Raw genomic sequence first — 72,089 nt, 5'->3', positions numbered from 1 at the left:
CACCCTAATGGCAAAAGTAGCCTGAACCCAGATGCACAGAAAAAAATGAAGAAATATGTCATGACTCAGGCAGTTTCTTGTTTTCACCATAACAAACAGAAGAGATAGAGTCACTTCACAAAGTGCCATCTACCTGTATGTAGTAAGGCACAGTATAATATGTTGTGATGGGATCTAAAATACAGACTTACTGGCATGACAGTAAAATGGGGCCTGTGAAGATAGGTGATGGCTGCCAGCCTAGCCAGATAAAATTTTGGAGATAATTCTGTCATCTGTAAATATTAATGTAAACCACAGGCTTGTTGTCTTAAATGGTAAAAATAGTGTTACACGTGGAACTGAAAAAATGTAACAACAGTGCACTCTGCTTTAAGGAAGCTAAATCAGGCATTCTATGACTTTCTTTGATCTTTAAAGTTGGCTCTGGGTTGTCTAGGTGAAGGAATTCTTGCTATTGTTTTAAGGCCAGATTTACTGGCCAGAATTTGCATGCATAAATGTCCTTAATGGCTTTGCTTCCTGACCTGGTGTGAGCTTACTAAAGAATATAACCTGTTAGCCTGGGAGCCCAGGAAAGTGTGAAGAATGATGTAATGTGAACTAGGAATGTGATTTTGAAAACAGAGAGAATCAGAGAGCATTAAGCATTTGTGTCTTGACCATCCAACTCATCAGCAGTATCTTGCTCTATATGTAAGTTTATCTTAGACTTGTGTTTTGTCTTAGAAATAGCTAGAAACTAGAAAGATTAGACTAAGTGTTTTTCTGTGATGTCAGAACTGTATGACTGAATTATTTTAAGTATTTATCTGTGATCTCTGAACTCTTGACTATCACTGTGTAGTACAAATTTTTGTCTTGTGTTTTTAATTATTTACTATTAAACATTTTTAAACCCTTTTAACTGTGGCTGTTTTGTGTAGAGATAATTTAAGCTCTAGAGTACATTGCATGTATATAGTGATCCTGTACCAAGTCACGCTAATAAGCCTTTACTGTTTAGTCACACTTACAAGTTGGATAATAATATTGCACAGTAATAATTGGACACCCTTTTAAGGGCCTTTGGGTAGCTGATAATTATTAGCTGGGTGGTGGCAGTGATTTCTACCGTATAGTCTGAGAAAAAGGGGCACAGCTGGAGAGCTTGTGCCAGCCTTTCCCAGGAGTGTCTATGTTGTTGTATAAACTCTTCTCAAGGTGTGTATGTGTGTGTGTGTGTGTGTGTGTGTGTGTGTGTGTGTGTGTGTGTGTGTGTGTGTGTATGTGTCTGTGTCAGCTACTTGGGCAGGGACACGAATCACTGGTTGGACAGAGAGGGTGCTGGAGGTTTTAGCTTGTCCACTAGACTGAGATCTGGACCGTATAGCTGTGCCAGTGGGGAGTCTTATTGGGGACCTGGAGAGCAGGGGAGTGATCAGCCCCAGACTGACTGTGATCTCTGTGTGCTCTTAAGGGAAATTACACTTTACTGTGTGTATTTGTTATCCTTTCCTCCTATATGAGACGCCCCTCGCTGGTGTTAGTGGTGAGGATTGAGGCTCCCTGATTGCTGGGCCAGGACAATGGCATCACATATCAATTGTTTGGCAGTGGTGGGATATCCACACCACATATTAATTGGTTGGCAAATACTAATTGGCTCGTAGTGGTGTGGATAGACTGAATTCCTGTAGCTTGTGTACAGTGAGCGTTGAAGGTGCTTTGTACTCTAAATCAGCCACGCAGTGAATACTCAGAGTTCAGATCACAATTGTTTTATTTCTTTTGTTAGCTTTGTTAGTCAGGGTGAGCAGGCACCATGTCAGCAGAGGAGTATGGAAAGCTGACAAGGAGCCAGCTGGCGGAGATGTGCCAGGCTAGGGGACTGGTGCATGGAAACCTGACTAAGGCAGACCTGATTGCAGCCTTGGTAAAAGCTGCATCAGAAAAAAGCAACCAGGAGGACAATCAGACAGGTAGTGGAGATATAATACCCTCAGAGAATGGACAGCTCAACCTTTCTGCAGAGGACTTAAAAATCCATCTGGAGTTAAAGAGACTTGAGTTGGAGGCCAGGCATTTGGAGATAGAAGCCAAGGAAATGGAGTGGCAGAGGAGGCATGAGAGGGAAATGATGACTCTTTGCCAAAGTCATGGAGGTAATGGGGAGGGGAGTAACTGAACCCCAGAAGCACAAAAGGTCAGTAAATTTCTTCCCCAGTTTAAAGAGGGGGATACTTTTGGTAGTTTCATTCATATGTTTGAGAGGGTATGCAAACAGTATAGTGTTAACCAAAGGCTCTGGGTATGGCTCCTGACCCTCTTAATCCATGGTAAAGCTGTAACTGTTTTGTCAAAAATTTCTGACGTTGCATGTTTTGATTATACTGCTGTTAAAAATCACTTGTTAGAATTGTTTAACCTAACACCTGAAACATATAGGAAAAAGTTTTGTGAACATAGATGCAAGGCAGATGAATGTGTGTGTGAATATGTTGCTGAACTGAACACTTATTTCCATAGGTGGGTGAGTGGATGTCAGGTAACCACTTTTGAAGGGCTGGCAGACCTTTTGTTGACGGAACAAGCCCTTAGCACTTTGCCTGAGGACGTGAGGATCTGGTTAGCTGATAGACGATGTGCTACTTCAGATAAGTTGGGGAAGAAGGGAGACCTATACCTAGCAAGCAGGGCATCCCTGCACTGGAAAGGGACTCCCAGTACTTCTCATGGGTCTAAAGGAACCCATGAGGAGCAGCACAGACTGCCCCAACAGAATCTGCCAGTAGCAGGGGAAGCCACTAGTCCAGGTACATGTCCAGGACCAAGGGTTAAATGTTTTGAATGCAACCAGTGGGGCCATGTGGCATTCAGATGTCCAATGGAGGCAAGGTGGAGAACAAAAGGTGAGAGAGCCAGTAAATGGGAAAGACAAAATGCCAATAGTAGGTTGTCTTGAGACAACAAGGTTACCAAACTACCATCCTGCAGATGTCCTGATAGGGAAGGATTTGGATGAGACAGTACCATATGTTTGTGCAGTTACATGCAGTCAGGCTAGGAGACAAGCATGTGGGTTTGGTAGCCTGGGGGAGACCCAGACAGACTGCATACTTGCAGCCAGGACTGGTGAGGTGGTTACTTCAGGGAGGGAGCTACCCTGTAGCAGTGAGCCTGAAGGTGAGCCACAGCTTCTTGGGGGAACTGATGGTCCCTTGGACAGAGTGACTGCAAAGGTAGAGGTGAGTAGTAGTATCCAGGTTGACAGTGAGGCATCACTGTGAGAGTATGCCAGACTTCCTGAGGAAGGAGAGCTGGAAATGTTTACAAGCAGAGAGTTGAGACAGGCTCAGCTCTCATACCCTACATTGCAAGGCCGGAGGCAGGTAGCTAAGGAGGCACCTGATTCTCAAGGAAAGGGAGAATCTGTACACTTGGACAAAGTGTTACTGTACAGAGAGTGGACTCCTGAGGGAGGGCTAGAAGGTGAGAGAGTACAGCAGTTGGTAGTGCCTAGAACCTACCATCTGGTGCTTCTAGCCATAGCCCATGATATTCCCTTTGCAGGTCATATGGGCATAAAACATACAAAGGGGCATATTATGCAGAACTTCTATTGGCCTGGAATTTACAGGGATGTAACAGGGTACTGCAGGATTTGTGAGCAGTGCCAAAAGATAGGCAAGGCAGGAAACAAGATGAGAACTCCTTTGATGCCTTTGCCTGTGATTGAGGAGCGATTTTAGAGGGTAGCTATGGATATTGTGGGTCATCTGAGTACCCCAAGTTCCAAAGGGAAAAAGTATATCCTAGTGGTAGTGGGTTATGCTACACAATACTCTGAAGTGGTGGCTTTGTCCTCCATTGAGGCAGAGAAGGTGGAAAATGCATTGTTAGAGACTTTTAGCAGGGTGGGTTTCCCAAAAGAAATACTGACTGACAGAGGCACCAATTTCATGTCAGACCTGCTGGCTTGTCTGTGGAAGTCCTGTGGGGTGAAGCACATGAAGACCACCCCCCACCATCCCCAGACTAATGGTCTGGTTGAGAGGTTAAACTCTACAATCAAGTCTATGCTACAGGCATTTGCAGATAAGTTTGAGGGAGTGGGACAAATATTTGCCCCATCTGTTGTTTGCTTACAGAGATGTTCCCCAGGTATCCATAGGTTTTTCACCCTTTGAGTTGCTGTATGGACATAGGGTGAGGGGACCTCTAGATTTAATTCAAGATGAGGGGGAAGGTAAGTGCGAGTCTCACAAGGAGTCTGTTGTGGCATACATCTTAAAGCTCATAACAAGGCTGAGGTAACTCATGGGCTTGGACCAGGAAAACCTGGAAGAGGGTCTATATCAGAACATCAAAGTTTTAAAACTTCGAATGTTTTACTATTGACCCCTATTCAGTGAACACTAAAAATAGTGAAGCTGCAGAACACCGAATTCTTTCCTAGGGAAGGAATTTGGTTGGCCGGTTCTGTGGCTTCACTATTTTCAGAGCTGTGGTGGAAAGTTACGGGTCGGGTTCAGGTAAGTATGTGATTGTGTGTACGTTAGGGTTAAGGCGCGGGTTAGGTGAGTTAGGGTTAGGGCGTGGTTTAGGTGAGTTAGGGTTAGGGGCAGGTTAAGTGAGTTAGGGTTAGGGCACGGGTTAGGTGAGTGTGCGATAGTGATGGACCTTAGGGTAAGGGCTTGGGTTAAGGTAAGTGAATAGATAGTAGTGTATGTACAGTTTAGTGTAGGGTTAGATGTAGGATTTTAAGTGTAGGTGTGTGGAGTGATGGTTTTTTTTGGTGTGCTTGTGTTATGTGTATGTGTTTCAGAATAGTGAATTTTTTCCTTGGGAAAAAAATTTGTTATTCTGAATGTTCGATATTTTGTGGTTTAGATATTTTAGGCTCGATGAAAGAGCGTTCACTATTTTTATCTTTCGATAGCATGATATAAATGCCCTGGCAAAAGCCCAACAACAGAAAAAGGTGTGGTATGACAGGAATGCTCGAGCTAGAGAGTATGTTATGGGGCAGCATGTAATGGTTTTCATTCCTGTCAGACACAACAAGCTTCAAGCAGCTTGGGAGGGACCCTACAAGCTGATAAGAAAGGTAAGTGATGTTAATTACATGGTGTAACTCTTAGGTAGAAGGCAGGGGCACAAGTTGTAGCATGTTAACATGATGAAATCTTACCATTATAGGGAGGCTGTTGTGCTGATGCTGGATTGCAGGAGGAGTCTGAGGGAGATCTGGGGACTGATCTCCTCAGTGAGGCTCAGGCTGGCACCTCAGTGGAAGGAGTAGCAATGTCCCAGCAGCTATCTCCAACCCAGCTTCGAGAAATCTGAGCAGTGTTGCAGGAATTTGGGGGCATGTTCACTGGGAAACCAGGGTGCACCCACCTGGGGCAGCACCAGATGGATACAGGACCCCAAAGGCCTATTAGGCAGGGCCCTTCTAGAGTGCCTGAGAGAGTCAAACAGACTCTGTGGGAGGAGGTACTGGAGATGTTGTAACTAGGGGTGATTCAAGAGTCCAACAGTCCCTGGGCCTCCCCAGTGGTGCTGGTGCCAAAGAAGGATGGCAGCACCAGTTTCTGTGTGGACTACAGGAAATTATATAGTCAAACAGAGTAAAATGCTTACCTCATGCCTAGGACAGATGAGGCCCTAGATCAGCTGGGTGGGGTAAGTATCTTACAACCATTGATCTTACCAAGCCAAGGAAAAATATACAGCCTCTGCTGTAGGTGTAGAAGACAAAATGAAAAAACTGCAAAACAAGACTTTGTAACACCACCACAGCAGTTTTTCACTTCAGTGAGTCTGTCCTTAAGATTCAATGCTCCAAAACATATGACAGAATTAAAAACAATAATTTAATAAAAACAAAACTGCCATAAAAATAACATGAAAAGAAAAAATAGCATCCGATGAGTGATTTTGGCTCTTCAGCCTTCTTCAGATCGTAAAGCATTCTCAGATTTTGCCATTTAAAAAAAAAATCCTAACCAATCAGTTGTCCACTTCCAACTCCACAATCAAGCTGTTAACCAATGTCTGAAGCAGTAATATTGGTTCCTTATTTGAGGGAAAGTAACCAAAATACACCTCATTATTCACCCATCAAAGCCAAAGCCAGCGAAAGGAAACACTCCTTAATCACGATTTCTTCCTTACTTGCATCTTCCCTATCATAGGTCCATAAAAGGACTACATTAAGCATTTTTATAGCCAACCAGTTAGAAGGAAATTTTTCACCAATCACTGCCATACTCCTTCACATTATTGGTCCAAGAGGGCCGTTTCATAGAATGAAACTCCAATCGTGCAGGCACCTCATTAATGAGTTAGTAGCGAAGTTTAAAATCAATCGCTGTTCCTGTCACCCAAATATTCACCCGGTGACAGGAAAGACATATCACTTCAACCTTTATGCTGACTGTAACACTAAGCATGTGATCTATCTAGCAACATGTTGCCAATGCAATGCTTACTACATTGGCAAAACAGATCAGAGGTTCAAGGATCGGATCCTAAGACATCTCAGAGATATATCTCATAAAGATATGGATAATGCCCTGGCAGTACATAATTTTGGTAATCCCACACATCACTTTAAGTTTAAAGCCATGAAAGTAATGGCCATCAACAATAGAGCAGGTGATGTGAAGAATCGCACAGAGTTATGTGAGATCAATTGGATAGTAAATTTACATTCACATCATCAATCTGGACTAAATACTGTTGTTTCACTGAAACCAATATTGAAAGCCAGAAGGATTGTGATTGGCCATAAATAAGAACCAACACATTTTTGTAGGAAGCTTAAACAATCCAAAGCAACTACTGTTATATCTTTAGAAGAAGTTATGTGATTCTATGCAACGAAATATCTCAGCTTGCAGAAACAAGAACCTGTAAAAGGCTAAAATTGTGACTGTTTTTTTCCGATTACTTTGTTTGATATATACGTAAAAATCTGATGACAAACAGAATATAGCCGCACCATTTATCTTTGATGTTATATTTTATTTTTAATCTACAACTAAAATAGTGCCTTATTTGACAGTTACTAGGCATCATGTAGCCAATTTTGTACTTTTGATCGCTATGTAAGAGAGCTCATGGAGATTATGTGAGCTAAGTAGAGACCTTGCAAAAAATCTCATCTACACCTGTATTCTGCTTAATAAGGAGTAAAAGCCGTCCATTTCAGGATTGTGCTAATTAACTTTATAGTTGTGATTATTATACAAGGATCCTTATGAAATATAAAATGTAAACCTAACTGTTCCTTGGTTCCCAAATTGTATATTATATTGATGGGCATTATCTAAATTACTATTGGGTAAATTTTGTCTCAATGGCTATTTTAAGCCAATGTTAAGATGAGGCATATGAGGAGCACAAGTGATTATTGGTCTTTGAACACTGTCACTTGATGGGGCACACATCTGCTATTACATCACCACTCCATCGATTTTATGAAAAACTTTTTTTCTTGGCCGTTTAGATTTACTTCTTTTCTATGATTGAATATAGCTTATTGCCGTGATGGATTTGTACTGAAGACCATAAAGGATATTTGGGTGACAGGAACAGCGATTGATTTTAAACTTCGCTACTAACTCATTAATCAGGTGCCTGCATGATTGGAGTTTCATTCTATGAAACGGCCCTCTTGGACCAATAATGTGAAGGAGTATGGCAGCGATTGGTGAAAACTTTCCATCTAACTGGTTGGCTATAAAAATGCTTAATGTAGTCCTTTTAGCCAAATCTCGACTGAATGCCCCGTTTTCACCCAATCAGTCATCACTGTTATGGACCTATGATAGGGAAGATGCAAGTAAGGAAGAAATAGTGATTAGCGAGTGTTTCCTTTTGCCGGATTGGCTTTTATGGGTGAATAATGAGGTGTATTTTGGTTACTTTCCCTCCAATAAGAAACCAATATTACTGCTTCAGACATTGGTTAACAGCTTGATTGTGGAGTTAGAAGTGGACAACTGATTGGTTAGGATTTTTCTTTTTAAATGGCAAAATTTGAGAATGCTTTACGATCTGAAGAAGGCTGAATAGCCGAAAGCGCTCATCGGATGCTATTTTTTCTTTTCATGTTATTTTTATGTCAGCTTTGTTTTTATTAAATTATTGTTTTTAATTCTTGTGGATGTTTTGGAGCATTGAATCTTAATGACAGACTCACTGAAGTGGAGAACTGCTGTGGTGGTGTTACGAGGTCTTGTTTTGCAGTTTTATTGATCTTACCAAGGGTTACTGGCAGATGCCCTTGACTCCCAGTGCTAGAGAGAAGTCAGCCTTTGTGACTCCTTTTGGCTTGTATGAGTTCACAAAAATTCCCTTTGGGATGAAGAATGCCCCAGCAACTTTCCAGAGGCTGGTAGATCATATCCAAGCAGGAGGGTTTGCCCTTGCTTACCTAGATGATATTATCATCTACAGCCATTCCTGGACAGAGCACCTTCAGCTTGTTAGGGAGGTGCTGGACATAGTGCATGGTTGACCATTATGCTGAGTAAATGTCAAGTGGGTATGGCAGAGGTCTCCTACCTAGGACATAGAGTGGAGAGTTGTAAGATAAGGCCAAAACCTGCCAAAGTGGAAGCCATTCAGGCATGGCCTGCACATGTTACTAAAAAGCAGGTGAGGACATTTTTAGGGACAGCAAGGTACTACAGAAAGTTTGTCACCAGTTATAGTACCATAGCTGCTCCCCTCACAGACCCGTCAAGGAAGAATAGGCCAGATAAGATAGTGTGGACACCAGCATGTGAGCAGGCATTCCAGAAGCTTAACAAAGCTTTCGGAGGACCCCCTGTGTTAGCCAATCGAGATTACAGCAAATAATTTGCTGTGCAGGTGGATGCTTTGCAACATGGGGTGGGGGCTGTACTTAGCCAGATTTCTTCATAGGGGGAAGAGCACCCAGTGGTGTATCTCAGTTGTAGGCTCCAACCCAAGGAGGACTGCTATGCAGCTGTAGAAAAGGAATGTCTACCCATAATGTGGGCACTGCAGAACCTTCAGCCTTATCTGTATGGAAGAAAATTCACTGTTATGACAGATCACAACACCCTAACATGGTTAAGCAGAGCCAGCCAACAAAATGCCAAGTTGCTAAGATGGAGCCTGGGGTTGCAAGCATAAGATATGTCCATGCAGCACCACAGTAGGATTAGCAATGCCAATGCAGATGGGCTCTCAAGACAGGGAATGGGGTAAGGTATACTCTGATAGACCTAAATCCCTCAAGCAGCATTTTTTAAGGGTCACTTGAAAAACTAGCTTGAGTTCTCCAGGGCGGAGATATGTGAAAATTGGGTGAAGATAGGTGAAGGCTGCCAGCCTAGCCAGATAGATTTTCGGAGATAATTCTGTCATCTGTAAATATTAATGTAAACCACAGGCTTGTTGTCTTAAATGATAAAAATAGTGTTACATGTGGAACTGAAAAAATGTAACAACAGTGCACTCTGCTGTAAGGAAGCTAAGTCAAGCATTTTATGACTGTCTTTGATCTTTAAAGTTGGCTCCAGCCTGTCTAGTTGAAGGAATTCTTGATATTGTTTTAAGGCCAGATTTAATGGCCAGAATTTTCATGCATAAATGTCCTTAATGGCTTTGCTTCCTCACCTGGTGTGAGCTTGCTAAAGAATGTAGCCTGTTAGCCTGAGAACCCAGTAAAGTGTGAAGAATGATGTAATGTGAACCAGGAATGTGATTTTAAAAACAAAGAGAATCAGAGAGCATTCAGCATTTTTGTCTTGACTATCCAACTCATCAGCACTGTCTTGCTTTTTATGTAAGTTTATCTTAGACATGTGTTTTCTCTTAGAAATAGCTAGAAACTAGAAAGATTAGACTAAGTGTTTTTCTGTGATGTCAGAACTGTACTACTGAATTATTTTAAGTATTTCTCTGTGATCTCTGAACTCTTGACTAGCACCGTGTAGTAAAAAGTATTGTCTTGTGTTTTTAATTATTTAGTATTAAATATTTGTAAACCCTTTTAACTGTAGCTGTTTTATGTAGAGATAATTTAAGCTGTAGAGTACATTGCATGTATATAGGGATCCTATACCAAGTCACTGTAATAAGCCATGACTGTTTAGTCGCACTTACCAGATGGATAATAATATTGCACATTAATAATTGGACACCCTTTTAAGGGCCTTTGGGTAGCTGATAATGGATGGTGGCAGTGATTTCTACTGTGTAGTCTGGGAAAAAGGAGCACAGCTGGAGAGCCTGTGCTAGCCTTCCCCAGGAGTGTCTGTGTGGTTGTATAAACTCTTCTCAAGGTGTGTGAGTGTGTGTGTTTGTGTGTGTGTGTGTGTGTGTGTATGTGTGTGTGTGTGTGTGTGTGTGTGTGTGTGTGTGTGTGTGTGTGTGTGTGTGTGTGTGTGTGTGTGTGTGTGTGCTACTTGAGCAGGGACACAAAGCACTGGTTGGACAGAGAGGGTGCTGGAGGTTTTAGCTTGCCCACTAGGCTGAGATCTGGACCCTATAGCTGTGCCAGTGGGGAGTTTTATTGGGGACCTGGAGAGCAAGGGAGTGACCAGCCCCATACTGACTGTGATCTCTGTGTGCTCTTAAGGGAAATTACACTTTACTCTGTGTATTTGTTATCCTTTTCTCCTATATGAGACATCCCTCACTGGTGTTAGTGGTGAGGATTGAGGCTCCTTGATTTCTGGGCCAGGGTACGGGTGTCACAGGGCCATATCCTAAACTCACAATGTCCCATGACATACCATGATATACAGATCAAAAAACACCTTTTGCAGTACATTTGGATTCATAAACAGTTGCATTTCATGTGGCTGACAATGTTAGAACACCACTTTGGCAGACACCTGCTCCTGAGATAATCCTGACTCTGTATGCCTGCTGTCTTTATGAGACATTTCTGAAGTTGTTCCAATGGCATGTATGTATGATAACTCACAGCTGTCTTTACTGATAAGGTAGCAGTATAAAATTCATATTTTGTACCTATTAATCAGTGTCCAGGTACCTTTAACATCTGTGGATTGCATTTGGAAGGGCATATAACATAAAAGGTTGCATGTCCGTATTGTCCATATGAGGAACAGTATTGAACAGTCTTATAAAATGGTGCAATCAGTTTGAGGTGCTCACAGCATAGTTGTCTGTACTTTCATGCCTTCCCTTTATAAAATAATGCTGGCAGGATACTTGGGTTGTTGGACGTCAGTTGCTTTTCAGTAAACCTGTTGAAGTAAGCTGATCTACGCAAATTTAGTGTATTTAAGGTGATGCTAAGATACAAATGCACCCACCATTTTCAGTGGAGCAAATGATGTAACAACAATCCCCTCCTACTCATATACATTTTTTTGTGCAGTAGCTGGAGGGCATAGGCAGTACTTTCAAAGCACCACAGTGGACTTGCCCCTGATAACAATAACAATAATAATTGTTAATAATAATTTCAGTTAATAATAAATGAGATGTACCCATGCTGCTAGAAATCTGCTGTGTTATGTGGATTGTGTATCTGAAAAGCATTTGCAGTTTTATTCATGTTGTCTTGTACCACTTATTTATACATTTGCTGTGCATTATTTACTTTATTAGCAGTTGCTAATCTCATCTCTAGCCATAGTGTTACTGAATCATGAAAGGGACGTTCACATGGATTTCTTTCAGTACTATTCCTTTATATTGTGAAACATGTTTGTCAATCACACCACTAACTTCTTGCATTTTTTCTGTATGCTCTACAAACATGCCCCTCATGCACAGACATAGACCACTATCATATCTGCAAATGTACTACATGTTATGCACAATAATTTGGTACAGAATTTAATCCACACGTGACAAATAAGGAGTAACATCTGAGTAAGCTCCATCACTGTATTTAAGAGCGTCTTTGTTTGGTATATTCTTGGTAATTTTAAATTAGTCTTTCTAAATGAACTTAGCAGACTGTTTAAAACAATAAAAAATAGAAAGAAGCATTAACAAATGTTCACTTCTGTAAGAATTCCAAATTCAGTTAGAGTGTACAGAGCCATTACCATAATGAACTTTTCTGAAATGATGAAGAAATCTATACACATTTTACATATTAAATCTCTTTCTGCTTAAAATGCACTTTTAATACAAATGACAGTCATAACCTTATAAGTATTATTTTTACTTGTTTTATAATCTCCAATAGTTCACTTACTCAACTAAAGGTTAATTAAAAACTGAAGGTCGTTTATAATGGAAGAAAATATTTCATTAAAAGTAATAACATACAGACATTATTGTATTTTCTATAGATTTATAGCAAATGAGGTTATAAGTTTAATTGTGTAGTACTCAGTTAATATCGAATGATTCAGTTTATAAAGTACCTGATTGTTACAGATTTCAGTTGAAGCCTAAAATATGCAGCAATATTTCTTTAGCTATCAAAGACCCCAGTTCAGCAATTCATGACCATAGATAGTTATCTCTTACTTAATAAATAATCTAGCTTGCAGACTAACACAGAAACATTAAACGTCCATGTGGGAAACATGGCATGCATATATTCTTTCTGAGTTTGAAACAGGTTTTATATCCTGGGCATTTGAAATAATCCAGTTATTCTGAGCTGATCATTTGAGAACAGAAATGTGCACTTCTTCTGGCTAGACCCAAGACATTTTAAAACGGCAGAGTGTTCTTTCTGAAAAGAATGTGGAAATGCAGATAATGACTCCATTAAAATACTAGACAGAGCTATCATTCCATTTGTGGTGACATAGTAATATCACAGAAACAAACTTACATTTTTTTACCGTTATTGTAAATATATGTGCATATAAAAGGAACAGGAATACATTCGACATTGAACATGTACTCCCTGACTTATAAGGGATTTATGGGGGTTTAATATTTATATGAAAAGCGAGGAGTTATAAATACTTGCAGATATGTTTAGGAAAAATATTTATAGCTCACCCACTCTAGACACATCAGAAATGAGTAGTTGTACTAAGTAAAATACAAGTAGAAAGAACTAATTAATAGAACCTATAGTTATAAGAGAATTGAATAGCTTACTTATGATTGTAGAATATGTTGTTAACATGGAAATATTAAAATCACAGACGGACAAGCTTAAATGGGAACTCCGGTATCAGTATTGTGTGAAAAATTCATTATTAGATAACGCATTTATTATTTTCAATTACTTTTATATGTGGTATCAGCTAATGCCAACAGTGCATTCCTTACACTTACAGAACATATTTCAGAATAGGCTCTGTGAAGCTAAATACATACAGCAGCTTTATTGTTTTGTGGCAGATCTTAGTTTTTCTACAGAGTCTTAATTAGAACACCCTGTCAGTTTTAACCAGAATTGTAAGTCAGAAATATATAAGTGCTTTTGATGCGTTTTCTGTTTTGGGGATTGTGCTTGAACAAATGCATTCAAACTATTTAGCTCTTGTCATCATGACGTTTGACATGTAGTCATACTGGCATTTTAATTGCACCTTACAGGAGTCTGTAGTATACTGAGTATAGTGACAGGGTTTTGTGATGGTCCATGTAGGACATATTTTTTAGGCTTTGTATCCTTTTAGTGAGGTATCTTTGTAGGCATTCCACTTGTTGCATGCATCTGGATTTAGGAGTTGTTTCTGTCCATTAGTAGTACAGGGGGCAGTTCTGGAGTACATTTTCTATTACCCATTCATAGATATAAGTTGCACGTGAGTATGGGTAGGAATGAGCTTTATTTTATGTGGATGAGAGTCTGTTCCAGAGCAGTGGTATCCTCTGTGAGATATGCCTATCCATTCAAACCATTCACTTGATGTTGTAGAAGAAGTTTGCATGCCTGGGCTGATTATTTTGGATGCCATTTGACTTGCTAATGTGCAGTAGGTTCACAACTATTGGGATGGTGTATGCCTTTTATGCCAGACACAGGTCATCACTAAGCAGTCTGTGACAGGGCTTTAAAGTTGTCCATGTAGAATATATTTTTTATGCTTTTTATCCTTCTAGTAAGGTATCTTTACAGGCATTCCAGTTGTAATATTTGTTTGGACAGATGCATACCAAAGGGGGCATTATACTCAAGGACTGGCCTAATGAGGACTGAGTATATGGGGGCAATGACATCTCTAGATCTAGCTGCAATCCCTTTTTATAAACTGCACATTATAGGACATTCTAATGACAGTGGACACATTTGTCAAAATTAGGTCACTGTTCACATATTTTCCCAAGTCCTGAACTGCTGGGTCATCCATCAGGTGTGTATTGTCAATGTGATAGTGTGCTGTGTAGATATCTTCCCAAAGGATACACTAATGCCTTTTTTGGCATTTAGTTTCATTCTATGATTGTGCGTAAGCTGCCTGCTTGGGACAAACCTTCCTGCAAACTTGTAGTGATCTGCAAACATATTCAGCCAGAAACCTTTGTATTGGCTTTTAATTCAGAGAACTATTTGCCAAACAGGAAATGTCCTAGCACTAAACTGTTGGAGACACCACTGGTGACTGGTCAGTTTATGGAGGTAGTTTCCCTTATTTTGATCTCTTGCATCTTATCTATGAGCCACGTGGCAGTCCAGTGGGTCATATAGGCATTTACTTCCAGTTTATTTAGCTTTTCTACTTTGATTAAGTGGGGGATTGTGTCAAAATATTTGGCCAGATTAAAGTACTTGGTCTGTACTGTTTTAATACCATCCATTGCTTTGCTGACCTTTTCAAAGAAGTCAAGCAGGATAAGTAAACATGAATTTCCCTTGGCTAATCCAAACTGAGATGGGTTCTGTGTTTGCATATTCCCTATGTCCTTATTAATTAAATCCATTATAACATTTTCCATGTCTTTGCAAAGAAGGTTAGTTAGTCTCATGTATGTGTAAATTCCTGAGTTCGCAGAAAGTTCTCCCTTATGCAGGGGAATGACTGTAGTTGTTCTCCATCTCCTTGCTACAAAACCTGCATGGAGGCTGAGGTTGAACACTGTTTTTGGGGGGTGCTAAACGGTGCTCTGTGCTAATTAAGATGCATCCAGGGATATTGTCTGGGCCCATCAATGCATCATTTTTAGGTTTTGATAGCACTTTCAGAATTTGGTCTTGTTAGATAGCTGAAGGTGAATTTATTTCAGATGTATCTTGTGGGGTAGACAGAAGGGAAGGAGGGTAAAAGTTTGAGCTGAATTTATCTGCCAGTAGGTTTGTTCTATCTTCAACCTCACTTTAAGTAACATTATTCACAATTAGTTCAGTGCATTGTTGCACTGTGCTCTGAGGTCACAAATATAACTAAAAAAAAGTTTTTGATTTCTTTGGCTTGGGTGGCTATTTTAGCCTCAAACTTAACCTTGGTGAAATTTATTAAGCATCCAAGTTGCTTGTTTATTTCGGTGATGAGGGCTCTATCCTTCTGAGAACTGATCTTCTTACCTTTGGTCAAAAATTTCTTTTTTTTATTGTAAAGCTTGTTGATATTATGGTTCCCTCCAAGAAGGTTTATTTTGGAGATTTGCCCTGCACTTGTCCTACAGGGTACAGCTCCTCTATGCAGCTGTTTACATGCTGGCATAATGTGGTAGTGTTACGTTCCCACATATTCAGTGGAAACGACTGGATTTCGTATGGGTTTGAATCGTGCCAACGTATAATTTAAGTGGAGATAGTTTGTCAAATACATTTCTAAAAGTATTTTGGGATGAAGATGTCTCTGTTTTAGTTTATTTCAAATGATGCATGTTTATGGTAAGGCCTGACAAGTGATAAAGACACACAAAAGATGGTGCAAGATGTCCCCATATTAGTAAAGACAAGATCCAAGATGTTGTTCCCCTTAGCACATACTCTGAATAATTGTACCAGGCGTATTGACAAATGCAGGAAACTGTGTCTGTACATTATATACATTTTCCATGAGGCTAGTACTGATTTGAGGGTATCTGTAAGAAATCTTCTAGGTACCTTACTTCTATTATCCTTTCTAGGCAAAACAGTGTTCTAATCTTTCAATTCAATTTCAGTTTACAGGAGGTTACATTATGTGACATGCATCTACTACCAAACATGTTGTACAATGCAAAGAGAAAAATTAATTGAATTGATTTACCAAGCAGTGGTGACATTTACGATGTTACTGAGCCATCTTTGCAGATCAGCATGTTTAACATATATATTTCATGAAACAATTCTTATTATGCCAGTGGCAACTCTCCTTCTATAAAGCAGCAGCACTACAGTGCAGAATCAGGGTTGTAGCTTGTTCAACCTTCTCTCCCTTCCCAGAGTTCCTTTTTTTACATTCCCTTTCCTGTGTTATAGTGCCTGAGCAACTTCCCTGGCTGAGGTAAAAATTAGTCATGTGTGATTAGTGCTCCAACTTGGTTAACACATTTAATTAAATAAGTAAATAAACAGACATCATGGCCATGCACAAAACCCCACTTCTTGTTGAAACATTATAATGCCTCTGCAAGGTGTAGTTTGGTTTTATGTTCGCTTCCTCTTCACATTTTAGATCCAAAGCCAGAGGCAGAATATATTTGTGTCCCACCACATTCACAGTTAAATGTCTGAACCAGGTCTATTTTTTTTCAATGTCCACGTGACCTTCTTGAGCAGTACCATGCCAAGTACAGATGTGTCTTATATGTGTCTATCATCCTCAGATCTTCTTGTATACTGAGCCAGGTACAGATTATAATTGTGTCCCTATGCACTACAGTGATTTAGCTGCATATTATATTGACCAGTCTCCTATTTCTTACATGGAACCAGATACACCGATTAGGTCTTTTATGAATGAACTGAATGACTCACTTATATCAAGTTCTATCTAGGATGAGTGTTTCACAGAATAGCCGAGTTATGCAGCTTCCTATTGCGCTGACAATGTAGCAAATAGGAATTACATTTGCTCTGGTTCTACCAGTCCATGGACAGATTCCTGAGAACCGTTGCACTCTGTTCCCTGTTTGCAGCAACCAGTGCCCCCCCCCCCATATTGTTTTGCCTGTTCACTCCTCTCTTCAACTTGCCCACAGTCCCTGTTAACATGACACCATCCACTCATTTCTCTTTATGGCAAATGAAATGATATGTTCATTCAGTATATTTGCTTTTCCAACTACTTCTGTCATATTTTTGTCAACTTTGCTCTGCTCTTTCCACCTTTGCTCAGCCTGAGCAATTTTGATACTTTCTTTGTCCTTTCTGCTGTATACCTAAAAATCATTTGTTCTCTTTTGTGAACATTGTGTGTCACTTCCAGTTCTACCCATCTCCTATCCCCATTCACAATCACATCATTCCCCCTAATAAATAGCCTTATATTCCATAGTAGTAATACTGGACTTGTCTTCTTCCTTTTGTTAACACTTCTTCTGAACCTGATAGCAAACAGCCCTGGGTATTATATTCTTTTGTTAACTAAGTAAACCCAGTAGCCTCAATTACCTAATTTCAGGGGAGATTGAAGTATACTGTCTAAGTGGTTTATTAAGAGTCAGATAGTAGACATACAAAGACTGAGGGAGTTAAGCCAAAGACTCCAGGTGAAGTGTTTAAAAGACACAGTCTTTCATCATCAGTGTGCAAGACTGCCAGACCCATTGTGACAGACTATTCAGTGTGATTTTGCTTACAGACGCTAAGCACGTTTGATGATTTTCAACAGGTCAGCATAATCCAGTACTGTAAAGTACCACAGGGTTATTTTTCTTCTTTCTGCTCTTATCCTTTGCCCCATTATAGATCTTCCAATAGCATACTGTTTGTGTGTTAACAATATCCTCACATGGATGTTCTAGACCCCTCCACCTTGATTAGGGCTGCATTCAGAATTATGTGGTTACAGTTGATAGACCCTCTCATGATAAAGAACATTAATTTTCTCCCTCAACTCCTCTAAAGTCAAGCTCAAAATTGTCTCTTCCCAAAATATTCAGATTTCCAGGAGTATAATCCTCCTCCTACTTATCGCACCGTGCTATTATTTTCATCTCCATTCTCTCATCTTCCCACATTGACTTGAGACAAACATTGCTTCCCCTTCTTCAAACTTAACTTTTTGGACACATACCCTAAGAAGTGGCCTGCCAACTGCCTCATCTCTTGCCTGGGATGGTGATCCAAATATTTTACAACATCACAGCTGATGCCTTCCTTTATTTATAGCACTACATTTTCAGCATATCTCTCCTCTCTGACATTCCTGGCAAGCCTATACCCCCGCAACTCCATGTCTTTTCCACATTTGTTATAAGCACATGTTCATGCCATTCCTTCCTCCTAAATCACTGCCTACAGCTTACCTATCATTTTATAGAGGCTATTTGTATCACATTGCATTGTGGTAGTACGCAGTCTTAATCTGAGTCACCTTTGTTGATTTAAATCTTATGTATAGCTCAACATATTTACAATAAACTCTGTTAGGACTCTTTCAAAACATTTACCAAAAAGAGTCAGACTTATCAGTCTGTGGTTCTCAACAAGTAAGCCAGCTTCTCCTTAGAGACGGGTATAACTAAAGCTTCCTCCCATAAGTTATCAATATGACCCGAGTATAAAGATTCAGGAAAAAGATGCAGTAAGCATGGAATAATATCCTTTAAAACAGACCCCAAGAAAAATCTATAAATAGTGTCTGGGCTCACTAATATATTAGGTTTAATTAACGTAAATACATTTTCTAAGCTAGTATAGTTTATGCTAGACATTATTCTGTATCTAGAAAGAGTATGTCAAGTACATGTTCCACTCTCTTTACTTGGGCATTAGATATTTTATCTAACAAGATTATAACCAGAGTTTTAAAGTATGTGACTGGCCTGACTTCTACTATAATATGAAGACTGGGCTGATAATCTTTCCTATATTACTTCAGATGCTTAAAAATTATCTCTTATTATCATTTTTTTATATATTTGTCCTCATATTTATTTTTGTAGACCTCATAAGCCTCTTAAGAAAGTTTTCTTGATTGTTCTTTGCTAGATTTCATCTTACACTTTTTCAATAGCACTTTCTTCTTTTCCTAGCCATATCTAAAACTTCGGCATGATGAATTATTCCGGAATAAGTGAACTATTCCCTCTAGCTCTCCCAGCTAACCTCTATTCTCACAGAACACATTTTCTCTTTCCAGTCTTGGGCTTTTAGCCTTTCAGAGATCTGCACACATTCAGACCTATAAAACATTCTCCTGTTTCCTTCACACTTTTCAAAGTCCCTAGACACAGACTTTATATATTCCCAGGTTATGCTTAATGATCAGAACCACTTCATTTTGATCCTGAAACACATTCCCTTACAATACTTGCATTCCCAGGCTATATCAGGAATTTTACCTTTATATGTAGGTTCCTTTACAACTTGAGTGCACCAATGTCCTTTGTCAGCACTCAACATGTCACCTACATATCCATAGCAGTCAAATCATTCCCCAGACATTACTGGCAATAAGATCCTTGTTGATAATACGAAAGGTGTTAAAAAATATTATATTATGACAATAACTCCCCAAATTCTGATTAGGCGGTCTATAAAATAAACATATCTTCATATCTTCAACACGTTTTTTTTTTTTGTAAAATCGCTGTTTTGTAACATGTTACATTGTAGCACCTTATTCACATACATTGTTATTTCACTCCCTTTTTTAAATTACTAACATTATGGTACTCATTATAAGCAGGAAAGTTCAAGAGTTTGTCACCTTCAGGAGGCCAATTTCCATAACCAGAATAACACCACATTTTTAAACCTCCACTATTACTTCCAGAGTAACAAATTCAGATTTATGGCATTGCACATAAACAATTTTAAATATTTTTCTTTATTTTTATGGTTTGTGCATGACTGATTTGGTTTACTCTAAGAAGAGCCCTTCATATTCTTTGATAATATAGTTTATAAAAAACCTGTTGCTCACATAAACATAAAATGGATATGTAAACAACACCGCCACTTTAAAATCCTAATATTATCAGGTAATTCCCATCCCAACCCTGAACCCCTCTTCCAAACAGTATCCTATCCTACCACACAACCCATCTCTAGGAATACGTCTGGACTCTTCCATCAGAAGAATTGGCAGCAAGCTCCCTGAGGTACATGCCTGAGTTTTCCAGCACTAGCCAAAAATTATCAGCCATTGAAACATAGCTAAAACATGGAATTTATAACAAGGAAGTTGTTTTACCTGGGCAAAGTATGCTCAAATGGGACAGACAGCATAAAAAGTAGGTGATGTGGCTATTATTTATAAACAGACATTCAACTTCTCTAATCACTCACCTCCCTCCATTAGCAATGCAGACATTTTTACAGCTACACTTACAATTCAAACACCAAAACAAAACCACAATAGGAATTTACATTCCCCCAGGCAGTAACAACAACTATGTAGAAGAACTCCTTTCATTGTTCTCCAACAACATTCCTGAGGAAACTTAACTCTAGAGACTTCAGCATTGACTGGCTAACAGTACATAATGATTCCTCCAGCAATATCAGTCTTTGTGGTTATAGTCAACTGATGTACATCCTAACATGATTATAGATAAAGTACCTTAGACTGGATTCTAACCAATAATCCAGCTAGATTCTCCTTTGCTGGTTCCCTCCCTGACAGCTAAAGTGACCACAGACCTACATATGCTATAAAAAAACACACCAGTTTTATAAATCATCATCACTACAGCCTGTCATGTAATGCCACCACCTTTAACCCAGATACCTTAAATAACTATCTGTCAGCTGGTGAGAACCAACTACTCTCCAACTCAGAGAAGCTTTATTTCTTTCCCACTCCAGATTCCTAGCTATGATTAACAAACTTGCCCCAGTCAGGAACAACATGATTATGTTTAACCCTGACTAGCTGGAAATACCAAACTTCAAATGAAAATGAGAGATAAACATGGTCCAACTAGAACTAGAATACAATTGAACCTGATATTCTGAGGTACAGACAACTTTAAAATCTACAAACCTACAAACCACTGACCAAACCAGTTGGTCTGGTCCACTGTAAACAAACTGATCAACCCTGGTCACGCTACTCAGCCATCCCCCTGTACAAATGACCAGAGAGCACATGTACCTGCTGAAAAAGGGTTCTGCCTAGTCAGCCCTTCCCGGTAAATAAATAAACACATAAATAATAATGACTACTGTATATCTTACTTTCCCCAAAGTAACAGAAATTAACTATTATGTTTTTTCAGACCACATTGCTGTTTAGTGATGCCTAGTAGCTTTAATTTCTAATACAGGTGGTAAAGTCTCTAGCTACTTTAGTATGGGTATAGTTAAATCTCAACCCAGGAATAACAGCAATCAAACTCAACTTAAATCCAGTGGTTTTACTCAGATATATACAATCTTTAATGTACTATTACATAAGGGATACTACATTTACCAACATCATTAACCCCCTACCTTCACTATCACCAAGTCATATTTCCTTACCTTTGAAAACTGTTTTTTAAAGCAAAAATTATATCATATATTTTACAGCCACTTAAGCATGAGACACATTGATTCTCTAATAGTTGTTGGAATATTTATTTTAATTCTCTTAACCACAGAATCACGCAGTCACCAGTGTCGGTTTACTAGTTATTAAATCATTATTTTGCAGTCCATCAGTGTAGCTGATATATAAGGCTTGTTTGTTGAAAGACACATACCACCATTTATGTTTAGAATTGAGCTATATAAAGTTTTTTTTTTCATTAATAACTTCAGAACCATCCAGGTCAATAATTTAATTTTTATCATTATATAACCCTCTTATTAAACCATTTCCCTTTGCTGAAAACATTGTGCTAGACTTATTACTTTTGAGCAAATCATCAATATCACAAATTCCTTCCTTATCAAGCTCAAGCTTAGCTATGACATTAATATCCTACAGCAAATCACCAGGAGAAGGAAGAAACATCTGCCAGCTTTTAATGATCCTTCCTTTCAATCATTTCCCATTACTGGAAGTGCTTTGTTTATCCTACTATTCATAGTCTGATCATCATCATTATCTGCATCAGCTGGTTATTTGCCTTTCCCTATAGAGATAGTTACAGTAATAACATCAAGGACAGGGTAAGGCAGAACATTCACTGGTTATTGCTATTAGTAGCTAGTGGAAAAACACCCCGCCTCCCAGTTAAGATCAGTTTTGGTATAATTTTTTTTTTCACGTGCAATTCAGAAAATAGGGGGTTCCTGACAATGTCATTTTCAATCTAAATCCATCTATCATATTCAACTTCCACAATGCATGTTCTTCCTAAATGAAGTTGAGATTTATATCTGTTATTTCAGTCTTAGTACACTTAATCCAGAGCATTCTGTCAATATAACCCAACCCTCATATGTACTATTATATTTCAAGCTTGTTTTTACATTTTGATAAATTGCCAATGCCCAGCAGATTTTGTAGGCAAATTCTGTCCATTTCTAAAATTACAAGTTTGTTCCCTGATCACCAAGGAGAATATATCAATTTAATACTGAAAAGGTATATAATAGTCCTTGACCAACCTCTGTGCCTGCACACCAAACACGCTAACATACACAGATGGTGAGAAGTGTACATGTGTTCACTCATTTTCCATCCCCTCAAGGAGGAACTACATTTATAAGTGTTATCTGCCCTATGACTGAGCTCTCCAGACAAAGACCTACCCCTATCCAAGTCTTTTTCAGCATGTCCAAAAAAATGAAAAGTAAAAATGTTTTTCTAGTCTTACAAAGGACTACAGAGTAGACATAAATGAGTAGAAAAAGAAAATAGTCCATTTCAGTGCTTTTTTCTCATTGACTAAGCCATGGAGACAAACTACAACACTCAACCACATTGCTTTACTTTGTTTGATCCATTCAAACAGGAACTAACTTTATATGCATTACTTGCCCAGTGATTGGGCTGTATAAGCAAATACCCAACTTTTGTAGAGCCTCTTTCAGCAGGTCAGGAATTACAGACAAAGAATAAAAACAATGTTTCCCTTAGTCATGAAAAAAAGAGTAGAGGTTGAACATAAATGAATGAAAAAGGTTCAGATTTAAGACTATGGTTTTCCACCAACTAAGCCTTGAAGAAACAAACTGCAGCACTCATATACATCACATCCCTTTTGTTTCATTCACTCAAGGAGGAACTAAATTTATATGCTTTGCTTGCCCTATGATAGGGCTTTGCAGACAAACACCTGCCACTAGTCCATCCTCTTTCAGCAGGTCAGAAAAATGCACAAAAAGTAAAAACAATGCTTTCTCTAGTCTTGAGAAGTACTAGATGGTGGACATAAATTAATAAAAAAAGAAAGTAATCAGACTGAAGGCTGCTTTCTTCTACCAACTAATCCGCAAATACTAAGCTACAACACTCTTCTACAGTCTCTAGTGGCGGCTGGTGACTTCAAATCACAGGGGGGCTGCAGGAGACAGCTGAATGGGTAGGGTCAAGGGGAGGGGTGTGGTCAACCAGAAAGGGGAGGAGCTATGCACAAAACCACAAAAAACTAACTTTAATTAAATACGCTGCCCTGGGTGGCAAACCATCATTATGAAAGTCCAATCAAGACAAAAATAAGTGTAGAAGAATAAAAATATTTCAATGCATTGGCTGCATGACAGCTTACTTCATATCTAGATGGAAACAAAAGGTTGTGAGGCATGAAAAAATAAATTACTTTTTAAATACATTACTGGAATGCCAGTCAAAATCAAGTATAAGAAAAACCAGAAGCACTCAACTCAAACCACTTCTCCTTGCACTGCAGTTCTAATTATAATATATTCAGCTTTATTAATGTACCAAGTAACATGCTGAAAGTAGAAATCTATGTGATGCCCCCACTTGTAAAAATGTTTCTTATCCAAAAAAGACCTGCTGCCTGACAACTTGTTTCATGGGGAAAACATTATAAAAGTAAAAAATGAAAAGCAAACAAGAAACAAGCTCAAGATACATTGCTTAAAGGATTACTGTACAGGTTATGGACCACACATGATTGGCATTCTGTTTAGTTTACGGGTAAAGTCTGTAGAGATGACTGGAAGTCTCCAACAAGTGTAATGAGCTTTTTAAAATAATGGAATCCTGTCCTTTAATACCCAAGGCTTATACATTATCTAGTCAAGTATTCTCTGCATGGCAACAACAGAAAGGCTTTCAATGTTGGTAATTCTTTAACAGTATGCTTATTAAAGCTTACTTGCATCTTACGATCTCAGACAAGCTTACCTTATGGTCATTAAAGCATTACTACTTAAACACAGAGCAACAGGCACTTTTGAGTAATAAGCATAAATCTGAGTAATAAGCATAATAAGCATAAATCAACAGTACAAAAATATGACAGAAACCAGACCATTCTGCAAACTCAAGGACAGATGAAAAGCCACTGTAGTACTTATGCAGTGTGTCCTCCCCATCCAAGGTAGATACAACTACTCCTTGCCTTGCTTGGACACATCCAGAGTCACTACATGGGGGAGTGGGGTGCAACAAGCATGCCACAATTTGAAATCTCTCTGGCTGACTGTGATGGCCCTGACATTTGTCATACCTCTCAACCTCAAGAGCAAGAAATCTGAACAAAGCTATACACAGAAGTGGCACAAAGGCCCAACAATAAGGACAATTTTTAAATATTGCTCTAATAAACTTAGAAAGATAATAGACTAGGTCTTGCATTAGTATGAATTTTCTGAAGGGTATAAAATCTGAAACTCATATGTCTGTCATTTTCTAACTTCAGTCTTTAGTGATTTGTCACTAATTTGCCAAAAAACACAATTTTATGAAAAATGGACCAAAAAATGTGATGCAAAAATATAAAATAGACACACAATACAGCTGCTACCTGTCAAAGAAGGGACACTTTAATATTAGTACTGCTACCTTGAGCAGCTGACAAAATAAAAGAATCTACATGCATTTCAAGTAATCTATAACTTTGATTATTACAGTTATTTCTTAATTGTAAACCCTCCATGTTTTCTTCCAAAATTACTATTTTGCGGAGGGATTATTAGGGGGAAGAGCAACATTTTGAGCCAAAAATTGCGGACAGTTGAGAGGTTGGCTATGCCTAATTCTATAAAGCAATTTATTTGCATGTACCTCTCAATCTGTTGATGCAGTAAATCTGAACAAGGCCAAATATATTGGGGGCACATATAAACAGTACTAAAAATTGCTCTTGTATAAATTGAGACAGTTGATAGAACAGCTCTTACTTTAACATGCATTTTTCAGAAGGTTATGAAGTCTGAAACTTATTATTTAGTGACTTCTGGCAAATCATTTAGGAATTAAAACTACAAATTTTATGAACAACAAACCGAAAATAAGAAGCAAAAATCTATTCATTCTTTGAAAATCTAGACAGTTGGGAGGTATAGTTCAGCTGGGCCTGTCTGAGTTTGCTGCCCTTCCCCCCCCCCTGACAAAATAATGGTTGAATGGAGCCTCTGCAGCCATTCCAATGAACCATTACTTGGCTATTTCACTCCATTTACCATAAACACTAATGTGCATACCGCTTTACTTCTATGATGAGTTGGACTTTATTTGAAAGTTTTATTTTGTATTTTACAGCACAAACACTAAGTCATCTGTTAAACAAAGCAATGCAGTCTCACAATGAAAACTTAGCATTAAAACTTCTCTGCCCTTGAAACTCACATTCATTGAAACAGCATTGAAACCCACATTCAAAGAAAATACATTTTGCCAGTGGCAGATAAAGATTAATTTTGGGCTGTTTTCGAATCATAGGCCCCTTGCATATGAAACATACATGTGCTCTTTGATACACCTTCCTCGTACTAAAATTATATTCCTTGTATAATACAGTACACATGTTAGAGGGTGTTTTAAATTTGTTTTGAACATTTTTCCAGTAAGCAATGAAACAAACCATATGCACCCATAATGGCAAAACTGCCCAGTTGAGAACATTTAACATACAAAAGTCTACTCAGACTTCCACAGTCCACCATTATTAGTAAATATACACAATTCTACAGTCCACCATTATTAGTAAATATGCACAATTCCACAGTCCACCATTATTAGTAAATATGCACAATTCTACAGTCCACCATTATCAGTAAATATGCACAATTCTACAGTCCACCTTTATCAGTAAATATGCACAATTCTACAGTCCATTATCAGTAAATATGCACAATCTCTGAAGTAAGTCATCTAAACAATTCCACATTAAAGAAATCTGTAACTAATGAAGTGGTTGCTGCTAGCAATCACCTTTATATTTCATGGTGTCATCGAAAAATAAAGTGTCTGTTGCCCCTCAGGAATAAATTGCCTATATTACATTAAAAAAATGATAAGCTAGTAATAATATTGCAAGAGGAAATGGATGGCAAACTGATAACGAACTCATAGTTAGTATCTTCACCAAGAAGAACATTCTCAGTACAGCAGCATCCACCCCTTGTGGGAGTAGAACCCACAGCCTTCTGCATCAAAAGCAAGTACACAACCTGTTGTGCTATAGTATTAGCTGAGTAAAGCATTAAACTTCTATTCCCCTGCAGCTCTCAGCTCCTTGTAAAATCTACTCAATACTCAACTGCATCTCAACTTCGCAGCTCAAGAAAACTGGAAAAAGCCAAAATGTATTGGGGGAGGTCAAAAGCCCAAAAAACAGGGACACATTAAACATTGCTTGTATAATCTTGGAAAGTTGCTAGAACAAAATGTTGTGTTGCCACCATATATTTTACTGCCAAGGTCCCTGAGCAAAAAACAGTCAGAGTAACATACCACTACGCCACATCAGCTGCTTTGTAAAAGAGAGGAAGACTGAAACTTAAATGGCTATCGTTTAGGGAATTCAGTTCTCACCATAGCTGTCAACCTCTTAGTACAAAACACCTGGACAAACCCAGTAATGAGGGAATACAGCCCTCAAACATATTCAGTGAATTCAGTTCTTGCCATAGCTGTCAACCTTAGCACAAAAACCTGGATGAAGCCAATAATGGGGGAATACAGTCCCAAAAATAGGGACAAATTTAAAATATTCATCTTATAAACTTAGAAAATTGCTAGAAAAAAAGGTTGTGCTACTATGTATTCTGAAGAACATGAAGCTTGAAATTCAAATGCTGGTCAATTTTACTGCGGACAGAACAAAAACAACTTTCAGCAGAGACGCAGGGATTAATACTGCAGACACGTCTTTGTAAAATGGCAGGGCACCAGAGCAAATCCACATAAACACAGGGAGGAGATGCAGACAGAAGCCACCCCAACCAAGAATCTAACCAGAAAACCTATACCTGTGAGGCAACAATACTACCACTGCACCATCAATTATGCAAAGAATTAAACATTCAGAAACCTGAAGTCTGAAATTCAAATGCCTGTCAATTTTACTGCGGACAGAACAAAAACAATTTTCAGCAGAGACGCAGGGATTAAAACTGCAGACACATCTTTGTAAAATGGCAGGGCACCAGAGCAAATCCACACAAACACAGGGAGGAGATGCAGACTCCACACAGAAGCCACCCAAACCAAGAATCAAACCAGAAAACCTATAGCTGTGAGGCAACAATACTACCACTGCACCATCAATTATGCAAGGAATTAAACATTCAGAAACCTGAAGTCTGAAATTCAAATGCCTGTCAATTTTACTGCGGACAGAACAAAAACAATTTTCAGCAGAGACGCAGGGATTAAAACTGCAGACACGTCTTTGTAAAATGGCAGGACACCAGAGCAAATCCACACAAACACAAGGAGAAGATGCAGACTCCACACAGAAGCCACCCCAACCAAGAATCAAACCAGAAAACCTATAGCTGTGAGGCAACAATACTACCACTGCACCATCAATTCTGCAAGGAGTTAAACATTCAGAAACCTGAAGTCTGAAATTCAAATGCCTGTCAATGTTACTGCAGACAGAACAAAACCAATTTTCAGCAGGGATTAAAACTGCAGACACGTCTTTGTAAAATGGCAGGGCACCAGAGCAAATCCACACAAACACAGGGAGGAGATGCAGACTCCACACAGAAGCCACCCCAACCAAGAATCAAACCAGAAAACCTATAGTTGTGAAGCAATAATACTACCACTGCACCATCAATTATGCAAGGAATTAAACATTCAGAAACCTGAAGTCTGAAATTCAAATGCCTGTCTATTTTACTGCGGACAGAACAAAACTTTTAGTTATGTACTCACCATAACTTCAGATGTTTGGGATCCATCTCGCCTACATTCTGAATGATGGGTTCGGAGCCGATCCCTCGGCTCCGACTCGGCACGCTTATGCCAAAGAGCGAAGTCTCTTATTGGCTGAGCTTACTATATCCCAGGATGCACCACTACCAGTCCCCCAGATCTAGTTTGTCCGCATACATGCACACATGCATACCCTGCTTATATAACATCGTCAGATGGAACAAGATAAAAACAGTTGAACTCAAAACCGTTCAATCTCTTCTGATCTGCAAGGCAGGGGGAAGGAGGGTGGGTATCAGGAATGTAGGCGAGATGGATCCCAAACATCTGAAGTTATGGTGAGTACATAACTAAAAGATGTTATGTGATCCTATCTCGCCTACATTCTGAATGATGGGACAGCGTCCCTAGCACCTGAATCCTGGGTGGCTCACTGGAAAACACTCCTGAGTACCGTGGAACCAAATGATGCTCGTCCTTTAGATGCCACATCCAATTTGTAGTGGGAAATGAAAGTGTGCGGGTTGGACCAAGTAGCCGCAGCACAAATTTCCGAAATAGCGAGCTTGGAATGAAAGGCTATAGAAGTAGCCATAGCTCTGGTAGAATGAGCTTTGATAGATGATGTAAGATGTTTATTCGAAGAAGAATAGGCCTGAGTTATGCAATCTCTGATCCATTTTGAGATTGTAGCTTTTGTAATGGTTTGGCCCAATTTATTATCAGAGAAGGACACAAACAACTGGTCTGACTTACGAAGTTGCCGAGTCCTGTCTAAATAGAAGCGTAATTGCCTGTGAACATCCAATTTATGGAGAGTATATTCTGCTTCATTAGAGAATTTAGGAAAGAAAACTGGTAGCTCTAGAGATTGTTGAAGACAGAAACTAGAACAGACTTTGGGGACAAAGGATGGATTAGGCCTAAGTGATACTCTATCCTTGTGGAAAATCAAGTATGGTGGTTTAATAGACAGGGCTTGAAGCTCTGAGACTCTCCTTGCAGAGGTAATAGCCACTAAGAATGCCGTTTTCCAAGACAGATATTTTAATTCGCATGTAGCAGCCGGTTCAAAAGGGGGAGATGTTAATGCACGAAGCACCAAATCAAGATCCCACGGAGGTGCAGGATGAAAAACTGGTGGTCTTAACAGACTGGCACCTTTAATGAACGTTTTGCATAGTCTGCTGCTCATCAAAGGAGGATCCGTGGATTCATGGAATTTCGAGATAGCAGCTAGTTGGACTTTAATAGTTGAGACAGAAGATCCCTGATTAAACAGGGATGTTAAGAATTTCAAAACCTCTGGGACAGGAGCAGTGATAGGGTCTAAGCCCTTGAGTTGAGCCCAGATAGCAAACCTCTTCCACTTACTGAGGTACAATTTGTTAGTGGTGGGTTTGTGGTGCGAAGATAAAATGTGAACAACTTCCGGGTCTAGTGTGTGCCTTCTAACTAAGGTTGGAAGTGGAGGAGCCAAGCTGTCAATTTTAGAGATTGAAGGGACTGATGCCAATGTCCCGACTGATGGATTAGCAAATCCGGGATCAGGTCCAAGGTCCACGGATCGTCCACTGCATGCTTTTTCAGGTAAGGAAACCATATCTGACGAGGCCAGTATGGGGCAATCAGAATCATTGAAGACCCCAGTTGAGAAGCTTTTTGAATAACTTTTGGAAGGAGTGGAATTGGAGGAAAGGCATAAAGTAGCCCTGTTGGCCAAGGTTGTGCTAGAGCATCCCTGGCTGGTACTTCCTGATGTGGAATCAAGGAGAAGAACTTCTGGCACTTGGTGTTTTGTGGAGTTGCAAATAGGTCGCAGCACAGCGTCCCCCATCTCTTGAAAACCTGAGCTGCTACTGTGCGGTTTAGAGACCATTCGTGAGGAGAGAGAATTGTCCTGCTTAATTTGTCCGCCAATACGTTTGATTTTCCCGGGATGTGGGTCGCTACCAAGAAGCGGTTGGTAGCTACAGCCCATTCCCACACTCTCATGGCCTCTCTGCAAAGGGGATACGATCTGGTCCCTCCTTGTTTGTTCAGATACCAAACCACCGACATGTTGTCTGTGTGGATGGCGATGATGCCTTGAGGAAGAAACTTGTGTAAGGCCTGTAAGGATAGAAGTACAGCCCTCATCTCCAACACGTTGATGTGGAGAAGAGCTTCGTCCGGAAACCAGGAGCCCTGAACTAGCCTGCCCAGACAATGCCCCCCCCACCCTATCTGGGAGGCATCTGTCGTCAGGGTAACCACTGGAGGGGGGAGAACAAAGGGTTTTCCCTGATCCAAGTTGGATGTCTGAAGCCACCAGCGAAGGTCCCTTTTGCATATTTCCGTAATCATGATGTGATGATTGAGGGGAAGATCCTGAAAGGACCATTGAGTTGACAAGAGCCACTGAAGAATCCTCATGTGTAATCTTGCTAGAGGAACTAAAAGAACCGTGGCAGACATTGAGCCTAAAACCTGTAGGACCATCCTGGCTGGGGCTTTGGATCTCGAGATCAGAGCTTGAACTTGGCCCTGTAAGGTTCGGATCCTTTCGGCAGGAAGAAAGACGCGCATCAATCTTGAGTCTATCTCTGCCCCTATAAACTTTATGCGCTGAGAGGGCAGCAAGACAGACTTTGACCAATTGAATGTAATCCCTAGGGAAACACCCAGGGAGATGGTGGCTTTGAGGTTGTCCATTAATAGATGCCTGGTGGTGGCAGTCAGGAGCCAGTCGTCGAGATAGGGAAACACTTGGAATCCAAGACTTCTCAGGTGAGCCGTCACTACTGCCAAACACTTGGTGAACATCCTGGGGGCTGTGGTGAGACCAAAGGGCAGAGCACAAAATTGGTAATGACTGACTCCCAGGCTGAAGCGCAGAAACCTTCTGGACGCCTGATGTATCGGTATGTGATAATAGGCGTCCTTGAGGTCTATGGAGCACATCCAAACATCCTTCTCCAACAACGGGAGAATGGATTGTAACGTGACCATTCGGAATCTGGATTTCGTTACGGATTGGTTCAGTCTGCTGAGATCCAATATTGGTCTCAGGTCCCCTGTCTTTTTTGGCACTAAAAAGAACCTGGAGTAATTTCCTGATCCGATCTGGTCTGTGGGGACCGGTTGGATGACTCCTTTTCTAGCAGCTTTAAAGCTTCTGCGGCTGCTATTTCCCTTTGACTGGGTGGTGGGTCCGGGATTCTCTTGGACGGAGGGGGTGAGTCTTTGAATGGGATGGTGTAACCTCCGGCAATGATCCAAAGCACCCATCTGTCCTGAGTGATTGACTCCCAGGCTTTTAGGTGCTTGGCAAAACGACACCCGACTGGCTCCGGAGCAGCACAGCCGGGCAATCCCTCATGTCGTGTGGGAGGCTGAAGAGCCACGAAAGGACTCGCGGTCTCCAGAATTGCGGGGCCCTCTGCCGCCTCTGGGACGGCGTCTCCCTGAAAAATTTCCCCGCCCTCTGCCTCTGGACGGGGAATCTTCCTGCTGTTGGGAGAAAAACTTGCGAGATTTTCAGAACCACATTTTCCCCCCTCCTTTGGCCTTGGGGTAAGGCCGAAAGGGAGTGGAATAACGGGCCCCTACGGCAGATAACGTTTTTCCCTCTTGTTCACAGCGGGTAAGGGTGTCTTTCACCTTGGGTCCAAACAATGAGGACCCATCAAAGGGAGCGTCGGCGAAGGAAGACTTGAAGGCCTCCGCAAACTGACACAAGCGGAGCCAGGCTTGTCTACGTAGAGCCACGCCTGTGCCTGCCGCTCTACCCGCCCCTTCGGCCGCATAGGAAATGAGCCTCATGGACGAGTTAGAAATTGACGTAAGGATAGCCAACTGAGAGCTAACGGACTGGGCTAGCTGCTCAGGTAGGTTACCCGAGAGTGAATCTGACAACTCCTTGACCAGATCCCTCTGAAGCCTTGTAAAATGTGCCAAATAGTTCAGAGACCTTAAGGTAAAGGCCGCTGAAGTCAGGGTGCGCTTCCTGCCTATCCATACTCCTAGACTCCTTATTAGGAGGATGGATAGACGCTTGAAGCCTCTGCCACGTCCTGTTGTGTAGCAGATGCCACCACCATGGCATCTACAGCCACGCCTTTAGTAAGGAACTCCTTCTCGGGGGGAGCAGATAAGAATTTATTTGGACGAGAAGGGACTGGTTCCACGGTATCTGGATGTTCCCACGCCCTTCGACAAACTAAATCCAGAAGCTCGTCGAAGGGTGGAGACACCCAGGAGGCGGAGGGCTGAGCCCCAAAGGCCTTGAGGAGCACTGATTCATCAGCAGAGGGGGGTTTGGATATCCAGCCGCCTCGTTGTTTGAGGATCTCTAAGATGTCTGCAAATGAGACATCATCCGAGGACGACTTCGGGGACCCCTCCGCATCATCCATATCAGTGTCCGACGTAATAGACTCGGGGGAGTCCACGTGCTTCCTCTTGCACGATCTCTTCCTTGGAGGTTCCTCTGAAGACAACTCCGAAGAACCCTCAGGAGGAGGGGAACCCCCACTGGGGGTAACCTCAGGCCTCGGGGCTCCGCTGGTTACGGACAGGGGAACTGCCAAAGACCCAGTCTCCACGCCCAGGGAAGGTGCTGGTAAAACCGGAGAGATGGTCAAGAGGACTTGGCCAGGCACTCCTCATGGCCCTGAAAGCCGGACCCCAGAATCCTGGGAGTGTCCGGTCTCCGAGCCATGATAGTCGACGGAAGTCCCGCAGCCGAAGCACCGAGGGAGGCTCGGAACCGAAAGCATAGGTCCCGAAACATCACCCTCGGGTCCAGCCGAAGAAGTCCGCGTACCAAACTCGGATCCGAGGGCCCGGGTTGGAGTAAGGGTCAGAGCCGACCCTGAGATCTCCACCGGCTCCAACAGCACCTGCTCCGACGGAGCCGAAGCAGTCGGAGGAGGAATGGCAATGGGGTGGGCCATGGTCATCGGCTCCGAAGCCAACTGGGTCGGAACCGAAACAAATTTTTGGAAGACTGGGGACTGGAACAGTCTTTGGAGCACCCTGTCTATATCAGAATCCGACATCCTCGAAGACTGAGAGGAAACAGAACGGGTTCGAGAAGGCCTCTCCATCGGCCCCAAGGGACTAGGGGACCGGCTCCGAGGCGACTCGATGAGTATCGGCGCCGAGGGAATACTCACAGCAGATTCCATCGGTGCCGAGGTAGACTTCGGCGCCGAGGAGGAAGTGTCTGAGCGGGCGACCCTTGTCGGCTCCGAGAGCAGTGGAGCCGGCGGTGACCCGCCTCTCGATGCCCCAGCCATCGGCTCCGGCCAGAGGAGTCGATGCTGGTGGCATCGAGGCAGACCGTTCAACCTCGGCTCAAGTCTTTGGAGCCGAAGGAGAGGCCTGCCTAAGTTTCTTGGCAGTCGGGTCCGACGGACTGGTCGGAACCGAAGCCCTTTTCTTTTTGGTTGGAGCAGGAGAGGATGCCAAGGCTTCTTCAAAGGAGGGTTTAACTAACCCCTTTAAAATCAATTTATTTTTCCTCTCCTGGAGGACCCTTGAGGAAAAAGCGTGACATACACTGCATGACTCCTGCAAGTGCTTTGCCCCGAGACAATATACACAGAGCGAATGATCGTCTGTGATAGACATTTTAAACCCACATTTCGAACATTTTTTAAAGCCCGAAGGCCTAGGGGTTTGAGACATGATGATATACAAATCTAGTCACTCTGACAGGAAAGTACACTAAATTTTTACTGCTGATAATTTTAAGCTTACAGTAACAACTAATGCCAACACTTCCTGTAAAAAGAACAGGTAACTCTAACCAATTTGTATAATTACTAGAGACCCTGTAAGTATTAAGGTTAACAGTCCGGGAAGGCCCTGGATGGAGGGGGGGCCGAAAACAAACTGAACCCAATCACACACAACAATTCAAAATCCAAATCGTACACAAAGTTAACGATAGCCGTTAAAACAGCTTTTGTGAGCAAAAACAGCAAAAAACTGACAGAAAAGTTAGTTTAATAAACTACTTAGCCCAGCCAGCTCGAGACCACGTCTTCGCAGGGAAGCGGCAAACGAGATCTGGGGGACTGGTAGTGGTGCATCCTGGGATATAGTAAGCTCAGCCAATAAGAGACTTCGCTCTTTGGCATAAGCGTGCCGAGTCGGAGCTGAGGGATCGGCTCCGAACCCATCATTCAGAATGTAGGCGAGATAGGATCACATAACATCCAATTTTCAGCAGAGACGCAGGGATTAATACTGCAGACATGTCTTTGTAAAATGGCAGGGCACCAGAGCAAATCCACACAAACACAGGGAGAAGATGCAGACTCTACCCAGAAGCCACCCCAACCAAGAATCAAACCAGAAAACCTATAACTGTGAGGCAACAATATTACCACTACACCATCAAATATGCAAGAAATTAAGCATTCAGAAACCCTTAAGTCTGAAATTCAAATGCCTGTCAATTTTATTTAACATTTTTTAATCAGGACAGTCTGACTTGGAACAAAAAAACAATTTTCAGCAGAGGCCCAGGAAGAAATAATGCAGACATGTCTTTGTAACATGGGAGGACACAAAAGCAAACCCACACAAACACAGGGAGAAGATACAAACCCCACAAAGAAGGAACCCCAGCCAAGAATAAAACCTGAGAACCTGCAGCTGTGAGGCAACAATGCTACTACTACACCATCAAATATCAAGCATTGCAACATTTACAAACCACAGATATTATGAGGAACAGATCAGATCGAATATGAGGCAAAAATCTGCAATTTTTTTTACAAATGGTGGTGGGTAGGGAACTCAAGTCTTTAACACCTGCATACAGGGTACAGGGTTCAAGCCTGAAGTATTCCCTACCACACCACCATGAGCACCTGGGACACACACACACACACACTCACACACACACACACTACAATAAAAGTAATAAGCACCATACACTTACAATCCAGTATAAACATAAAAGCACCATACACACACGATCCAGTATAAACATAAAAGCACCATACACACACAATCCAGTATAAACATAAAAGCACCATACACATACAATCCAGTATAAACATAAAAGCACCATACACACACAATCCAGTATAAACATAAAAGCACCATACACACATGATCCAGTATAAACATAAACTCACCATACACACACAATCCAGTATAAACATAAAAGCACCATACACACACAATCCAGTATAAACATAAAAGCACCATACACATACAATCCAGTATAAACATAAAAGCACCATACACACACAATCCAGTATAAACATAAAAGCACCATACACACATGATCCAGTATAAACATAAAAGCACCATACACACACAATCCAGTATAAACATTGTAAAATAAAAGTAAAAAGCACCATACACTTATCTGAATATATCCAGCTAACGTACATCCTGCCCGCGCAATACTCCAAAGACCCTCGAGATCCCAAGCAAAGCCCGACGAGATCCCAAAGCTCCTTCCCGATGATGAGACTGTCCTGACTGCTGCTGTTGCAGTCCGGATGCGACCCATAATCCTAGAGAGTCTGTGCACTTTAAAAGTGCACAGACGTCTCCTTGTGTTCCCCTATGGGGACTGCCGGACTGCCTTGAGCATGCGCATAGACCGACAGTAGTCGGGACTACTGCGCATGCGCGAAGTCCGCGAAATTTCAAAAAATATTTTTTTTTCTATTTTTTATTTTGAGGGGGCTGCAGTCCGGCATCCCGATGCCACGAGCCGCCCCTGAGTCAAACCCATTTGTCTTTCTTATTCCATTCTCTGTCATCTCCTTTACTTCCTGCCCATATCATGAACCCTCCTATTAATAACCATCTTCTAATCTCCTCAGGCAGTGTGATGGTTGGCTCACTCCCTGGCTGCTCTAGCAGTAATTCCTTTTTTATCTCTTCTTTGCACTTCCGTAAAACCTGCTCTACCGTCATTTCACATAATGTCTGCCCATCCTGACTTGGCTTGCTGAGTGACTCTTCTTGCCAGCTGTCCTTCTGCATTGTGTGCAGTTTGCATTTGAATGGCACCTTGACTTTTCTCTTCCTTTCATTACTTGTCAGTCTCTACTATATAAACCTTTCTTACAACTTTGTGTCCTCTTCCTTGCACCCTATTCTAAACTGACCCTCCTAATTCCTCCTTCCAGCTTACACTGTGCCATCCATCCTACTTTTCTGTAATCCTCTGGAAATCACCCTTCATTTCAGCCTTAAATTTAACTACCCAATCTAGTATATTGACATCCTGTAGAGTCTCTCTATATCTACTCTTTTCCAACTTATTTAGCCAATCCATTTCTATCTGTGACTCCTATATGGCCCCCTGAAGGTTTTACATCCATCTGCAGGCCTGATCTTCTCAACTACCTCTAAGCTCCCAGACCCAAACTGCTATTCCACATCCTTAAATCCTCCCCTTCTCTCTCCCATTTTAATCCACTCTGCACTGTCCTCTTTCATCCTTATCCATTTATTCCATTTTTTAACTAATTGATTTTTCCACAGGTGAGGGGAAATTATTATCTAATTAAGGATAAAGGGAAATAATTTTTTTTATGCTCCTTTACAATATCTTACTCATGACAAAGAATGCCCAGGCTGTGCCTGCAAATGGTCCATTGAGGTCATAGGTTCATAGGTAGTTACTGGGCCATTGACCCAAAGGTCTATATATCACTAGCCTTGTGCGCCCAATATAATACTAGAGAAACACAATATAAAGGATATTGCCTAAACTCAAGATCTTAGTTAGTGATGACTGCCCATGTCTAGGAGGGTCATCGGTAAAATCCCTGGCAGGAATTTATGGTTTCCCATCCAGTTTTCCAGGCTATGCTTAGACTGGGTCATAGAGTGGCTTTGTTTGATGTGAAGTAGTAGCCTATTCCAGAGGAGTATCAACCTTTGAGACACATTTTCATCTCTCCAGCATGTCTTATTTATGTTACAGGCCAGAATAAGGTCCTTGGATCTGGTTACCCTTGCCCAATGCAGATGTGCAGCATTTCCATTAGGTTTGGATCAAAGATTGCTCTTTAGATCAGGCACAAGAGTCCTCTAAGTAGTCTGTATGCTACTGAATACAGTGACGGTGACTTCAGTCTGTCAATGTATGACATGTGCTGGAGACCCTGAATTTTCTTGGTTATAAATCTCTGAGGTCTCTCAAGTTGCTGCAGGTGCCTGGTAATGTACATACCAAAGTGAGCTTTGTGCTCAATTATTGGCCTGATAAGGGTTGAGTACAGAGGTGCTATGACATCTTTTGATCTTGAGGCAATGCTTTTGCTATTAAGGTGTGTGATGTAGAATGCCTTCCTTACCACAGTAGATGCATGATTGTCAAAGTTTAGGCTACAGTCAACTTGCGTTTCCAAGTCTGTCACTACTGAGTTGTTAGTGTATTATTTATATGATAGTCTGCAGGGATATTGTTTTTACTGAAAGAAATGATAATACATTTTTTGCATTGAGTTTGAGTCCATGGCTTTGGCACCAATCATTGGTTTGTGTAAGTCCCGCTTGAAGTATATGGACATTGGTTGGGGATGCATTGATTGCACCTAATTTACAGTCATCATCAAACTTAGTCAGCCACAGCTCCTCTGTTTTGGCCTGAACTTCTGAGAAGTATATTCTAAACAATAGGGTGCCCAGCACTGACCCCTGTGGAACCCCACTGGTAACAGCTCTGCTGGCTGAGGTAAAATTCCCAACTTTGACTGAGTGTGATCTGTCGGTGAGCCAGTTAGCCACTCACCTAATGATGTAAGGGTTGATATTCAACTGGGAGAGTTTATCAATGATGTCTGAATGTGGGATTGTGTCGAAGACCTTGGCTAAGTCATGGTAGGGTTTATTCACAGATTTGCCTTCATCTATGGCTCTTGTGACATTTTCAAAGAAGTCCACCAGGTTAAACAGCCATGGCCTGCCCTTGACAAAACCAAACTGTGTTAGATCAAGGGTTAAGAGATGACCCATATCCTTATTTATAAGGTCCATCAGGATTCAGTCCATGGTCTTACATATTAGGCGGGTTAAGCTTATGGGTCTGTAGTTCCCAGGGTATGTTGCTCTACCCCCTTTATGAAGGGGGTGACAGATGCTGTTTTGCATTCAGGAGGGAAAAACCACTACTCAGGCTGTGGTTGAAGAGAGTACCTAATGGAGTTGCCAAGTCATGTTTTAGACCATTTAAAATGCAACCTGGGATGCCATCCAGTCCCATAGAGGCTGTGTTTTTAGCCTTGAATAGAGGATTAATGACTTGCTCTTTGGAGATGCAAGGTGGAGGAGATGTAGTGGGAATGCTTTGTGGAATGTTTGGAGGGGACAGGGGTGTGAAATTTTTGCCATACCTGTCAGGTAATAGGTTAGTTATTTTCACAGGATCCGAATGTGTCATGTCATCTACAGCTAGTTCAACACACATCTGGTTCCTACCTTTTAGGTTACAGGTATAGATGAAGAATGCCTTATAGTTATTCTTAGCTATGGTTTTTGAAGTTGCCCTTAGAGCACTTTACAAGTTGTCTTATTTGTTTAAGCAGAGGAGAGTGTTCTCCAAGTTCTGGGATCTCTCTTTTTTATTCTTAGATACCAAATTCTTCCTCTTGTTGTATAACTTATTAATGCGGGAACGCGCCTGGGTGAATACAAACACAGCAAGGTCACCTACTCTATCCATACTTTTGTATAGGAACTACCTGCTCTGCTGCCCTAATCCCACCTTGGAAACTGGAACAGAGTCCCCCAGTGGAAATTAGAAACTTTTGCCCTGTACTTTTCCCTTGGGAACGCGCCTGGGTGAATACAAACACAGCAAGGTCACCTACTCTATCCATACTTTTGTATAGGAACTACCTGCTCTGCTGCCCTAATCCCACCTTGGAAACTGGAACAGAGTCCCCCAGTGGAAATTAGAAAAGTTTGCCCTGTACTTTTCCCTTGGGAACGCGCCTGGGTGAATACAAACACAGCAAGGTCACCTACTCTATCCATACTTTTGTATAGGAACTACCTGCTCTGCTGCCCTAATCCCACCTTGGAAACTGGAACAGAGTCCCCCAGTGGAAATTAGAAACTTTTGCCCTGTACTTTTCCCTTGGGAATGCGCCTGGGTGAATACAAACACAGCAAGGTCACCTACTCTATCCATACTTTTGTATAGGAACTACCTGCTCTGCTGCCCTAATCCCACCTTGGAAACTGGAACAGAGTCCCCCAGTGGAAATTAGAAACTTTTGCCCTGTACCTTTCCCTTGGGAACGTGCCTGGGTGAATACAAACACAGCAAGGTCACCTACTCTATCCATACTTTTGTATAGGAACTACCTGCTCTGCTGCCCTAATCCCACCTTGGAAACTGGAACAGAGTCCCCCAGTGGAAATTAGAAACTTTTGCCCTGTACTTTTCCCTTGGGAACGCGCCTGGGTGAATACAAACACAGCAAGGTCACCTACTCTATCCATACTTTTGTATAGGAACTACCTGCTCTGCTGCCCTAATCCCACCTTGCTGGAACAGAGTCCCCCAGTGGAAATTAGAAACTTTTGCCCTGTACTTTTCCCTTGGGAACACGCCTGGGTGAATACAAACACAGCAAGGTCACCTACTCTATCCATACTTTTGTATAGGAACTACCTGCTCTGCTGCCCTAATCCCACCTTGGAAACTGGAACAGAGTCCCCCAGTGGAAATTAGAAACTTTTGCCCTGTACTTTTCCCTTGGGAACGCGCCTGGGTGAATACAAACACAGCAAGGTCACCTACTCTATCCATACTTTTGTATAGGAACTACCTGCTCTGCTGCCCTAATCCCACCTTGGAAACTGGAACAGAGTCCCCAGTGGAAATTAGAAACTTTTGCCCTGTACTTTTCCCTTGTGAAACCGCCTGGGTGAATACAAACACAGCAAGGTCACCTACTCTATCCATACTTTTGTATAGGAACTACCTGCTCTGCTGCCCTAATCCCACCTTGGAAACTGGAACAGAGTCCCCCAGTGGAAATTAGAAACTTTTGCCCTGTACTTTTCCCTTGGGAACGCCTGGGTGAATACAAACACAGCAAGGTCACCTACTCTATCCATACTTTTGTATAGGAACTACCTGCTCCGCTGCCCTAATCCCACCTTGGAAACTGGAACAGAGTCCCCCAGTGGAAATTAGAAACTTTGCCCTGTACTTTTCCCTTGGGAACGCGCCTGGGTGAATACAAACACAGCAAGGTCACCTACTCTATCCATACTTTTGTATAGGAACTACCTGCTCTGCTGCCCTAATCCCACCTTGGAAACTGGAACAGAGTCCCCCAGTGGAAATTAGAAAGTATGTGTATTTGTTAATACTTGGGCCTCTACAACTGTTAACAAAATTAGGTTTTGTAAGCTATCTCCCTGCCAGGTCAAACAGCAGCCTACCCTTCTTATTTCTCACTCTCCTGACTCTCTCCCATCTTATCTGACTTCTCCAGCTCTTCCCTACTTATCCTATCCAGTCCCAAGTCCTGCCTAGTGGGCCAGTGCACTTCTGCATACGACCACTAGAGGGCGTCCTCCCCTCACTATCATTACTTTTCCATTCATTTCTTGCTTTTCTCTACAATTACTTTGCTCAATTAATTATAGAAAACCTTCTTACCCTGCTTGGGCTTACCTTCCTGTATAATCCTTATTCATGCACCACTGACTGATTGGCTCTCGATCCTCTCCTGGTGTCTTCCCCGCTCCGTTCGCCCTGCGGGCTCACTCCACTCCCCTACCCTGCCCCCAATTCCCACCCGCCCCCAGTACCTCTAGCTATATCCCTCTTAACACCACACCCACTTCCTCCATACACCACACCCACTTCCCCCCTACACCAATCACTCACAACTCCCTAGACACACCCCAATCAGCCTACTACCCAAGTATAGCCACACCTATTACTGATCTATCACACTACACATCAATCATATACTTACACCCACTTATCAAACTCTCCCTCTACCACCACTCCTATTTACCTTTTATAACACATTTCTTCTCCCTACTGTCCAAAAACTTAAGAAATATATAAGATAACTGCAACACTTAAATACCAAGAAACCTTCAACATGCATTTAAACACCCCATCTACCATTATTTTACTATTACTATCTCTTAAATTATCATATCTCTACTACATCACACAACCTCCTTCACCTGACCATTCACAACTTTTTCATACAACCTACCACTTGAACTCCCCTCACTCACCTTTACACACTCCTATCTCTCCCCAGCTTTACCCAATAACACAACTTTTAACCTTCTCATTCAAGATTTTCTTCTCACAGAATAACCCTATCCCGATAGTAACCAAACACCCCTTGATTATCATAACAGATCCAGATTATTATTCCACTTTACTCAATTACCTTCCTAAACCAATCTCTCATCTTATTAACTGCCTTCTATCTGGTGACATTCATCCAAATCCTGGCCCCTCCACCTCTCCTTCCTCACACAAGCCTATATTATTTACTTCTCTAAACCCACAAAGTATTGTCAATAAAGTCCCTACCCTCCATGCATGGCTCACCTATAATAAACCTGACATACTTGCTATCTCAGAAACATGGTTAAAACCCTCTATAAAAGATTCTGAAATAACTCCACCCAGCTATTCTATCATTAGAAAAGACAGGACCCAGAAAAAGGCGGTGGAGTTGCTCTCCTTTATTCATCTTCCTGCTAGTTACCCCTACAACAAACCTACTCCTAAGTTCAACAATGCTGAAATACTCCTCAGCCTCCTACAGATTAATAAGCACAAATACATTTGTCTAGCATCTCTCTACATTCCCCCAGGTGACAACATTTCCACACTTGAAAACATCCTTTCCTGGCTCTCAAACAATATCAGTAATGAAACCATAATCTTAGGAGATGTAAACATCGACTGGACCTCCATCCAGTCTTCAACTAACCCTCTTAATATCAACCTATATAATTTCTCTCAACTAATCAATACTATAACACACCCATCAAAAACCCTCCTTTGGCACCATCCTTGACTGGATTCTAGTCTCACATCCCCACTATTTCTCAGACAGTGGTACTCTTCCTGACCCCCTTGGTGATCACTTGCCTACTTTCACCGCCGACTCCCTGTACCTCTCATCGCACTCCACAACTTCATCACTACCTGCAATGACAAAAACTTTAACCCATCAATCTTCATATATTCTCTGAAAGCAATCAACTGGAATAACCTAAAGACACTACCCCTAGAAGATGCAGTTACTCATTTTAACTCTACCTTCTTAGAAATACTCAATTCTCAAGCCCCTCTAAGAACAAAAAGAATAAAACGAATTCAGCCCCTGGCTAACCAAGACCACCCTATCAAGTATGCGCCTTAGAAACAAAGCTTGGGGACTCTATCTTAGAAATAAAACCCCAGAACAACATAATGCATACAAAACCCTCCGTAACAAAGTAAAAAAGCTGATAATCTCTGATAGACAGAAATATTTCTTCACACTCCAAAACAACAACAAAACCAACCCTCAAAGATTCTGGAAGGGGTCTCTACCCTCCTTAACCCCAGTAAGCCACACACCCCAAACCCAGACCCAAGTAGCCCAGACTTAGATCTAGCTACACAGTTCAACTCCTTTTCATTGACTCTATCAGCAAACTCACATCCTCTTTCACATGCCCCACCTCTACACCTAAATCATCCCTACCCTCTCCCACAAATAACCCTCCCTTATTTCCTCTGTCTCCTCATTCTCTTCATCTCACTGTCCATCTTCCACCTCATCCACTATTCAAAAACCCTCTTCACCCATATCTTCCTCAAATCCTCTCTCCCCACTCTTCTCCATTCTCATTTAAACCTATACCCACTTCCACCATAAAAACTTCTTCAGAAACTGAAGCCATGCACCAACGCTCGGATAATATCCTCTTACTTCCTAAGTATAGCCAGAAGCAATTGCCTATCCCATTAGCATTCTAATTAACCGCTCCATCCATGAATGCACGGTGCCCCAATTGTGGAAGCAAGCTTTCATCATCCCCCTCCATAAAGGAGGTAACAATTGTAACATCAACAACTTCCGCCCTATTGCTATCTTGTCCCTATATCTAAAATTCTAGAAAAGTGCATCCAGCTTCAACTCCTTCCACATCTGTTAGAAAATAACCTCTTAACCCCTACACAACATGGATTCAGGCCTCATCATAGTACCATGACAGCCCTCCTGTCCTTTCTTGAGACTGTAAACAGAGCTCATGATCACAGCCACATTGTCTCTACCCTATTAATTGACCTCTCCAAGGCCTTCGACACTATCTCACATAGCCTACTCTTATCCAAACTGTCACAACTTAACCTTTCTCCCTCCTCCATAGATTGGTTTTCCAGCTATTTATCTAACAGACACCAAGCTGTAATTTGGAAGAATGCCACTTCCTCATTCCTTAGTACCCCACTGGAGTTCCCCAAGGATCTATTCTTGGTCCCTCCTCTTTAATATATTCATCAATGATTTCCACAAATCTATTCCATTTGCTAATATCATCCAATACGCAGATGATTCTACCATTATCTGCTCTGCCACCTCTTCCTCTTCACTCCAAAAAATCACACAAGAAGCTTTCTCAATTACTGAAGATTGGATGAAAACAAATCACTTAGCACTCAATGCCTCCAAAACAAAACTAATGGTATTTACCCCCTCCAAATCTACTTCCTTCGACATTAACTCATTCTCTATTACCAGCCAAGACAACTCACCCTTGGAACTGGTATTTGAAGCTAAGCTACTAGGTGTTCTAATCGACAACCGCTTAATTTCAACTCTCATCTTCAACTTAATATTAAAAAAACTCATCAAAAACTAGGTATGCTTTACCGTCAGAATCAGTATCTTACTAGCTCCTCCAAAATCACTCTTGCTTCCTCCTTTCTTATCCCTCTCTTCTCTATGGGGCTCCATTATTGTCTAACATTCAGATATCACTAAAACCAACTCTCCTCCTGCTATAACAAAATTGCCAAATTCGCAAATAGCCATAGATCCTCCACCCACCACTGTCTCTCTCTCCGAAAACTAAATTGGCTCGAACTATCTAATCATCTCATCTATATACAGCTGACCTTAGCTCATAAGCTCATTCTCAACCCCTCTCTTTGTCCCTCCCTATCTTCTGCCTTTAAAATGCACCTACCAAACAGAGTCTTAAGGTCCAACAATCAAAACCTACTGGAAATTCATAAACCATCTTATCCCCCAGGTAAACACTTACTATCCTGTAACCTTTCCGTCTCTGGAACTCACTCCCACCATCCATTCGTACCACCTCTAACCAATACATGTTCAAAAACAGCTTCACTCACATCTAATTTCCCAATGGGATTGCTCTTGCTCCCACCCTCATAAATACATCACATCCTTCCACCAATATGCTTACGGGACCAACTTTTATCTAACAAAGCTTGTGTTCCTCTGTTTCCACCCTTTAAGGTACCTTACGTTCCTGCTGCAAAACTCCTTTACTTCACATTAATCCTCTTTGTTTGTATTGTTCTGAATGTTTATGAACTGTGAATTTAAATGTTTTATCTACCACTTTTCTATAAATATTAGCAATCTTGTATGAACCTAATTCTGTGTGTGTTGGAGCTTTTCTCCCTATGACTATTATCTACCATTTTGTATAAATTTTTAGCAATCTTTGTATGTACCCAATTTTCTGTACTGGAGCTTTTCTCCCCAGGACTCCATTGAAAACGGGTTCTTTTTGGCCCAATGGACTATCCTGGTAAATCAACTGCAAATAAATAAATAAAAAAATAAATAAATGCTAGATGTCCATCAGGAAGGCTTGTTATTTCTTGAGGAACTTGTTTTGATCCTATCAGGTACAACTGTGTCAATACATTTGTATAAGTGTTTGTACAGGGCATTTGTCTATACCTTAGCATAGTTGCCAATCCCATCTGTGGGAACAGGAGCTTGGAAATTATTTATGCCATCCCTTAGGAGGGTATAATTAGCTTTGGTGAATTTTTTTAGCCTGCTTTCACCTAAGATGGGTTTAGTTGTTATAGCTACTTTAAATGTGACTGATTTGTGATCGGATTTAACCAGTAAAGTTCCAATACTTATGGAAGTGCAATGGTCACCTATGTTGGTGAGTACCAGGTCAAGAATATTTGAGCCTCTTGTGGGGCTGTATACCATTTGTTCCAGGGCATTAGTGTTAACAAAGTCCAAGAATCTTTGTGTAATCATGTTGGTATTCATATACGTTTCCCAGTCAATGGATTGCCCATGACTAGAGTGTTTGGTTGTAATTTGATTAACTCAAGTATGTCCAAATAAACTGCATGGATATCTTGGTTCATTGAAGATGCCCTATAGCTAATGATGACTTGAAGGGGGGGTCTTGGTCTTATCCACAGTTAGCTGAACTTGGATTAACTCCATGTAGTTTTCCTGCCTAACTAGTCTAGAGGTGTATTTATCTTTGATGAAGATAGATACTCCTCCTCTTTTAGTTCTCATACATTCATTTTGTGGTCTGAAAGTGTGGAAGGCATTGTAGCCTTGCAAGGCCAGGGTATTCTCTGTGGCTTGGAATCAAGATGTCAGCATCCTTCATGGAGGGGAGTGCTTCCAGAGAGTGCAGTTACTGATTTAAACTCCTAGCATATAGCAGCATAACCTTTAATGTATTTGTGAGTGATATTTTCACATTGGAAAGTTTGTTCTTGAGACCTTGCCTAAAAAAGCACTATGGGGGAGGCAAGTGCCTTAGCCAGTAACTGAAAGACCATCTCTGGCTAAGCAGCGTGTTCTATCAACCATGTTATCCCAGCCTGACAGGAGCTGGATCCCCTTAGAATGACATCAGTAACTAAGCCAATTGTTGAAGTCAAGTCAGTTTTTGTTTATATTGTGGTATCATCCTAGGTGGGGGTAGAATGCTTCTCAAGGCTAGGGACATACTAGCTCGGGGTACAGATTCATAGAGTTCAATCATGTTTCTCTTCATATAGTCCAGTGTGGTATGTCTCAAGTCATTCACACCAACATGAACTATGACAGAGTCGTAACGATACTTGTTGAGAGACTTAAGTGCATGTCTGACCTGATGGTCCTGGAACCCAATAGACAGCTGATTCATAGAGTTCAATCATGTTTCTCTTCATATAGTCCAGTGTGGTATGTCTCAAGTCATTCACACCAACTTGAACTATGACAGAGTCGTAATGGTACTTGTTGAGAGACTTAAGTGCATGTCTGACCTGATGGATCCTGGCACTCAATAGACAGCTGACCGTAACCTTCTCCTTGTCCAGTCTGGTGAGTGGGACATCTGTTTGTCTCCCAATGGAATCAACCAAGACTAAAAATTGGTTTAGATGTGCTTTGCCTTAGGGGTAGGGGTTTATTTGGTGAGACACTGGTACTTGCATTTTTATGTGCATTGAGTGCTGTAGGTGCTGTATTAGGTGTTGCATGTTTGTGTTTGGAAGGTCTCTGATGTTTAGGTAGGTTTCTGGTGAGTACCTCCACATATGATGGTTTGCATAAGAGGTGTAGTATGTAAGCTGACAACCTGTTCAGTGTTACTGTTCTGTACTGTTCTGTGCGAGAAAGCAAGGATTCCAGATTCTTTGCATCACTCACAAATTGTGCTTGGGCAATTTAGGAGTACAGGGTTGTCAGTGTATATGAGGCAGTTGCTACACTACCTCAGGATACCCATGCCAAGCAGGCTGGTAGGAGAAATGGAGGGAAACTGACTATCCAAAATGCTAAGTTAAATCTTGTTTTTACAGTGGTGAGAGAAAATGGAGGGGTATGGTATAACTGGATGCACTAAATAGGGTTAATACTAGTGGGGTGCTCTATAAAGGGCTTATAGTAGTGGGTGTTCTCTTAGCCGAGTCATGGGCAGCTACTAAGGGAAAATTTATCCCCTGAAGTTTTTGCATCTGTAACTGCCAGTTGTTAGCCCCACTGTGTGGTAGTGGGCAATGCTACACTGAGGTGCACTGCGCATAAAAAGATGAATACAGCACAGCAGTAGCTGGTCAGCTAATTCTGTGGAGTTGTGTTAAAACATGTCCGATCCTGCTCAAACGTGGGGCTTATGTAGCAACAGTGAGCAAACTGAATTAAACAATGTAACCAACGAAAAAGCTCAAAACTAAGCCCTCTGCCAGCAAATTTCAATCAGATGAGTCCTAATGGCACTCTCCTGCCACAAGGATGTAGATGGGCCCTCTCTGTAGATAAAAAGTGCAACAAATCAGCAAGAACAGTTTTACAAATATCAGCAATATAGCAAAAAAGTTTAAAAGTGCAAAGTACAGTATAAGGTATTTATGATTAGCAGAATGTAACATATTCCTTGGATTGCACAGATGAATACAGCAGAGCAGTGGCTGGTCACCTAAGTCTGTGGAGCTGTGTTAAAACAGTGAGCAAACTCAATTAAATAATTTAACCACTAAAATGCTCCAAACTGAGCCCTGTGCCAGCAACCTTGAATCAGATGAGTCCTAATTGCACTCTGCTGCCACAAGAGTGCAGGGGGGGGGGCTGTTATAGCAATGTTGGGACACCAGCTTACAGAAATCTTCTCTGAGCAGCAAGTGTGAACAATCTTTTATGTGAATGCCAGTGACATAAAAAGCTGCATGGAATGCCTGGCTAAAAGGGCATCAGCCAAGATTAGATAGTGCTTAGGAATAATTCTTCTCTTTATCAAGGCATAATTATTAATATAAATAAATATTTGTATTGAAATAATTCCTCTAATAATCAAATGTCAGACAACAGATGCAAACTAGCTATAAGACTTTGCAGTGGGTTTTTAGAATTGTCAGCTCAGCCTGCTATTAGGATAAAGAAAGACTGGAAAGGTCACAACAGCCTGAAACAAGGGTCACACACTGACACACACTAATGTATTATAACAGCAGGAATGACTCTTCTATGAGAAGTTGAATAAAACATGTATTAATCAGTACTTTTCTATTTCTATCAAAACATTCCTAAACTATATGTGTAAAGAATGCAATAATGTAAAATACATGATTTATAAAATGTACATATATGCCATTAATATCAAAGAATCAGGAAATGTATATTGTTATATTTCACACATTATCCATAGAATGAATGACAGGAGCAGTTGTTGTGCCTTGCATATACATGCTGCAAAGCTGTGGACTTTATATGAGGGTTTTATTAAGCTTTTGTATTGTACTACTTTGTGAGTTGCAAACTTTCATTAGTCCTGAATTATTCAACAACAGTAATAATGTAAATATGAACTGCAACTGTAACAATAATAAATAGCATTTCTCATTAGAAATGTTGTGATAGACAATTAAGCAATAAGAACATATGATGATAAAGCAAGCTGAAGAAAGGCATGCTGACTGCACTTGTCATTAAAAAGGGAAGAAACCTGTTATAGTGGTAACTTATGGAATAGTCTGCTCACAAGCAATTTTAAATAGATGTATAACCTGATTTGGACACAATGTATGTCTAAAGAGGCAGGGCTGCATCTTTTAAGATTGTATAAAAAATCCTGTCCCCATCTGTAATCTTTGTCAGTCAGTCAGTAAACCAAACTAGCTAGTCAAGGAATAATAAAAACTGGACTGACCCTGGGATGCCTTGCTTTGCTAATCATTTATTCTTCTTGTTATTCTAACTGCCTGCATTTTTTTCCTCACAGGTGCAGTGCTTGTAGATACGTTTACTGGGACTCTCCAACATAAGATAGCTGGGTGTAGTGCTCAGTTTAACAAACAGAACCCGATTTAGCAAGTCTAAATCTAGTCTATGCTACAGCAGACAAAAAGTGCATTAATTCAGTAAACAGATATACATAAATACTAACTAAATAAATAAATAAATGAATGAGAAAAACATGCAGTGTGCAGTGGAAACTTTATTAAATATAAGGTATCATACATATTCTGCATTCTAAATTCACAAATCTTTACAAGCAACTTACTCCTAATCCTGCTTCACATACATGCACATCTACTCATGCAGGTATGCATGCACACATAAACAGACTGACAGACATGTGCATGTGTGCGAACGGAGACACACACACAGACACACACAGACACACACACACAGACACACACACACAGACACACATACACACACAGACACACACACACAGACACACACACAGACACACACACACAGACACCAGTAATTTGACACTAAGATTTGAAACTAGAAATTAGCATGAAAATAGTAAATGTGAAATGAAAGCACAGACTGTGATACTACAAGAGTATTCAAAAAGGTTGCTTCTTACTCCCACTCCACAAAGGGGGAGCCACTACTGATCCCAGGAACTATCGCCCTATTAGCCTGATGAGCCTGGTCTGTAAGGCCATGGAACGTATCATCATGGAACTCATGGAACATCATGGAACTCATAAATAAAGACATTGGTAACCTCCAAACTCTGGACCTCACCCAGTTCGGGTTTGTGAAAGGCAGATCATGTCTCCTGAACCTGATTGACTTCTTTGAGGCAGTCACCAAAGCTGTAGATGAGGGTAAGGTGGTTCACACAAACTATCTTGACCTCGCCAAGGCTTTCGACACCATCCTCCATTCTGGAATTATAGCTAAACTCACTAAACTAGGTATAAATCCCTACGTCACACGATGGGTTGCCAATTGACTCATTGACAGAACCCACACTGTAAAAGTTGCAGACTCCAAATCTGACTTCAAACCAGTAAGAAGTGGAGTACCACAGGGTTCAGTTCTGGGACCTCTCCTGTTTGGTATCTACGTCTCTGAAGTACAGGCTAACACATAAGGCTTTTGGCTAATGAAGTTTGCAGATTACTGCAAACTAGGAGTCATAGTTGAGCCCCCAAATGATGTGGACATGTACCCATGAACTACCACTTAGGCGGCAGTCTACTTAACACTGAATGTGTGATAAGAGACCTGGGGACCCAGGTGGACAGTAGTCTCCCCTTTGATAATCACATCGCCACAGTAGCCAGGAAATTCTTCTATGTGGCACACCTCATCTCAAAAGGGTTCTCATCTAGGAAAAAAGAGGGCATTGTTCCCCTCTACTCGACACTCATTAGACCCATTATAAAGTACAATGCCACTTTTGGAATGTACCTCACAAGACATCTGCAGCAGCTGGAAAGGCCACAGAAGTACCTCACAAAGAGGATTACTGGCCTCGAACAGATGCCCTACACTGACTGTCTCAAAAACCTCCAGCTTTACTCCATAGCATATTGCCTACTCTGAGGTGATCTCTGCCTAACATATAAAGCTATGTCAAACCCAGAGCAGTTGGACACGCTACACCTAAAGAAATCCCAATCCCTCCAAGCTACATGCTCTAGGGACCTAAACCTTGTCACCACAATAAACAGGACATGCTGGAGGGATAGATTCCTGTCCCAGATACTTCCTATACTCTGGAACAAGCTACCCATCTATGTCAAGCAAGGTTCCTCATTAGCACTCTTCAAGAAAAATCGTGATAAATGGATGGGAAATAGGAAATACACCCCAGGGATCACTTTGGTGGCTCTGCTTGAGAGGGAGACAGGAAAATAACTTTCTTGGGTGGCGTAAGCCAGGGCACCTTGTTGGCTAGGCTTAATTAGGCACTTGAGCTGGTAGCCTAGTACCTACCTATGAACCTATGAACCTAAAAAAAAACACTTTAAACGTTAAAAAATAATGTATAATGTTAGGATTAGTTCAGTTCAAAAGCCAGTGAAGCAAGGGTAATATAATTAGTTAAACAGCATGACTTACAATGTCATTCCAAATGCTGAATGCTATAATTTGGTAATAAAATTTGCATTTTTTTTCCTGTGCTCTTTGTTCTTTTTGATCTGGTACATACTGACAATTCAAGCCTCAGTCCTATCATTCTTCTGCTGTTGCATCCTAGGGTTTGCTTAGAACAGCAGAGATGAAAACAATCTAGAAACTCCTTCATTCAAGCAGTCTTGTTGTTTGCTTGTTTCTCAGTCACCAGTCCACTATCAGGGCATTTTAATTATTTGACATTTGACAGCCTTCATGCTGGTCATTCAAACATTTCACTTAAGTATCTTCCATGACACAAAGTGGGTGAGATGGTAGTAGTATATTCCATCCTAATATATGCACAAAGATGTTTATTTTGTCATCGTTGACTACCTCGATGTAGGAAAATTATTTTGAGTACGCACTTGCCATCAAAGATATCCTCTTCATAGTAAGATGTACCCATGTGGATTTTCACTTATAGATATAAAACGTAGTCTAAGACTCCATTCAAGGCATTACTCAGGACTACCCAGCTCCTCCTTTAAGAGAAGCCTCTGCAATGCTCCTCATAATGTATGTTATTGAGCTGCATTCTCTTTCAGTTAAAAAAATAGTCCTGATACCGCAGGCTTAAACAAACAGTCAAGCAAACAAAAAAAAAAAAACATGTAGGCAGCCAGACATTCTGAAAATAAATAAATAAATAAATAAATAAAACTCTTCCCAATATGCCAGGACACTTTTAAGGTTTATTTTCTAACACACTGATCAAAACATAGAAATTATTTTCCAAAACGTATAGACATATAGGGTGCATGTCTGGCTGTACCCATGACCACACTTTTCTTGAAATGCAGACAATGGAAAGACGTGCACATTGTAAAAGAAGCAGGATGCAACTCAATGCATGAATTTGTACTGGTAACAACTTAGCTTGTTGCCCTTGGGTCATATTCTAAGGGTATGGGATAGCATTTTGGAGAGCCTGCATCACAATGCTCACACTATCCTGCTCCTTTCATTGTGATATCCTCTGCAGAACAGTTAAGATAGGAGATGTGGCTGCCTCTCCACTAATGTGACTCAGAACATGTCTCACTAAGTTAGTAATGGAATCATTATATGATAATGAATTGCATTAGTTATTCCTGGTAAAACAGATCATACTCATGGTGCATCAAAGAGTATGCAGCATATGTTGATGCTGTCCAATCATTCAGTCCATACATCAGCTAGCTGCTGGACAGTACAACATCACCACCTGTATGCCAGCCATAATACTGTAGGTATTACAGGGGCTATGCACAATCCATAAAATGTTATGGCTGACAGCACACAGTCTGCATAAAATGTACTTGTGATTGTATAAACACAAGACATTTAAGAGGTTGTTTCAAATGTGTTTTTCCCATGTGCACAGGAGGGCAAAATAATGGGCATGTGCACTGTCAACCACCTGAGATCTGAGACTACAGCACATACATTGTAGAGTATTTCACCTCCTGCACAACATCCAGAATACTGTAGGCACTTCAGAATTTCCTGTGTGTCACCCAGAGTATGCAGGCATTACAACATAACCCATGGAAAACCAGTAGTTCTCTGGGTAACATACAGGAACAGTTAACAGAAATTGATTTGCTGAAGACATTTGTGCTGTAACAGAGACCTGATTCAAGGCAGCAGAAAGCACCCTTGCACTACCAGGCTATAAATCATTCCACACCTTTCGGCCCCAAAACTTGGACCGATGCTCGAAAGTTGGTGCTGTTTCAATATTCATAAAGGATGCGCACACCTCCAGACTGGTAGCCCAACATAATACAACAGAGATACTTCAGGTGCAGCTAACACTGGGTAAGACAGCAATTCAGGTTGTAGCCTGTTATAGGTCCCAAACCATGACCCAAGACTCATACCACATGTTTCTAAGCACCCTGGATAATATTAGGGTCCAACTTAACACTCTCATACTGGGAGACTTCAACAACCTCTCCATTAACTGGGAAAACTACTCATGTGCCAATACACTTGCCCAACATTTCCTGGAATTCATTAATTTCAGTGCCCTAGACCAGCTCATTTTTAACCCCACTAGAGATAGCAACATCCTTGACCTTGTCATTACTAACCTCCGCTAGAGGTAGCAACATCCTTGACCTGGTCATCACTAACATGGGAGACCATTGCTCTACACCAATAGTCAACTCCTCCCTGGTTAGATCTGACCACAAACTAATCACTTGGAAATCCACATTCACCCCCCCCCACCACAAAGGTAACCACCATGAGAAACATATCCAAAGCTAACTTTTGGCTCCTAAAAACAGAGGTGGCCAACTTCATGGCACCCATGCAATTGGAGAATAATTGCATGACCGCCAAATCATATACCAATGCACTGTATGAACACATACACAAATGCATGGATCTCACCATACCAAATAGAACCAAGATGCTCTCCTACAAAAAAAAAATGCTGATCTGGTGGTCCCCTGCCAACTCTACAACAGAAGGAGGAAAATGATACGGAATAAGGTGAAGTTCCAAAACTGGAAATACTCCCTTATCAGCATCAACAAAAATTTGAGATCCCTCATCAAATCCTCAAAAGCTAGCAATGAAAACAAAATGTCAGTAGATAGTAAAGACAATCACAAGGCCTTCTATAGTCATGTAAAGAATCTCCACAGCAATACCCAGATATGCTCTGAGCTACTGCACAATGGCACCTCCTATACTGAGCCAACAGATTTTGCCAATATACTGGCCAACAGATTCAGTGCCAACTTCACCCCCCCCCCCCACCAAAGGCCTAATCACAATACCAGTAGATTTTCAGGCACCCAGTATTACTGCTGCACAATTTAAAACAGCTAGGCATCAAGCCTTATATCACTAGTAGGGTTGCAAACTGGCTCACAGATAGACTCTACACTGAAAGTAGTTGACTCCAAGTCAGACTGCTGACCAGTCACGAGTGGAGTCCCAAAAGGTTCAGTCCTGGGTCATCTCCTGTTTGGTATCTACTTCTCTGAAGTCCAGGCCAACACGAAGGGTCTCTGGCTGACAAAGTTTGCAGACGATTGCAAGTTGGGAGCTATTATTAACTCCCCAAGTGACATTGACATCCTACAGAAAGGCTTCAATGAGAACAACGACTGGTGTCACATACATGGCCTTAAGCTCAATGCCAAAAAATGTGTCGTCATCCCCTATGGGAAAAACCCAGCTCCCATGAATTACCACATTGATGGTAGCCCACTGAACACAGAAGGCATTAAAAGAGATCTGGGAACACAGGTTGACAGCAACCTTTCTTTTGACCACCACATTGCTTCTGTGGTCAGAATGTCCTTCTATGTGGCACATCTCCCTACTAAGGGTTTTGCATCCAGGAAGAAAGAGGTTATTGTTTCCCTCCACTCTTCCCTCATTAAGTCAATCATCGAGTACAATGCCACATTTGGCATGTACCTCACTTGACACCTGCAACAACTGGAGAGGCCACAAAAGTACCTCATAAAGAGGATCTTATGCCTTAAACACTTGTCTTACATGGACAGTCTCAAAAAACTCCAACTATTCTCTGTCTCATATCGCCTGCTTAGAAGCAATCTCTACTTGACTTACAAAGCCATGTCTGACCCAGCTCTCTTAGAAATGCTACATCGAAAGAAATCCTAGTCCCTCCACACCACATGCCCCAGAGACATCAACCGCATTACCATAATCTGCAAAACATGCTGGAGGGTCAGGTTCATAACCCAGAGACTGCCCATGGTACATGTCAAGCAGAGCACCTCACTGGCCCTCTTCAAGAGAAATCTTGATGAGTGGATGGGAAATAGAAAATTCACCCCGGAGATCAGTCCAGTGGCTCTACTGGACAGAGGCACTGGGAAATAAGGTCGGGTGGCATGATGCCAGGGTAATCCTATGGGCTAGGCTTGTAAAGGCTCCAGGAACATTAGCCTAGTACACACCTATGAACCTATGTAGAACTCCTTCTTGGGTACAATGTCTTATGTCATGGAGGTTAATGCAAAACTGATACATTGTACAATTTATAAAGCAAATTTGGGGTAGGGAGGTAAACAGAGTGTAGAGAATCAGGTGCCCACCATCTGTTCTACCCCAGAGGACCACCATGATTCTTTATTTGCATCCGCTGCAAGGAAAAATCAAGTCATTTTTTGGAATTACCTGTGTTAGGATAAGCCTGGACATCTTTGGCTAGTGTACTAACATGATTTTCATTTCTTTTAGAACTTGGCCTGTCATTCTCATTCTTCCTTAGAATTGCACTGTGTATGGAGGCACTACAATCAGCAAACAGTATGTGATTGTCGCATCCATGTCATGTTGACATAAATGTAGCTCATCTTCTAGACTGTACAAGGCAGCAATTGTGAGCAGGAATGGTACTCATAAGAAAGTTTATTTATTACTCATTAACCCTAAGGTTTGAGAATATAGGCCAAAATGAATCCTCAAATTTCTGCAATGCCTGCATAATTTCAGTCAGTATCAAGAAGTATACAACAGTGGCTACTGACTTGTGGCAATTCACAATTCCACGCACTCGAGGCCCTTCTCAGTATGGAGAACATTGATGTCTGTGCTGTGATTGAAACCTGGTTCAAGGCTCCTGAGAGCACCCCGGCACTATCAGGTTTCATCTCATATCATGCATTCTGGCCCCAAAACCCGGACCACACCACAAAAGGAGGGGGTGTATCCATATTCATCAAGGATACCCACACCTCGAGGTTGGTGGCTACGCACGAAGCATCGGAAACCATCCAGGTGCAATTAACCATAGGCAAAACTGCTCTACAATTTGTAGCATGCTACAGGCCACCCTCTCAAACTCAGGAAACCCACACAGCCTTCCTGAAGACACTGGAGGGTATAAATGTATCACCAAACACCATCATATTGGGTGACTTCAACTACCCGAATATAGACTGGGAACATTACTCAAGCCCAAACTTTCTAGCCCAAAGGTTCCTGGCGTTCATAAATTCAAATGCCATGGAACAACTAGTCACCATCCCCACAAGAGGAGAAAATATACTAGATCTCATCATCACGAACATGGGGACAAAATGCTCCACACCGGAAGCATATCCCTCATTGGTGAGATCAGATCATAAACTAATCTCACTAGAAATCCACATCCCGCCCCACCCCAAACAAAAAAGACCACAGTGAAGAACTTCTCTAAAGCAAACTTCACACTACTCAAGACAGGTGTGGTATCCTTCAAGGCCCCTGAGCCAATGGAAACCACAACCCAAGCTGCGGAAGCCCTTACAAATGCCTTCTATGAACACCTTCAGGACTGCATGGATCAGGCAATCCCAAATAAAACCAAGACTCTTTCCACCAAGGGCAAATGTCCAGTCTGGTGGACCCCAGCCATAAACAAACTTTACAATAAAAGGAGAAAGCTATTACATGATAGAGCAAAATCCCAAAAAGGGAAGGCATCTTTGATCAGCACTAGCAAGAAACTACGATCCCTCATAAAATCATCCAAGGCCAACTTTGAGAGAAAAATTGCCATAGATTCAAAAGACAATCATAAGGCCTTCTTCAGCTATGTCAGAAACCTGGGTGGAAACTCCCAGATATGCTCAGAATTAGTCCAAAATGATACAAAAATCACTGAACCCACAGACATTGCCAACATACTGGCAGACAGGTTCAGTGCAAACTTCACCCCCCTCTCCACCCAAAAGGAGAGATAACTATCCCAACTGAGAGTAGCCTCCCAGACATCTCAAATGCGCAGATAAAAGCTGCTCTCTCTAAAGCTAAAAACACAGCATCAATGGGACCAGATGGGGTCCCCGGCTGTGTGCTACATGAACTCAATGAAGAACTAAACCCGCACATAAGGCAGCTGTTTAATCTTAGCCTCACCACAGGATATGTGCCCAAGGAGTGGCATACGGCAACTGTGGTCCCACTCCACAAAGGCGGTGCCTCTACGGACCCTGGTAATTACCACCCCATAAGCTTAACAAGCCTGGTCTGCAAAGCTATGGAGAGGATCATAATGGAACTCATAAACAAGGACATAGGGGACTTGCAGACCTTGGACCCAACCCAGTTTGGCTTTGTCAAGGGCAGCTCTTGCCTTTTGAACTTGGTTGACTTCTTCGAAACAGTCACCAAGGCCATTGATGAGGGAAAGGCAGTCCATACAGCCTACCTTGACCTTGCAAAAGCTTTCGACACAATACCCCACTCGGGTATTATAGAGAAACTTACCAGCTTAAATGTAAACCCATATGTCACAAGATGGGTTGCAAACTGGCTAAAGGACAGAACCCACAGGGTTAGAGTTGATGGAGCCATGTCAGACTCCAAGCCAGTTACAAGTGGAGTCCCACAGGGCTCAGTCCTTGGCCCCCTATTGTTCAGCATCTACTTCTCAGAAGTACAGGCAAACATAGGAGGACTATGGCTGACAAAGTTTGCAGATGACTGCAAACCGGGTGCCATAGTGGATAGTACATTGGACACAGACATCCTTCAGAGGGGTCTCACGGAAACTGATAGCTGGTGCCAGAGCCATGGCCTGAAGTTAAACGCAAAAAAGTGTATAGTCATACCCTTTGGGAAAAACAAGGTAACCCCAAGCTACCATATAGGTGGCAACCCACTAAGCACAGAAGAGGTTATCAGGGACCTGGGGACCCAGGTTGACAGTGGCCTCTCGTTTGACGCTCACGTTGCTAAAGTGGTTCAAAAGACCTTCTACATTGCCCACCTGATCATGAAGGGATTCACATCCAGATCTAGTGAGGTCATTGTTCCCCTGAACTCTTTACTTATCAGACCAATGATCGAGTACAATGCCCCATTCGGGATGTATCTCACCTGACACCTGCAGCAATTGGAGAGACCCCAAAAGTTCCTCACCAAAAGGATAAAGGGACTCCAAAACCTGTCATATGCTGCCAGACTGAAGAAACTCCAACTCTATCCAGTTGCATACCATCTGCTTAGAGGTGACCTGTGCCTGACATACAAGGCCATGACCAACCCGGAATTAATGGACATGCTCCACCTCAAAAAATCCAAATCCACCAAAACCACTAGAGCAAGAGACTTAAATCTTAGCACGGATATAAATAGGATGTGCTGGAGGGATAGATTTATCACCCAGAGACTCCCCATGCTGTGGAATAAAATCCTGGTCCATGTGAGGCAGAGCACCTCGCTGGCTCTGTTCAAGAGAAATCTTGACCGGTGGATGGGAGATCATAGGTTTACCCCGGGAATCATCTCTGTGTCACTACTGGACAGAGGCACAACAAACTAATGGGCACAGTATTTCTAACATAAGGGGCGGCGTAAGCCACATAACTTTGGGCTAGGCTTATAAATGCCCTAGGGCAGTTAGCCTAGTATAAACCTATGAACCTATGAACCTTTGAACCAAATAACCTATGACAGGATAAACTTCTGAAATGACATAGTGCATTTTTCACAAGGACAGTAAACACAGCTCTACCAGTATGCTGGACCCCCTGAACTTAATTTTATTTAATTTGCCAATATAGAAGATGTGTGTGTGTGTGTGTGTGTGTGTGTGTGTGTGTGTGTGTGTGTGTGTGTGTGTGTGTGTGTGTGTGTAATGCATCTATGCAGCATAGTAAGCCACATCTGACCCTGTGATTTAAGTTATTCCAGGGAAGTAGACCACTGTTGTGACTTTTTCTTTGTCAGAAAAGCAAGTGAAAGAACTTTGTGTAGCCAGAAGGAGATATATTTCTGTGAAGACCCTTTGGAGACTGCCTCAGCGATCTTGTTATAATCATGTAATGAGAAAAGACTGAAGTTTCCCTGGCTTGACTACGGCAAAGTAAAAGATATCCGGAAGTGACTCAAAGACAGCTGAAATAACCAGTGTCAAAGACTGCACTAATTTTGAGTTTAGTGTTATAAACCACTGCTCTGACTAGAACTAACTCAACATATTTTTTACAGGGAAAAAAGCTTCAGAAATATTACTGAGTAAGATTTGATACTGTTCCCCACAGACAAGATACTTGTTATTTTTACATTGTAATATGGTATAATGAAGACATTCCCGTCCCCTAGTACTGTCTAGGCAACACAAAAGGTGTTTAGGGAACTAGATACTCAGGTTGAGAGTTCCTTCTCTTTTAACCATCACATGACAATGGTTGTCTGGACATCTTATTATTTAGCCAAGCTAATTGACAAATAAATATCATCAAAGTCTAAAGAGACAGTCAATCCCTTATATTCAAATTGATCATAGGAGGTTACTAGACTATTGGCCCCGAGGCCTTATAAGCCTAGCCAAGAGTTTAGCCCATGTTTAGACAAGTCGGCACCCAATGCCCCTGTCCAGCAGGAAAATGGGTGGAATCCCAGGTGTACATTTTCTGTTTCCTATCCAGTTATCCAGGATGTGCTTAAGAAGGGGTAAAGAGGTACTCTGCTTGATGTGGAGTGTGAGTCTATTCCATAGATGTGGGAGTCTCTGGGACACAAATCTTTCCCACCAACAAGTCCTGTTGATGTCACAGACCAGGTTGAGACTGCATTTCAGTTACTCGAGTGGAGCTTTACTTGCAGATATGCAGCAGTCCCATCAAGGTGGGGTCTGTGATTGCCTTGTATACCAGACAGCGGTCACCTCTGAAGAGTTTGTATGAAACTGAGCAGAGGGATAGGACTTTTAGCCTATCTGTGTATGGTAGATGTTTGAAGTCCTGGATTCTCCTGGTGAGGGACCTCTGTGGCCTCTCCAGCAATTGCATGTGCTTTGCGAGGTACATGCCAAAAAGGGCATTATACTCAATAATGGGCCTTATAAGGGAAGAATACAGGGATGTTATGACCTCCTTGTCCCTGGATAAGATACCCTTACTTATGAGGTGGTCCTTGTAGAAGACTTTCCATACAATGGAAGCAACATGGTGGTGAAAAATCAGGTTGCTATCGACCTGGGTGCCCAAATCCCTAACGACTGAGTGCATGCTTAGGACATTGTTATTAATGTGATAATTTGTGAGGGTGTCACTCTCGTCAAAGGAAATGATGATGCATTTTTTGGTATTCAGCTTGTAGCCATGTTTCTGGCACCAGTCATTTGTCTGAGTGAGACCCTCTTGGAGGATATCTACATCATTAGGGGCATTAATGACTGCACCCAGCTTGCAGTCATCTGCAAACTTGGTCAGCCATAGCCCACTGGTTTTGGCCTGCACCTCAGAAAAGTATATCCCAAATAACAGAGGCTCCAAGACCGAACCCTGGGGTATGCCACTTGTTATGGGTCTACTGCTTGAGGTAGCTTCCCCTATTTTGATTAGGTGGGTTCTATCAGTGATCCAGTTTGCTACCCATCTGGTAACATATGGATTGATGCCTAGTTGAGAGAGTTCATCTACTATGCCTGAGTGGGGAATAGTGTGAAATGCTTTGGCCAGGTCAAGGTAGGTAGTGTGCACCATCTTCCTTTTGTCCATGGCTTTGGTGACTGTCTCAAAAACTCAACCAAATTTAGCAGACATGACCTTCCCTTGATGAAGCCAAACTGTGTGGGATCAAGTGTTTGGAGGTTGCCAATGTCCTTGTCAATGAGGTCCATGATAATCTGTTCCATGGCTTTGCAAATCAGGTTAGTTAGGCTAATGTGTCTATAATTTCCTGGATCTGTGGACACTCCACCTTTGTGTAAAGGGATGACAGTGTCTGTCCTCCACTCAGCTGGGATGAAGCTGATACTCAGGATTTGGTTGAATAGGGAGCTTAATGGTGCTGCAACTTTTTGCCTGAGTTCACGTATGATGCAGCCTGGTGTGATATTGGGTCCCATAGAGGCTATATATTTTTTTCTTTTGAGAGACCAGTGATGACCTCTTCCCTAGATATAAGGGGAAGGGCACATGTACGGGGGATGTCCTGATTTACTTGTGGGGGGAGATTGGGTCCCATGGAGGCTATATTTTTTTTTCTTTTGAGAGACCAGTGATGACCTGTTCCCCAGATATAAGGGGAAGGGCACATGTACGGGGGATGTCCTGATTTACTTGTGGGGGGAGGGGGCAGAGGGATGAAGTTTTTGCTGAATCTGACAGCCAGCAAGTTTGTTACATCTACAGTATTTGTATATATGGTGTCCTTGACCACCAGTTCCAAACAGATGTTTGTGCTTCCTTTGAGGTTGTGGACATATGTGAAGAAGGCCTTATGATTGCCTCTAGTAAATGTGGCCAATTTGGACTTTAAGTTTGCTTTGGAGGATTTCACTAGTGCTCTTATTTGCTTGTCAGGCTAAGGAGACATTGCTTCCCATTGGACACCTGCTCTTCTTGGTTTTGGCCAGCCATTTTTTCCCCTTTAGTTGCAGAATTTATTTATTGCAGGCCAATTGTGAAGTAAAATGCTCCATTTGGGAAGTATCTCACTAAACAAAAGCAGGTTGTAAGCTATATTTCTTTGCTCATTGATCAGGCCAATTGTGAAGTTCATTGCTCCATTTGGAAAGTGTCTTCACTAAACAAAAGCAGGTTGTAAGCTCTATCCATCTATTTAGTGTCTTGTAACCTGTTGAGGGGAGATCACTGTCTTGAGTACCTTGAAATTAGAGACGTGATCATCCTAGTCCTACTGTTTCTCCACAACTCCCGAAGTCCAATAACTCTACCAATAACAGAACCGTGGACCTAAATCTTCACTAACAGATAAATTAATCATGGTGAAGGCAAACGTTTATAGCCCAGCATCTCCCAAATCTCTAAAATAAACATCTCCTGTATCTTTTGCAGTGCAACTCACTATCTTCATTTAATCATAAACTAGATGATTGAATGGATATTCCACATTTAGTCCAGGCTTGACCAGTATGGACCTCCGGGAGAAAGGCAGTGCTGCCTGAGGGAGGGTACTGGCAATGCAAGGATGGTTATGAGACTCAGTGGCCCTGGAATATCAATGAATCTGCCATCCAGATGAGTGTAATATTTGGGAATAGGTACGCTACTCTTATAGAGTGTAAAAGCTCGAGTGCACACAATATCGAATGGGGAAATATCGAACAGTAAACAGCAAAATCCCATTTGCTTGTAACTGCAAAATAACGAACCACGAAATATCGAATTTTACTAAGGCGGATGATTGCAGTGCTACCCAAGTGCCACAGCCATAAAAGGAAAGTACGGTGTAGTGAAAACAGTCCATTCTAGTATACATAGGGTCACCACCTGTCCCACTTTATGAGGGACAGTCCATCTTTGGGCAGTTGTGTCCTGACAAAAAATTGTAAAAATGGCAAATGTCCTGAGATTTTAGGACAAAATTATTTCTTATATTTTATGTAATAGTTGCATAAAACAGTTATTCTGTATCTAAAATACCTAAATGTTATAAGAAACAGAATAAGCAACTAAAATGCTACACGAATAAGCTTTTATTTAGGCAAAAAAGTTAAGTTCTATCCTTTGTACTGACTGTGGATATGTGTCAGCCTGTAAAATCTGATGTTTGTACCAAAAATGTCCCACTTTGGCCATTTGAAAAGGTGGCAACCCTAAGTATACAGCATAAACTACACATAAAGACATTGACATAAGGTGAATAATGATCGTCACCTAAACTTAAACCATGAACTTCCCCATTACATCTGTAGAAGACTAGCTATTGCCCGAACAAAATGTACACTACCATATGTTGTCTTGTTCTCAAATATGGTTTGGAACTGCTTTTATCTTCTCAGCAAGCTACTTTTTTGGGAGATGGAGGACAGGCTGTACAGAGACGACGTCTGATTTCATCTACCCGATTCTGCTCTCTAACAATTGCAGAAACCACAGTAAAGATATCACAAATGTGCTTCCCAGTCATACATTTGAACCTCCGGTGCCAAGCTTCCACACAATTCTGTGTTTGAGGTAAGCCTAAGACATTCAGAATGCTAGCATTCCAAAACGTCACAGGAAACAAACGTGGGAATCTTACAGAAGTTGTAGACCGGTGCTAAAAGTCCGGGACTTACTATACAAATACCACTCAGCAAAGTACTTCAATAACTCCCTGACTTCATGAGGAAAGCTCTCCCTAAGCTGAATAAACGTTGGTATGACATACTTTTCTTCCAGAAACGCTAATGCTGCTAACTGTTTGACTGCCAATTGAAACTGCATATTAGAGTTGTATAATGCACCTAAACCTATAGACTGTACCTTTTGCCATATATTTCGACCAAAATGGAAGAAACACCCTTTACAAATCATATTGCTAACATTCAGCTTAATACTTTTTATGGCTGCAATTTCAAAGTCAGAGAGCTAATAGGAAACGTCACATTCCAACTGTTCAGCAACACGCATTTCTTACAAACACTGCTACATGTAATTATAGCAGCGGAGAGACTTTTTACTCACCCAACAGTATACTAATGGGGCACATTTAGAGTATGCTCCATACTTTAACAATGCATGCATGGTATACAGTTGTCGACACTGAGTTCCCCCTGGAGAAGTATGTTCCATCCATAAGCCAGATTTCACTTTTGCACAAGTCTTTCAAGTTTTAAATAGTTGTTAACACCACAACTATTGAATCATTGCTAGCATCACACACTTTCCTGTCTAGTAGCATTCCTTCTTTTAAAGGGAAATCCTCAGTTTCTATTTCTAACAATCCTAACGTGGAACGTAATTTATTACCTCTTTGCTGCATTCTAACTCAATGTACTCACTCTAAAAGTGCTTGCCTGCTAGGGAGGGTGGGAGCGAAGGCAAGCGAAGAAGGTGCAACTGCATCGTCAACTATGAGACAAGGTGAATCCCTAGATAGGGCAGCTCTCTTCTTCAAACTGTGGCACAGTGCATATTTCTCCATTTCCTCGGGATCACCAGAATGGTTGTGAGGAGCAGACATGACTACTTCCTCATCTGTACTGACTACCTCTGTGATAGCTCTGCCTCTGCAGGATGCACCTTTCTTATATCTACAACACCAGTATTCATGGATTTTACCCATATTTTATAAACTGTAAATGTACCCTTCCACTATGAGTACATCCTTACCCTTCTGCAATTTAGATGTTTTTACACTTCCCTCAGCACACTAGGAGCATTTCTGCATACATCTGCCATAGTAAGTAGCTGTAGCTGACTACGGCACCTGTGATGATTGCACTAAATTTAAAGGAAAACACAGGGAGCACTGCTGCTGTGATAGGTTTGTGATTTTCCGCTTTCTGTTTTATGTGGTTTTGAGTTACTGTGGCTTCATGCAACTCAGTTTGAGATTTCCCCATTGGATATTGTGTGCACTCGAGCTTATACACTAGACCCAGTCAAACACATATTAGGTACAATGTATGGCGAACATGAGAACTATGTAGAGGTAATAACCTAGATTTTAATTAAGGCAATAATTAAAAAGGATTCTCCTTACATTGTATACAACTGGGATCTGAGGCTAACAGAGTTAGACAACTGCACAGGAGGCAAGGAATGGATATATGAGGACAGCTTTCCTTTCTTCTTCTTACAGTGATACCTCACAAAAAGGAAGACTAGACATGACCATAGGTGATGAACAAATATTTGCCAGAGGCAAGGGTTCACCTTTCCACAGGAGAAATGCCTTACCTGACAGATCTTCAGAATCTCTCATGGAATGCCTGGAATATGACATGTTTTCAGAGTTTTGAATGTCTTATCAATTTACTTTACAAGATAGCTAAATGAAGGAATGAAATTATGAATATACAGTTTTCTTCTTTTGGCTTTTTCCTGGTTAGGGGTTGCCACAGCAGATCATCTGTCCACTCATGATTGGCAGTGGAGTTTTACAGTGTTGAGTTGCCAGCCCGGCGCCCAACCTTCCACAGAAGACACACACATGCACACCTAGGGCCAATTTAGAGTGTCTAATCCACCTACTGCATGTCTTTGGTATGTGGGAGGAAACCGGAGCACCCAGAGGAAACCCACACGACCACAGGGAGGACATGCAGATTCCGCACAGAAGGCACCCCAGCCATGAATTGAACCGGAGAACCTCTTGCTGTGAGGCGGCAATGCTAACCGCTGCACCACCGTGGCCGCCCAATTATGAATATACAGTAATCCAGCTATATAGGAAGGTGTTATTAAAATGTGTTGCATATACAAATGGTAGAGGAAAAGATGAAGGAAAGGTATTTTTCAGTTCTATTTGATGAATAATCAGTGCTTCACTAAATAAGTGATGTGTTTTAGGATAATGATAATAATGCCAGACAACTGTTTCACCAAAAATCCATCGGACGCCTACACATATCTAGTATCAGAAATCCTTTCTCAATGAATAGGTATGGACATAAAAGGATGTGTTCCTAAAGTGGTCTGAGATCATCATTATATATTATTGTTGTTTTAGGATTGCACTTAGCAGGTATCTAGATGCCAATGGCTTTGACTCACATTTCACTGGTCAAGTAAATAAGGACATCCGTCTGCTATTGGGATACTGATAGTCTGGTTGAATGGCGCAACAAAATACTAACAGAAATTGATAATGAGAGGGAAAAAGAAAATCAAGAGCTGAAATTACTTTATTTTCCATTCACATTTAAGGAGCTTTCTTTGAGACGTGGTTCACGCATTGCACTCATGTATGAAAAGCACTTATGTAGCTGCTAGTATAGCGCATGAAACCTGAGAGGGGAAGAAGACCTCTAGCTGCAGTCTTGTGAATCACATAGCCCTAATCCAGAGATACTGGAAGATTTCCTGCCTATAGTAAAGAAAGAATGCAATGAGGATGCAAGATATCTTAGTCCACACTTAACAGAAGAGTGTAAAAGTATCAGGGATATTCATTTTATACTGATATTCAAAGATAAGCTCCTGAGCACCACTTGACAGGGATTTAGGGAAGTGCCGGAAAAGTAGGGTGAATAAGGTACAAAGTGTTCCAACCTTCAAGTGGAGTAAACAATAAATATAACAAGAAAATGCCCTCAAACTCCAGCAAGCTAGGAAAATCGTACATTTTCTAGAAACTTGTGGCAGTCTAAGGGTACCAGCTCTAAACTAGTAGTAAGAATATGAACATTTTTATATATTCATTAGAGATCAGGTAAGGGAACTGAAGGATTTTATTACCAGGAGCAGGATCCAGCAAACTAATTATCCATTACAATATATTTGTGCAAGTCGGAAAAGGGGATACTACAGTTTTATAAACTGTCTGCAGTGAAACAAGAAGACATAGCAATTGAAGATGATTTAAAACATGCTTGTTCATGATCTATTGCTGAATTCTCCCAAACTAGCCCTGCTTTTCTGGTACATAAGCCAAACAGCACTGTCTACTTCTACAATAGTATAAGTCAACTATTTTCTGTTTCCTAGTCCACTACAATGTCATTTGTAAATTCTGTGTCCCACTACTATACACTGAGAAATGAAGCAACTAAGAGTCTGAGACACACTCCACAACTGACTATAGATCTAGCAACAAGATATTGTCAGGTTTCTTGCACTCAGACAGCACATGAAAATACAGCTTTTCTAAACAGGATGGTCTGTCCTATATGCAGTCCTCCTTTTCATGCTGTATGTCGCCACTGCATCATTGGTTCAGTGTTTGATGCTCACACTTTGAGAACCACACATAAGTTGTCTAGCAGTATATTTGGATGGTGTTGTGATGTAGTCACCCTTCAACTAGGACTAAAGTACAAGAGAAGCTTTCTTTCTAAATAAAGCCTAGTTTGTGGACACTACATTCAAGTATGCAAATGAACCAGAAGACACCATTTACGTGGGGTCTATTACAGAAAGGAATTGTGAAGCCTTGAGTGGAAAACATGGATTACTTTAGAGGCTGCCCTTAAATGAAGACCATGATTTTGATATAGGCCTTCTTGGATTTAGTCAGCAATTTGAAGTAATTCATTCCACATGTTGCTACCATGACAACCCTCTAACAGGAGTCCAGTGCCTTAACCATGCAAAATAAACTGATAAAATGTGTAAAGGGTAAGGTCTAGGGGGAAGGGAAAAAGGTAGTGTATGCATTTCATTTCTAATATGCTTTCATAACAAGATAGATTCTTGAATGTTGTTGAGTATGTCTCTATTGATTTGCTTCCTGTCTAATATTAGTAACTGCTGAGTAAGAAATGTAAAAAGATTTGATATGATGTTGTCCTATCTCACCTTCATTCTTACTAGGTTGGTTTGGATCTGATCCTTGGATCCATCTTGGCCTTTATTTTCAAGTTTGAGGTCCTCTGCCAGCTTTTGCCTAGCTGCCTATCCCAGCATGCACTAGAACTGTCCTCAGATCTCATTTTCTGCTAAACAAGATCAAGAGTTTGTCTTCTAGCTCTGGCTAAGTACAATCCTTTTGATTATTTTTTGGTCTATAATTCTTAGATAATTCTGAAATAATTTAGATAATTGGAAAATTTAGCTTTTATAGCTGAGAGTGTCTACTCAAGATTTGATGTTTTTTGCATTTGAGCTGTTTCTGACCTTGGCCATTGTTTTTTTTGCTACGCCTTGGATTTTCCCTTACTGGCTCATGCTAATCTGAGGTTGCCCTATTAGTAGTACAGTTCATTTAAATTAGAGTAATGTTACAGATCCCATTTTAGTTAGAGAGCTTTAACCCTTGTGTTACTTGCTATTTGCTTTCATGGTTTGTTGCTAAGTGCAGTTGCCATTGTAGTTTCAGTTTATTTAAGTTAGAGAACTGTTTTAAGTTAGAGGGCTTAGTCTTTGTTTTTTTTTTGTGTGTGTGTTCTGTGCATAAATAGCTCAACCCATTTAAGTTAGAGGGTCCAGCCTACAAAAAAAACCTGTTATTGTTGTGGTTTTGCTGTTGTTCTCTCACCTTAAAAATGTCTGGTAAGGAATCTAATTTGATGGGTTTTAAAAAGTGTGACAGGTGTAGAAAAAAAGATGTCCCTTAGCAAGAAACACACCCTTTGTGTTTATTGCCTTGGGGCCATGCCTCTCCAGGAGTCATGCTCTATTTGCCACTTGTTTAATAAATCTGACAAATCAGACAAATCTGGAAAAGGACCTTCCTCTTCTTCATCATTGGATCTGGCATACAAAATACCTAGACTGTCCTCCTCAGATCCAAAGTCTACTGGATCAGACAAGGCTCCATCAGCTCTAACACCTTCTTGCTCAGTGCCAGTAGAGTTTGAGCTTAGGAGTCAGTCCCCAACCTTGTAGCTGGTCTCCCCTGTTTTGAGACTGCCCGTACTACAGAAATCTAACTCTCCCAGTCCCTTGACCCAGTCTTCTAGGAACATTTCCAATGATGATGTGCATTGGGTGGTACAGAAGCTCTTACATACACCAGAGCTGTCCAAATTACAGTTGAATCAGACCTCCAGGGCTTTGGATCCTACAACATCCAATTCCTCTGCTCAAAGTCCTCTTGTGATCCAACCTCTGGCTTCGGAGTTGGAAAATCTGGAGTAGGTATCAGTATTGTGGGATCTGAGACCCACCACGGTTTCCATGGATCCGACCACAGCTTGGATGTCCTCAGCTCCACTGGAGCTGGAGGTGTCTAGGAACTGACACTCTCCGGTCAGGTCTGGGGAGCCGAGTTGGATCGGACAGCTGTTGGATCTAACGTTCCCTCTTGTGGCCTCAGCTCAGGAGATTTCGTCTTTTACCTCAACCTCAGGTCCATTGTCTTTGGTTCCGGGGGCATCCTTTAGCTTCTTCATATCCAGGGTTGTTCTCGGATCAGGGACAGGGCCTTCTGAGGTAATGAGGAGGGCGCTGCCTCCACAGACAGGTCCACAGTCCTCTTCAGATATTCCTCACTCCAGAGCATCAATTCCAGGCTCTTTATCCCTGCATCTACAGGAATGCAGAGACCCTAGGCCTCAGGATGCCCCACAAGACACCCCCCCACTCTTCTGAAACCTCCCTGGAGTACCCTTCTGAGGAGAGCCTCCAGAAGAGACTGTGCAAGAGGAAACACTTAGTCTCCCCAGAGGAGTCTATCACTTCTGATATGGATCTCGATGAGGCAGAAGGGTACCCGCAGTCACCTCCTGATGATGTCTCCTTCTGAGATGTCCTGAAAATGCTAAAGCAGAGAGGTGGCTGGAAGTCCACTAACCCTTTGGCGGAGGAGTCCTTATACCTGAAGGCCTTTGGTCTCACCCTTCCACCTCTTGGGTGATGCTAGCTTTCAATTAGCTCCTTGAGCTGGTCGGATTCTGAGGAGCCTATTCCTAAGAGTCCAAACAAATTAATCATATCCCCATCCTACAAATCTTTTTTAAGAAAGGGAGTCCCAGCTGAGCCATGGTCATAGCAGCGGCCACTAAGAAGAAACTCTCAGAGACATCTTCTTCTGTTCACCCCCCGAACAAGGAACCCAGTACTATTGCCAGGTATGGAAAGTGCATTTTTTCCTCAGTGGCTTTTTCTCTCAGATCACTGAACTATCTTATCCATTTTACAAGACTACAGAGGGATCTCCTTAAAGAGATAGGAGTTACCCTCCAAGGTTCAGTAGCTCAAGGGATTGCCAACAAAGTAACTTCTCAGCTTGCTACCTTAAACTCAGTTGTTAACGCATCCATGAGGCTCATTTACTATGCAGCTGATGGAGCGAGTAGATCAGCGGGTTCTGGAATTTCCCTAAGGAGATATTCTTGGATGCACTTGTGTGACTTCATGGAACCCTGGGGCTGCAAAATCATCGTGACAGAGAATGCTTCTTTGATACGCCTTTTTTATGCTCCTGAAAATAGGCTTGACTGTCCAGCTCTGGAGGCATCTTTGTATCCCGAAGCCTGGCAACAACTAACAAAAGGCAAATCGGTACAAAGCATCATGTCCAGAGGATACATCATCCTGCTTTCACTTCTCCCACCAAAGATGAAAAAAAGTATGGACATTCCATCCAGTTAAAAGGAACTGACAACTCTAGAAATTTAAATGTTGCTAGAAAAAGAGTCATCCAAGAAGTCCCCACAGACCAACTAGATTAGTTCCAAAGAAAACAGGGGACTGGAGACCAATTCGGGATCTCAGCACTCTAAACAAATCAGCAAAGAAGAGCAAGTTCTGAATGGTGACACTGCAGTCACTACTCCAATTCCTTGAAAAGGATGATTGGATGAGCTCTACAATCTCCAGGATGTGTACTACCACTTAAAAATGGAAAGGTGATCCAGGAGACACTTGCACTTTTGGCTGAAAGCCATTCACTACCAGTTTTGAGCTCTGCCCTTTGGCCTCACTACAGCCCCCAGAGTGTTCACTAAATGTATGGCAATAGTAGTGGCTCACTTGAGATGTCTGGGATTCTGGGCGTTTCCATACTTAGGCGACTGGCTCTTAACCACCACGACCAGGCATCTGCTAATCAAGTCCAGAAATACAACCTTGCAACTCTGCTACCACCTAGGGATTACCATAAATTATGAAAAATCTGCCTTAGTGCCTTCTTAGCATGTGTTTTTCAGAGGGGAGAATTAGACTCAACACAAATGACGGCAGTTCTTCAACCAGAAAGGGTCCAATCTCTAAGGTACCAGGTGATATATCTTTTAAGAATAAAGAACGCCACAGAGAAGATACTCCTCAAAGCTCTTGGGATCATTTATTTATTTTATTTTATTTTACATTTGTTGACCGGGATAGTCTGACTGGATATATGCCCATTTTCAGTGGAGGCCCGGAAAGAAAAGCTCCACACAGATGAACACAAGACATACAAGTACAAGTGAGACTGGTGCACATTTACGTGTTATACATTATCAATTAGAGACAGTCGAGATAGAAACGTTTCATATATATATATATATATGTGTGTGTGTGTGTGTGTGTGTGTGTGTGTGTGTGTGTGTGTGTGTGTATGTGTGTTTAATACACTTCCAGGTTTCAGTACAAGCATTAAACAATTTCTTATTCTATATGTATCAATTCTTGGATCTTTGCAGTTTATATACAAGGAGAAAAACTAGTCTTTACTTATTCAGTGGGTTTGTTCAGAGTTTTTTTGTTAGACCCTGAGGAGAAAGGGTACACCGAGAAAGGGGGAGAGATTAGTCTGGGGTGGAGCAAGCGTCATGGCAGCAGCAATAGTTTTGGTCCCCCTAGCATGTCTGCATATGAGGATTCTTATGTGGTTGCCATCCACTCAATGGTCAATGCAAGAACTGCTGATGTCTCACAAAATAGTCATAACAGCAACTTGCAAGAAAGATCTTCGATGGTGGCTACACTCCGCTCAAGTGACTCTAGGTCTATCATTTGTTCACTCCAAACTAGTGGCCAAGGTGACCATGGATGCATCTCAGATAGAGTGGGGGGCATTATCTTGGAAAGACAGTCCAAGGCACCTGTCAGAATCACAAGGCTCACTTGCACATCAGTGTCCAAGAGATGAGAGTGGTGCTTTTGGCATTGCAAGTATTCGAGGACTCTCTCCCCCTGGGAAGCATTGCAATCCAGACAGCCAACATGCCAGTCATATGATATATAAACAAACAAGGAGGAACTACATCTTAACCCCATCTGTCGAGAGGCTCTGAGAGTATGGCAATGGGCAATCTCCTCCCAATGTTTTCTGATAGCAATGCACATCCCAGGAAAATCCAATGTGATAGCGGACAGACTCAGCAGAGCGATTCTGATGCCTAACAAGTGGTCCCTGAAACAGGAAGCAGTGGAAAAAATGTCCATAAATCAGGCCAGCTTTGCTGTGACCTCTTTGCGACATCCATGAATGCCAAATGCAGAAACTACTTTGCCCTCTTCCCCCATCTAGGGGAGTCACCAAGGGATGCAGTTGTACACAATTAGTGCCTGGGCCTCCTCTATGCCATCCCCCCTTTTCCACTAATTCTCAAAGTCCTTCAGAAAGCCAGTTGTTTTGGAAGGGACTAGATACTCATCACTCCATACTGGCCTCACCAAATCTGGTTCCCCTTCCTGTGGCCTCATCTTCTGGAGAAGCC

This window comes from Protopterus annectens, chromosome 2.part0, assembly GCF_019279795.1.
Source record: "Protopterus annectens isolate FY-2018-M chromosome 2.part0, PAN1.0, whole genome shotgun sequence".
Lineage (NCBI taxonomy): Eukaryota > Metazoa > Chordata > Ceratodontiformes > Protopteridae > Protopterus > Protopterus annectens.
The sequence above is the reverse complement of the archived record's forward strand: the minus strand, read 5'-3'. Positions refer to the sequence as shown.